The sequence below is a fragment of the Scardinius erythrophthalmus genome (assembly GCF_964197995.2).
Source record: "Scardinius erythrophthalmus genome assembly, chromosome: 1".
In the NCBI taxonomy this organism is placed as follows: Eukaryota; Metazoa; Chordata; class Actinopteri; order Cypriniformes; family Leuciscidae; genus Scardinius; species Scardinius erythrophthalmus.
In genome coordinates this window covers 54,232,091-54,304,179 of record NC_138221.1, presented here as the reverse complement: position 1 = coordinate 54,304,179, position 72,089 = coordinate 54,232,091, and the positions used below count along the sequence as shown (strand labels likewise).

General features: G+C 37.4%; 4 protein-coding genes and 1 long non-coding RNA gene across 16 annotated transcripts in view; 1 reads left to right on the top strand and 4 right to left on the bottom strand.

The window, feature by feature from the left end:
- Positions 1–2,961, bottom strand: part of LOC308693320 (BEN domain-containing protein 6-like) — a 4,946-nt gene extending 1,985 nt beyond the window's left edge. Inside the window, exons 1-6 of one of the 2 annotated variants that reach the window (XM_081370153.1) lie at positions 2,792–2,850; positions 2,635–2,712; positions 1,938–2,069; positions 1,008–1,058; positions 643–748; positions 83–339 (exon numbers count right to left, since the gene is read on the bottom strand). In XM_081370153.1, coding sequence (XP_081226279.1) covers positions 83–339; positions 643–748; positions 1,008–1,058; positions 1,938–1,955 — 432 coding nt within the window. In that variant the 5' untranslated portion in view covers positions 1,956–2,069; positions 2,635–2,712; positions 2,792–2,850. Of the gene's footprint in view, positions 1–82; positions 340–642; positions 749–1,007; positions 1,059–1,937; positions 2,070–2,634; positions 2,713–2,791 lie in introns of both variants that reach the window. The other variant, XM_081370152.1, reaches the window with a different exon arrangement.
- Positions 2,962–10,945: 7,984 nt separating this feature from the next.
- LOC308691767 lies at positions 10,946–15,171 on the bottom strand. The gene is made up of 4 exons (XR_014030276.1): positions 15,001–15,171; positions 13,761–13,846; positions 13,185–13,438; positions 10,946–11,649 (listed from the first exon to the last, which is right to left on the bottom strand). It is a non-coding gene; the product is annotated as an uncharacterized lncRNA (long non-coding RNA).
- Positions 15,172–21,769: 6,598 nt separating this feature from the next.
- On the bottom strand, positions 21,770–33,576 carry copz2 (COPI coat complex subunit zeta 2). 10 transcript variants are annotated; one of them, XR_014030387.1, is made up of 11 exons: positions 33,499–33,567; positions 31,975–32,043; positions 31,779–31,863; positions 29,158–29,249; positions 28,869–28,924; positions 27,908–27,985; positions 25,205–25,256; positions 24,887–24,980; positions 23,290–23,328; positions 23,038–23,070; positions 21,770–22,441 (listed from the first exon to the last, which is right to left on the bottom strand). XR_014030387.1 is itself a non-coding variant. In XM_081369593.1 (10 exons), exons 1-9 carry the CDS (start codon positions 33,556–33,558, stop codon positions 23,321–23,323), a joined length of 594 nt encoding a protein of 197 aa, XP_081225719.1. In that variant the 5' UTR covers positions 33,559–33,567; the 3' UTR covers positions 21,770–22,441; positions 23,290–23,320. The 10 variants fall into 10 exon arrangements, 4 of the variants coding, with proteins under 4 accessions (XP_081225719.1, XP_081225721.1, XP_081225718.1 ...); XR_014030389.1 differs by having other exon boundaries at positions 24,887–24,935; XR_014030385.1 differs by lacking the exon at positions 23,038–23,070 and having other exon boundaries at positions 24,759–24,980.
- Positions 33,577–34,461: 885 nt separating this feature from the next.
- On the top strand, positions 34,462–47,366 carry nfe2l1a (nfe2 like bZIP transcription factor 1a). The gene is made up of 6 exons (XM_081369554.1): positions 34,462–34,566; positions 36,202–36,813; positions 43,039–43,227; positions 44,012–44,101; positions 44,253–44,396; positions 45,098–47,366. Exons 2-6 carry the CDS (start codon positions 36,292–36,294, stop codon positions 46,322–46,324), a joined length of 2,172 nt encoding a protein of 723 aa, XP_081225680.1. The 5' UTR covers positions 34,462–34,566; positions 36,202–36,291; the 3' UTR covers positions 46,325–47,366.
- Positions 47,361–61,017, bottom strand: cbx1a (chromobox homolog 1a (HP1 beta homolog Drosophila)). 2 transcript variants are annotated; one of them, XM_081369569.1, is made up of 6 exons: positions 60,351–61,017; positions 56,572–56,681; positions 54,249–54,405; positions 53,839–54,013; positions 51,176–51,270; positions 47,361–49,271 (listed from the first exon to the last, which is right to left on the bottom strand). In XM_081369569.1, exons 2-6 carry the CDS (start codon positions 56,627–56,629, stop codon positions 49,127–49,129), a joined length of 630 nt encoding a protein of 209 aa, XP_081225695.1. In that variant the 5' UTR covers positions 56,630–56,681; positions 60,351–61,017; the 3' UTR covers positions 47,361–49,126. The 2 variants fall into 2 exon arrangements, with proteins under 2 accessions (XP_081225695.1, XP_081225694.1); XM_081369568.1 differs by lacking the exon at positions 60,351–61,017 and adding an exon at positions 60,138–60,334 and having other exon boundaries at positions 47,469–49,271.
- Between the last annotated feature and the right edge of the window lie 11,072 nt (positions 61,018–72,089).

The following is a 72,089-nucleotide window of genomic DNA, read 5'->3' as shown; positions in this document are numbered from 1 at the left end:
TGGGATTCTATGAAGATTCTATGATGTTCTGGACAAGTTCTGAAACTGATTACAGCGCCGGCATCGAAAATGTAACTCTTACTTCATGTTCCAGAAGCGTTCCATTCCTTTGCGTTTGCATTGTTTGTGTGATCTCATACTGACCACACCCCTGCTGCTCTGAACTTGCACATTCATCTGTTCTTCCACTAAACACTATTGGAGGAGCGATGTGACTGGGTGGCCTGCTTCTATCGGCCTCCCTTGGAATGCTGGGAGTTGCAGCTTCGTGGCTGCCACACAGCCATCTATCACTCCTCTCGATCAACTCTTCAAGTGTCTGAGCCAACTTCCCACAAGCTGTAAAAGAAAAAGTATGACTTTAGTCTGAAATTGTCTCACAATTGGTAACGTGTTGTGTAACATAGCACACCACAGTAATACTAAATCTTTCTTCGACGTGAAGTTTCCTCATGAACTTGCTGAACTTTTCCTCAAACTGAAATGATCTTGAAACATGAAATGGGCTGTGAATGAGTCGGTTGTTAGCAAGATTTCAGCTCGGTGCACATCTTTCCCTGCCAATGGAAATGCATTGCACTAAAAAAAAAAAAAAACAGCGAGGGCACTTCGCCTCTTCATTTCAGAAGTCCACCACTTTACCTGTTAGGCTCCTGATTTGCTCTCGAAGGCCGTCCATCTCCCTCTGCATACTGAGCACCATTGCGATAAGCTCCGCCCTTGAACATGATTGGAGGCTTCCAAGCACCTGAAAGGAGATTATTCATATCCCATTTTAATAGACAGTGACGTGGACACATGGGTTCAAACTAGTATTAACAATTTCCAAAAATGCTGTTTTTTGCATTTGACTGTTTATGTATGGAAAGCAAGTGTTTGGAGCCAAAAGAGTGTAAGTGCAATTCACTTATTGGCTCTAAACTTCCAAAAGGCACTTAGATGTTTAAAAATAAGAAGCTTTAATTAATGCAGTGAATTAAATATTAGATTTTTTATAAAGTTACTACCTCCATAGTGAAATCTGCATCCCTTGTTGCATCTCCAAGGGGCTCAAAAGCCTGTTCGAGAGCAAACAGAAATAAAACAGTGGTTCCGGTGTGGTTTGTTACTTTTAAAAGGACATTTGCTAACAATGTAAAAATAAATAAAAATATATTTGGGGTTCATCACATTGACAAAACCCTCTAAAGATCCTCGATTCTAAGATGCCTCAGATATCCTGTACTCCTGTTATTACAAACTTTAAAGTGCCTCAAAACGTTTCCCTCATGATGGGATTTCATGAAGGAACTGATGACAGTCTTTGAAGTTCTTGGAGGAACTTGGGGGTTCCATCATGTAAGTTCCCCAGAGAACTGATTTCCTTTTTTGAAATGGTGCCTAAAGGTCCTCCAGAGGGTTCTGCCAGTGTGACAGTCTGCGGAAATCCAAATTAAGCCTCTAGTGTCTTCATATTTACTGTAAGTGATCCTATTAACCCTCATTAAAGCTACAATATGTATTTTTTTTCGCCGCTAGGGGTCGCTAACCTCTTACAATAACAAAGGCGTAGGTTGATGACGTATAAGCGGAATTATGGAACTTGCCGTCATGCCAAAGGATCTAATGATGTTTATGGATGAGTGAATAACATGCCTGTGGTATGAAGCAGGGCGCGATTACTAATGAGAGACAGATATCAGCGCCTCATGCGAGTCCCGCGGATATAAAGGAATAAGGACATTTTATTCTACCGAACTACACGCAAGTGCTGAATTACTACTCACACAGGTCAGTTTATTAGACGAATGAAACTTGTGAGGTAACGCAGCACTGTTTCACTTGGTCTACACTATCACACTAAACTGCATTTGAGTGTGTTGAAAGTTATAATGTTATTATGTGTTAGTTTGTCTGTATGAGACAAACATTGATTAGCTTTATGTGCATTTGCTCACCTGTCTAATAAAGTGCATGCAGAAGCAGCGTCTCTGTCAAGTAGAAGTTAGTCGTGGTCGTGAAGCTCTCGGCATCTCGAAAACGCCATGCTGATATTGATCCTCGTTTTAGTTCTCCTTTTGTCCCAAAGTCTGCTTGCCATGGTCCATAATGTTTGAACGAAACAACAGTGTGAGCGTGCCGCTAGACGTAATGCAGTTGTCCACGTCTGTCGCCGTGGTTACTATGGCAGTACAAGCGGAAACCAGGGATAACGCGGATATTACGTCATTGACAGGCGACAAGTGAACCGGGATGAGCCATTATTTAAAATTGGAATTTCTCTGAAATTAAAAATCTTTGGGAACTTTTGGGATTGTGCATGTGATTTTTAAATATTTTATTACAAAAATCTTACATATTGTAGCTTTAAACTGCAGATGAGCTACATCAAGTCTGAAATAAATAAACACATAAATAATTTAAAAGCTCCTTTATCACATGGAAGATACAATAAATCATTTTAATATAAATATTATATTTCATGAAATTTCATGTAATTGGATTATTTTATAATATCTAATTAAAAATGTACAAGTTATTATTTATATGGTAAGAATGGCCATTGCAACAGTTATTCTAATCTACTCAGCAATGTGCTTATCAGCAAAAAAAACACAACTGATTATAACTAGTCAGCATTAAAAAGTAACAAACCTTTGTTTTGAACTTTTTACAAGATGAGATGTCCTCTCCATTCAGTCCTCTCCATTTTCTCCTCTTCGCCGGTTCTTGCTGAAAGACAGTCACATAATTATATCAAGGGTCTGTAAAACAAGGGCACTTACGCAACAAAAGGATGATGTTTACATACACTGAAGACGTGGTTCGCCCTCGCACCGGTGTCTTCGGGTGTCTCTTCGTATCCATTGTACAGGATGCGCTTCGCTATTGTTTTTCTCCTCATCTTTCGCCCATTAGCCGTTTTCCTCGCCGGAAAAGCGTCCGGTTCTTTATCATGCCGGTCATGGCCACGCGCAGATCCGTGACAGCCTGATGACTTTCACGCTCGTGGCATTTCCATTAAAGTTAAAGACACTCTGGCGTGTCAACATCACGAGTGCGTCATGAAACACTTAAATACGAGTAAAATGTGTAATAAATAAAGAAAAATAATAATAATAATAATAAATAAATAAAGGACTCTAAAAGTTTTAACAGTGGCTAACATGTCTTAAATGAATTCCAGTTTGATTTAAAAAAGCATCATATAGTACAGCTCATAATTGCTATAGGCTAGCTGTTGTGTTAACATCAGGCATTTTAATAATGTAAAGCTCATAACTGCAATTTATTCTATTATAGCCTTCATATTCATATTATATTAGTATTAATTTAATATATCCACTTCTAATGATCTTCATAACCTCTTGCTACTGTAGTTTTGTTGTTGTTGTTGTTGTTAATAGCAGCTTTGATTTACTGCACATTCCACAAAATACAGTAGGCTACACTTCAACGTCCTTTTTAAAACATAACATATCCCATGTTTTTGTGTTAACACCTATTAAATATGTTTAATAAACTATTATGAACAAAATTAACATGGTGTGAATTGTAACTAGTTTTAAACACATCTTGACTATCTAATAGTTACAATCATCATAATCACTGCCATAGACATCATCATTAAAAACATCATAAATGTCACAATCTTTTGGAATGATATCCAATTAATTGAAGTAAAAAGCATTTTAACTAAATACACTTTACTGACCAAAAACATAACAAAAACTAAGGCCTACTTAAAAATTGACAAAAAAAAAGTATTAGGCTTTTAGCATTTGCTGCATTTGTCAAGCTCAACCACTCAACCATGATAATCAAATTATTTTAAGAAAATGTTAAAACAAATAGGTTAAATGTATGGATTTTTAAATGGATAAGGAGATTTAATATGTTGTATTATTCAAATATTTAATTACAAGCCTAATACATTAAGACATGTATAAATGCATTTGTCTTAAACCAAAATGTGTATCTAAATCTATCCAAGTCTAAAGATTTGAAATTTATTCCACATTATATGGAGACTTTATAGGCCACTTTCTTTATTTCTTACTTTCTTTTTCTTTCTTCTTTTGGCTGTGTGAGCACAGATACCAGTGAGAGGTCAGGTACGGGTTGACCCCATGCAGTCCCAGGTGACGTACAGTGAGCACTAAGTGTATCCAGGAGCACCTGAGGTTGTAAAACAGAGGTCTCTCCAGGAATGAGAGGAGGAAAGCAGCTCTGGCCTGGAACAAAGTGGATCCTGTAACTCATTAAAGCAGTCTGTGGATTACAAAAGGTCAATCAAATAGTGCCATGTGAACCAGTACTGTCTTGCTTCTGGTTTGTGAATATGGCTCAGTTAAACAAGGCCCCGTTTGATCCAATCAAGTGCGTAGGCAAGACAGATTATATCTATACCTGTTAGTAAAATGCTTCTAAAAGGCATATATTTCTCAGTATTAAATCATGAGTGATTGACAGGCGAGTAAGTAAAGCGGCTCTTCACTACTGTCTAGGTACATTAAATTAGTTCTTATACTTCAAATGTGGTCTGGTCACATGGATTTTAAATATGAGTCATCTATAGGTTCACAATTCAGTGTATTTTGGACCCTGTTTACACCTGCAATTAGTGCTGTCCACTTGTGATTACCCAAAACAGATCTTAATACAAGGAGTAAATGGGGCTCATTTTAAATCCATAGCTATTTCTTTATCAGCTTGTTCATTCAATTTAAAACAGACTAGCACACAAAGACTCACTGTTAGGAGACACAAATGGCATTGACTACAGAATTACTTCTCTACGGACATTAAGAAAGATACATTAACACACTGGATGAAAGCAAACTGGCACCTTCTCTTATAATGGTGATTAGACAAGCATGAAATCCACACTACATTGAGGATATCCTGGTGGCCAGTCATTTCAGTTCAGACCGTCTGAGAGGTTCGTTCTAACTTACATGAACAAAATGACTTACTCATCCTGCCGGATCCACCGTGACGTTCATAATCTGCAGAGACCAAACATGAAGATCTGTGACTAAAGCACAGCAGATGTTATTACAGTCCAGACTACATATGTGACAGCAGAGCCACCATCTCTTGCTCAGACAGACTAGTTATTGATCTCCTCCCCACATTTCGGCCTCTCGAGAGGCTCCGAAATGGCATAGAGAGGAGTATTGATGATATATTGATATGCATTCTTTTATTTACTTTAACCATAAGGCCTTTCACCTCTCTCCTAACAAATCAATTGCACGTACAGCATGACACTTCTTTTCTGGGTCACGGGCTGCCATTCCTCATTTAGTCTGAAGCAGCTTTGAAGTTTGTCTTGTGACAGTCAGACTTGTCTATGCTGCATCAGAATTTGTACAAATGGAGCTGATCTGCAGATGCAGATTTGATACTCAAAGAACATTCAGTATTATTATCCATGTTGAAAACAGTTGTGTAAAAAATTTTTTCAAGATTCTTTGATGAATGCAAAGTTCAAAAGAACAGCATTTCTTTGAAATAGAATCTTTTGTAACATTATAAATATCTTTACTGTAACTTTTGATCAATTTCAATCATCCTTGATGAATAAAAGTATTGATTTCTTTTATTTATTTCCCCCCAAAAATAAAATAAAAATTCTTACTGATCCCAAACCTTTGAACGGTAGAGTTTTAGTGTTACAAAAGCTTTCTATTTCAGATAAATGCTGTTCTTTTGAACTTTCTATTCATCAAAGAAGCCTGAAATAAAAATTTCTGTCTTTTTTGTCCCATATTATTTGAGACCAACCAAAAAAAGAAGCATGTGATGATCAATGAACTAGAATTAAGTGAAATCAGGAACAGAACTACAATCGTTAAATTCATATGATTCCAAACGTGAATCGTACCTGCTTGCACAGGTAACAGACAAAGACTTTCTTCTCTCCAGCCCTCTCCTTCTTTGTACATAATGAAAATAAAAGAGTAAATAGTGCCATAAAGAAAGAGGCCCTGCCTGGGCACTGAGTGGGATTTAATTGACCATATGGGGGCGTTGGAGTTGATCTCTGACCTTACTCCCATCAACCCTTGGGAGCGCCCGAAAATGATTTAATGGAGAGAAAAGTAGGCCAGCCACCCAGGCAAAAAAGGATGATACAAATTATCACACATACAGTACTACTATAATCCTATAATGTCTGTATTTAATGCACCTCTTAACATTTCCCTGTGGATGTGCATGCACTGCAGAAGCTTGTTGTTTCTTCTACTCACCTATCGCTGATGGACAGCTCGTGTTTTGAGGCCGCTCAGCAGTCTGTCACTTGTTTAGACTCCCCACCATGGCACTTCTTTCCTCCGTTGCCAACGTTCTCTCCCCCCTTTCTGCTCATGCATATGGAGAAGCTTAATTTGGAAGGACAACAGCCAGGGGCGTCGCTAGACACCTTTTACTGGGGCACGTGCCCCAGTATAAATCTGCTGTGCCCCAGTAAATCTGAAGTTTGAGTTTAACAATTTATTTTATTTGTCAGTGTATTTAATAGAAATTATTATAGGGTAATAGAAATTCTCTATTTGCAACGCAGTAATAAAACAATCAACGCTTGTAAAAGCAACGCAGTTTAACCGAAAACAGAAACTGAACCGCGCGACAGAAATCCATCTCCGCGCGCGTCTGTTTCCAAGCAACTGCAGTGCAGCGCGCACATATTTGAACACACTGAAGTCCGGTCAGGTGTTGGCACGCTATTAAGGTAGGCTATCAAAACATGACGAAACAAAAGTTTGTAAATAATACAAATAATCTTATTTTATTCATTATTGGCTTCTGTAGATGGACATCAGAATTATTATTATTATTTTTTGTACGAAGCAGGGACAGGGAAGCAGAAAGGAGAGATGATGAGTTTGAGGGAGGTAAGACTTACTTGATAAACAATTTACATCATCAGACATTAGATGCAAAAGCATCAAGCCTTAGAAAAACCCATATGAAAAACCTCTGCCAAGAAATGGAATTGCACTTTACTATAGGCAAAAAAAAACTTTTATACAGAAAAAGAGTGCACTAGTCTCGCATTAGCCTACAATGAATGAGAGAAAGTGCAACGTGCATTATGGCGGAATAAGTCCCGTATTTTGTTCCGATCAGACTGTAAAAGAAAACGGCCGACGCCGTACTCTCTCTTCCATTGAAGAAAAGTGAAGCCGCCAAAGTCTCAGAGTCTGCGCAGTAGCGAGCGTGAAGTGAGAAACTTAGTTTTGAGAAAGAAAGAAATAATTTGTACCCCCTTGAATTTCTGTTTATGCATTCTGTTTACACACACACACACACACACACACACACACACACACACACACACACAGTGCTTTAGAATAGAGTTGAGTTTCTGACTTGCCATTTTTGCCTATTCAGTTAATTGTCACTTCAGTGTTGATTCAGTTCAGTTCAGTTCAATAACTGTAACATTCATCAAACATCCTGTATAATATATACAGTGTTTTTGGGCACATACATGTACGTGTGACAAACTCTCATACACTTCCACTGCACACTGAATAAGCAAAAAACACAAGATAGTAGTTTTTTACATAATTCATATCTGTGTGTAGTTTTGTGTGTATGTGGGCTAATCATTTTATGTTTGTGTGTAGAGTTACTACGCAAAAACAACATTTTTGGAAGAGTTAAAATAGTTTTGAATGTTGACAATACACATTAACATTTTGTGGATCATTCATTGCAACATTTATCCTTTGTTTAAGAATCTGTTATCTGCTTGATAAATAATTTATGCTATGCTGCCCACTAACATTCTTTTAAAGCTATTGTTATCCAATTTTTTGCCTTTCAAACACCTTAAAATACACATATGTAGGTCTGAGAAATCCAAATTTTCTCGGGGGAGCATGCCCCCGAACCCCCCTAAGTTACCCGACTACCCAGCCTGGTGTTTTTAAAACAAACGTCCCTGCCTGCAGCACTGTATAGCAAAGAAAATACACACAATGTTGTGTTCTGTACTACTGTCTTTGATTGTTTGTGATAACAATGAATCATTCTTTCGGATATGAAATTTATATTTAATTGACTTATCGGTAAGCTACGGCCTCCTTAGTTACTTTTGCTATCTCAGACAAAAATGGGGGACCTGTGCCCCAGTAGAGCTTTATGTCTAGCAACGCCCCTGACAACAGCGCTGCCTTAAGATCTGTCGCAGAGAGACAACATAGACTGACACATGAGTGCAAAACAATGCAGGCCATTCGGTGTCCAGGGCAGCACTGAATGTGAAGGAGTGCTGGACAGGGGTCTTGCACGCCTTTGATGGAGAAAACCAGGTTAAGGGTTACCACTCTCTCTTTTTCTAAGGTGAAATGTGTGATTTTTTGTACATTTTGATGCTTAAATATGTGTATAACAGTTTAGAGGACAGAGACAACCGAGCCCAAAAAATGTCATTAATTTTACAATTCTTTGTTGTTCAGAAATGAAGTGATACACTTCACCTTTAAAGAAACAAGCATTCAAACCCAGCACCCAGCAAGTCAGTTCCAATCGCATGCAAGGCAAATAGTGTAGTTTCTTTATGTTTAGTTTCATTATCCTAAATCAGACATATTACAGATTAACACCAACCTATACTTTCACATCTTACCTTGGTGATAAAATGACAAACTCGTAAAAACACAAATTAAAAACTATTTTGTGAACACTTATACTTGAAGAAATAGTTCACCCGAAAATTACAATTCTGTCATCATTTACTCACATTCATGCCATTCAAAATGACTTACCCTCTCCTGTGGAACATATAAGATACTTAAAAAAATGGACTGATAACCAAACAGTTTCAGTTCCTATTGATTTACACTGCATGGACAAAAATTACAGTGGAAGTCAATGGGAACCGAAACTGTTTGTTCCCAAAATATCTTATTTTGTGCTCCACGTAAGAAAGAAACTCATACAGGTTTGTAATGACATGATGGTGAGTAAATGTAAATGATGACAGAATTTTCATCCCATTAAGCATGTAAACCATTAACGAAATAATTGCATATGTTGTAGCATCCCTCATATTTAAGTTTCTTTGTATAAAAACACCTGCTGATAAGTGAGTAAACTCCAACGTGTCAAAAGTTGATTCTCATTAACTATTAACATCTAATTCATTGCATTTGCAGCAAGAAACAAGACCTTTTCCCCAATACATGCTCACTATTCCACCAGCCGATCCAGATCTGGCCTACGGTCATCTGTTAACATGAATCTGAGAGTTTCAAGACGACATGAAGCTGTGCAACCTGCAAACTTTCTCCCAGAACACCGTTCTGTTCAGCATCAGCCATTTCTGCCTTTGAGGGATTATAGTGATGTCATCGGCAAGGTCTCAACCCTTTTCGCTGTCATCCTGGCTCAGGTCGCCGTTAAGTCCGAGCGGCGTAGCTTTTGCATGCGCGATAATTCAGACTGTGACTTTGATGATAATAGCACTAATAATGGCCTGACAGTGACGGATGGGTGCAGGCAATTTGGGGGCCCGTGAAGTGACCCCCGGCTCAATCAGAGCACTTCCAGGTTAAATGTGACCCCAGGCAGCCAGCAAATAGGGAGAAGTGCTGAATGGATGAAGGAGAAAAAGAAAGAGTGAGAGAGAGGTAAAGCACTGAAGTGAGGAAAACTCCTCAGGATAATAAGTAATTGCTGCTATGCCATTTCTTTCCCGTTTGGATGCTTCTGCAAGATTCCAAGAGTAGAAACTCTGTCCGCTAACCACAGGGACAACCACATTCGAATCCCTAGAGCTACACTCGGAATTCTGCCGCGTTGCCAGAACCTTTCGGTTTCACAACCCAAGTCTTTGGCCGCAAACACAGTACTCTTAATCAGTCCAAACACCTCCCCGGGCAGCAGTGGGAATGCTTGGCCAGGCCATGTGTTAGACATTAAACGCAATCAGTGACGGCGTTTTTTGAGTGCTGGAGAGATTGAGAGGAAGGGAGATCCAGGTTGATAAATAGCAGAGCCACTCAAATGCCCGTCTGTTCACGGGGAGTCTGGGTAATCAAACCAAGGCCTGTTTGCTTTATTTATGCCGCACGTCAAAATGAGAGATTTATCGTTATTGCGAGGCAGCTCTTGATTAGTGAGGAGAATGTGGGAAGCTAACCTGGAAAACCTCTACTGGCGTTTAACGTCTTCTTGTCGGGATGAGCACAAAGCAAACAATAGATGCATGCTGGTTAAGATGGAGAAGTGACAGGGATTAAGTGTTCTTTGTGGCGAATTCAGTTCTGGGCACAGCATTTTCTCATGATTACTGTATGAAAACGCTCTCCAACTCTCCATCAAAAAACAACTAACATCTGATTGCCATTCATCCTTTAGTGGTATCATCTGCAGATGGGATTTGACACCAAAGACAACATGAGCTATGGAAATGATTAAGCAAGACCTCCACAGCAAATAACTCGGTCATGCAGTACTATAATTTCAATTTCCTTCGCAAACAACTGTTTCAATATACGCTTGGACAAACCAAATAAACACTTCTGACGTACTTATGGTTTCTTGAGACATTTAACCTTTTATCTTTCCCTGCCAGAAACAAACGGCATGTTGAGAATTAACGTAAGGTTCTTCCCTCTAGGTCAACACCGTTCCTTGCAGTTCCTGTATTTTTCCATTAATCCTCCTCCATCTCCCTTAATCATACTGCTGGCCCGGCGACTTGAAAGGCGCCAAGTAACACGCAACCTGTCAGATCCAGCAAGGGAAAAATGAATTAAGTCCAGAGGGTAAAGTTGGGACGAAGAGAAGTGTGAGTGGGCCGGGTATTGAGCCCTGGGGCACCCCGAAAGTCATAACTCAGAGCTTAGGTACCGCGGCCCGCCTGAGGAGTTACCGTCTGCCAATTGATTTAGTGTCATCTGAGGTCTTGGCCGCCTCTTACGATTATGTGCCTTATTAAGTGATTCTCTGAGCATGACAGCTTTAGGATATTAGGTGGTACTTTCTGTGGCCTTTTTCTAAGTACATGAATCGCCTGCTTTTATTAGTCTGAAGGACACTGCTCAATCCTGGTCTGATGGTGTGAAACCTTTCCTATATAGTACTGACTATACGGCCAGTTGGAATAAAACACTTACATTTTCCATTAGGCGCAGTCTCTCTTCAGTTTTCGCTAAGCATCTCTACAACTCTAGTTTTAACATTTTGAGGTCGCAACCCTCTGGACGACAACATTTCTAAAAAACTGAAACCCAAATATTTTAGTACCAAAGCATGCTATAACACCAAGTGAGCATGTTTCCTTTAGAAGGACATTTCCTCTGGATAGTGTTTATTTTCTTTCACCTTTGTTTGATGGAAAGGTTATGCAAACATATATAAAAGAACCATTTTTGTTTGATGTGTGTATATCTGTGCTTGCGAGTGGATGATTATGTGTGTGCAAAGAAGCCAAAATTGTGAGTTAAATATTGTCATAGACATTCATTAGCCAAGTGCAACAATTACAGAGGACTTTTGACCAAAGTTACAACTGCAGGATTATTTTATCAGAAATCACATACACAGAGTTCCCAGAACTCTCCAGGAGAAATCTCTTCATCCTCCATGTTGGATAAAATTCCTGTACGAGATATGCTGTTTACCATGACTCCATGGCTTCATGCATTACTGGAAATAGACAAAGAGAAACCAAAAAAGATTAAATAAAGTCTTATGCTGTCAGTAATGGCAATACATATACTGTTCTCCTAAAATGTTTCTGGGGTATAATGGGTATAACCATCTTTTCTGTACTGTATTTTTTGATGATTTGTGTGATGACAAAGTGATGATTTGAATGATTGGACTGGGTACAATGTAGAATTGAACAATTGGCTCCTTTTCTATCCAGGAGTCAGAATTTTAATTGCGCTGGCCACATCCTACAGGAAGTCAAACTGGATTGATAGGAACTATTCATTCATAAGATAATGCCTTCAGGGAGTGTGCTTCACTTCACGGATCCATATATCTATTTATACATAATTTACATGTATTACATATTGTGTGTGTGTGTGTGTGTGTGTGTGTGTGTGTGTGTGTGTGTGTGTGTGTGTGTGTGTGTGTGTGTGTGTGTGTGTGTGTGTGTGTGTGTGTGTGTGTGTGTGTGTGTGTTTCAGCAAGGATGTTGTTCTTTTTTAACATTCTAGTCATCAAATAATCCTGGAAAAATGTATTATGGTTTCCAAAAAAATATTGAGCAGCACTGTTTTCAACATTGATATTAAGAAATGTTTCTTGAGCAGCAAATCATCATATCAGAATGATTTCTAAAGTATCACACTGAAGATTGGAGTACTGATGCTGAAAATTCAGTGTCGCCATTACTGGAATAAATTACATCTGAAAATATATTCAAACACACAACCGTTATTTTAAATTGCAATAATAAAAAAATCTCTGTATTTTGTTTTTACTGTATTTTTTTATCAAATGAATGCAGCCTGGTGAGCATAAGAGACTTCTTTCAAAAACATTAAACAAAATCTTTGAACAGTAACATATAATATAGAGATGAATACATTTCTCTCTCTCTCTCTCTCTCTCTCTCTCTCTCTCTCTCTCTCTCTCTCTCTCTCTCTCTCTCTCTCTCTATATATATATATATATATATATATATATTAAAATGATATCTCTGTCAGTCTATAATATTGTCAAACTACAAGACTTCAACCAGGCTTTATCAACCCATCATTCAAAATCTGTCTTCATGAAAAAACCTTGTATTACCTCCACATTACCTTTAAGGATAATCTCAATCTTTACATTCAACAAGAATGTCAAACACCAAACATGAAACTGTCTTACAGCCAATGTGTTAAAGTTATAATTGTTCCACAAAGATAACATTCAATAAACGCATTGCTGAGAAATGTTTCCAGGGTAAGGACTCTGAACCTTTAGTCAAGGGTGTTTTTACTGCTGAATCTTTGTGCCAAGAGAGTTTGACAACATGGCATTATGTGCAATTTATGTCAGGCTTGGTTTTATGTGTGTGTGTGTTTATGTGCGAGAGTGTCGGTGAAAAAGAGTGTGACAGAGATTGCATTCATATGTATGACCTTCCTCTTTAGAGGCACCGTCAAAGATCACAGTCAGTGTTGACAGAGATATTTCTCCCATGCATTGCAGCGTTGAGGGCTGCTGTCTAAATGCTTACTCACCAGGCGCCGACTGCACAGGCCGCCAGCAGAGCCAGCCAGTGGCCCTGAATGCCCTTTTGCTGACTAGACTCTAGCAGCCAATAAATGGAGCTGTCACTCCTGTCAATCTTGCTTTCTCTGACACAATCGACCTATCACGCCCACACATGCCGTCCTGCCCGCCTCAATTATGTCCCTAAAAGGACAGCTTTCTCTGACAGCCCTGCCTCTTGCACGGCGAAACGCAAAGATGGCCAATCATCTCATTCTCCGCCCTGGGGATTGAGAAAGAGAGAAAGAGAGAGAGTGAGAAAGACTCTTTCTTTATGCAATGTTACATTTAAATGTGTAGCTTAAAAATCAGTCTCTTTAATTCATGACGCCTATTATGAAATTATGTTTTTGAATAAATGTTATCATAAACTCTTTCCTCATATGATGCTTGTGATACCATCACTAAACGTTCACAAAGCGGTCCATCACTTGACATCTCAACATACTTGAAAACAAACATAACAATTTCGAAAGTGACTGATGAAGAATTCACACAGCTCTGTACCTTCAGACATCTCAGATTCTTGTGATTTTATGAATTACCTGAAACACGAGGGAAAGGCAAGCCAGGAACAAGGCCTCAGAGTCCCCTGTCCTGGTCCAACTGCATTTTGGTGCTCTATCGCCCTCTACCGGATGAAAGGTTGATGCGCAAGTTTGCAGTAAAAACAGACAATGATAATGAACCACAATGTTTTCAATATGCTTGAAATGTTTGTTCTATTTGTAACATTAATCAATCAATATTTTGACTTTGTGCTCATAAAAAGTATTTAATTTGATGTTTATACACACACTGTTTAAATGTATATTTGTGAAGTGAAGATTAGAAATTCTGATTTTTTTTTTACAATGGGACTAATATTGTAAAAATAATATTTTATTAATAAACATCAAATGAAGTATACTATATATATATATATATATATATATATATATATATATCTTGAGTGTCACGTGATTCAGAAATACTGTATGACTAATTTGCTTAATATTTTTGTGGAAACTGATTCTTTGATCTTCAATAAAGAAAGAACAGCATTAGAGTCAGAAATCTATTGTAAATTATACATTTCTTTAGTGTCACTTTTTATCTAGCTATTTAATGCATTGAAAAGGTAGGCTAATGCCACCTCCACATTGATTGTTAGAAGATCCTACATTCCACTTCTGAGGCTGCGATGCTTTGTGGTTGAAGAGAATATGAAACTAGCTTGCAGTTGCCAGCTAGCTGCAGATGATGACATTTTTGTATACATGGCCTTTTGTATGTGTAAAAAAGAAAAATATGCAACAACTGGTTACAAATATGACTGAAACTGCAACCGCTAACAATGTGTCTGTATTTTGAGAAGTTAATAAAAACATTAAGTAAACATATATTTTATTTGTGTAATAATATCTAAATTATCTCTTTGTTTTTTGGTCATATTATATTATTTGAGTAAATATGATTTGGCGCTGTTAGACCAAATAGGCTAGCTTTTAATGGTTGAGTAAAGTAGCCTACTCAATCAAACAATCAATAAAAATAGATATTTACATTATTATCCTACATTTAGAGGCTAATTCAATACTGACCCATTTCCTTATGTAAAACATTTTATATAATATTTTCTCTATGTGGCTGGCTAAGTACAATTGACGTTTTTGACACGTTTGCAGCCCGCGGTGGCTTTCGGCCTGAAAACTTTATAATTTTAGGCCTACATCATTTAAACGACCTCGCCTACACTTTCCTCTTGATTACTTTTCTGTTGACTATACACTCTGTGAAACCTACCCTCTCCACATATATTCGGAGACCTGTCGCCGTGTTTATCCTTCGCGAGGATAAATCGTGTTTTTTCCTATCCCGCGCTTCCATCTCGCGCGTTCTGAATGGCGCGAGGGTTTATTTGTTTAGGAGAGCAGCATTTATTTTCCGCGTGCTCTGTTTGGGCAGATGGCGGGTAGCGCCGGGCCAAGTGGACCCGGGTGTTTATTTGAAATGGGGCGTGCGGCACGCGAGGGTATTGAGGAGCCCCGCGGAGTCGGACCATGTGTTTCTCTGTGACGCGGAGTTGGCAGGCGACCTGACGAGAAACAGGAGACAAAATGGCGGGCCACATCTCTATGAGCTTAGGCCTTCCATACGGCGTTTATCTAGTTAAAAGCGCCTGGCTTCATGGGTGGATTCATTTCATGAGATCTCGAGATCCAGCACAACACATATTTTAATATGATTTTAAGGCTACATGACAGTGCGGTGTAATTTGGTACAATACTTAAGGAAAGGACCCTGATAGTTAAATAACACAGGCCTCCAAAGTAGGCTACTCCATACCATTCAGTTCTTCCAAGAAACGCACGATTAAAATAGTTAATTTCATGTTAGCTATATGCTCTTTCTTTCTTTCAGCAGTTTGAGTGATGATTAATATTCTGTGTTAAAATAAACTGGCCAGGAACATGAATGTCATGAGCACTTGATTTATGAATCGTTAGTTATAGCTTGAAAAATAGGTTTTCATCAGCTATTTTACCTCTACTCTCTGGTGTGATTGTACTAATTTTGTTACCAAATTTTGTTTGCATATTTATCTTTCTAATACTACCACTGTGGTAAATAGAGCAATTGTTAAATTGTTCTGTGGATTAAAAGTGAAATTGTGTGTACATTTGGTAAGGATGAAATGCTAGTCTTTTCTTTGAATGTGTTGAGTTGATAATCTATGTTTTAAACTATAAATATAACAGTAAATGTGTTTTAAACAAAAATGTTGGAGGTGAAAAACACTTTCTTTTGTGTGGAGGGCCCATGATGATTGACAGCACACATTAAATTAGCCACTCCCTATAGTTTTAGCCCTGCCCTTCATTCGAAACGTCATTTTTTAGAGGAACCTATCAGTAAAGAACCAATCCATCAACGTCAGCTCCTTAGCCAGTCAGGGAGAGTATGCTAAACAGCTGCTAGCCAATCAAGCTCTGTTTATTCACGCTGTCTCCTATAAATCCAGCAACCCCTCGCTGTGCTGCATGATTTGACTGAAAGTGTGAGTGGGATTACAGTTACATGATTTGAGCTGCTGTTCTGGTGATTGTGGATTTTAACTCCTGCAATGAAAGCAAAGGAATTATTTCAGATTATTGAACTGTGATGTGAGGCATGTCTTTTCTGGCTGATTTAGAAATGAGTCACAGTCACACAACATCTAAACATTCAAACATACAGTGCATGAAACTGGACTATTGATAGAACAGTCATTTTTATGTAATAATATACCTACACTTTCAATCACCTCAGTTTCTAAAAGGTTAGACTTACAACACCGTGTCGTTCACATTATCTCTTTCTCTCTGTTATACTCACTCCATCACCTTCCAAACAGCAGCGTTACATTTCCCCAAGCATGATGATCTGCCAACATGTGAAATATGACGAACAGTTCAAAGGTCTCCCCATATGCCAACTGGCTCCTATGATGTAAAAAAGCAATGTGACATCAGCGTTGTTGCCTGTACTTCCCAGATGCCACTTATACCCCATTATGGGTGACCATTTGACCAATCAATGTTTCAGAACTGAACCCCCTCATAATTCATTCATTTATAGAGTCAACTTGATGTTTTGATCAATAGCCTATTATGCTCTTGTCTGTCTCTTAAAGCTCACCTTTATTTAGATCATGCACAACGGTGTGTGTTTGACTTAATTTATTACAGATACTTTTTTGTCAAGTTTTTTCTTAGTTTATCAAGCCATATACATGTATACAGTGTATCAGGGTCAGAAATGAATGGGGGATCAGGCCAAAATGCCATGTCTGATGTAGTTCTTCAAGTTATACTCTTTGCTTATATATTATCACATAAAATATGTGTTAAAATGTATTATATAATTAGTAAGAGCTTAATGAAAACATCTAATGATTCACATTGTGAATTTATTTAATTGCCATCATGTTATGTACCAAATATTACTCTGAAAATCAAATTCAGGGGGCAAATATTACACCTAAAAGGAACATTTTATTTCTTTAGTTTGAATGACAAAGTGCTTAGTAAAGTGCCAAAGCGACGCGGAGCGACCATGTATAGCAGTTCAGTCTTCCTTCAGAGGTGAAAGTAGGTGTCAGGCCGTTGAGGAACTTGAAGTCAATCAATCACGTTTATTTTTAAAGAGCTTTATACAATATAAATTGTTTTGAAGCAGCTTTACAGTAATATACATGAAAGTATAACAGAATTAATGATGCAAACTTCTTAAACTGCATAAAGTGGCCTAGCATATAACATTATCATTTTTCAGTTCAGTGACGATTGAGTTCAGTTCAATAAGTTAATTCACTAACTATATAAAGCAACTCTACAGAAGACAATAGTGTCCTTATTGAGCTTCATCCTACAGTGTTAGTGGTGTCAAATCAATAATATTACTAAATATGAAGGGAAAAACTGTATATGGGTATATATAGTGGTCTTACTAACTTGTAAGACCGCCATAGTCTTACAAGTTACTCATCAAACTTTTTTCTTTAAGACTGTTAATAACTTTTTTAAATCAGTTACATAAAAATGTGTATTGGGCCTAATTTGATACTGAAAAGTAAGACTAACCGTTCCTTGACTAACTGATGGGTCATAGATCTTAAGACACTGTCTTAACATAATGCAACTGGCCCCAGATCTGTAGGATGAGGATTAGAATTTATGATGAAGAAGTGTCTAGGCCAATCATTTTTTATATTTTTCCCTCAAGCTTATGCTTGTAAAAAAGCATAATTTCTTTAAATCAAGAGAGAATCAAATTAATTGTAAAATCAATGTGAACTAAAATGTTTTTTTAATGTTTGGTTTAACTGGAGACAAACTTGACAGTAGCAATACACTGTGCTGTCTATGGTACAGACGTAACACTTGACTGACAGCTGTCAGTTCTGAATCCACTTTTGTGTTAATAAATCTAAGGCCTTCAAAGTGCATAACTCTGGCTTTATGTCATTTATGCGTAAGTTTATCTTTCATCGTGTCAATAAACTATCCAGCACAGGAAAAACACAGTCAGTTTTCTCATGGCAAAAAAGTGAGAAAAATATAGACAAATATTCTCAAGGTTAAGTCCTTGAGGAAACTAGCGTGCAGTTATGACCTCGGCTGTATTTCGGGACGAGCACACAGCGTTGCGTGTCTCTGTCCCATGAAGATGTCTGTGACAGATGAAGTGACGTTCTTTCATCTGATGCTTCTTCACTTTGAAGCACTTTGTGAGAGCAGCTGCAAGCGATCTGAAATCTATTAACACCCGCTACTCTCTTAAAAACACATTTCCTGAGGATGTGAAGATGCAGCCACACATGTGTCATGCGTTCGCTGAGTGACCCCTCCGTATAATTACATGCAGGAAGCATGAAGCCATAAATGATGGATTTCAACAAGGGTTAAAAATACATCCATGATATGTTTGGGAGAATGGATGCTGTAAAGGGATGCTGGTTTGTTGGTCTTTGCTGGTCTTTTAGATGGCCTCACGTCCTGGACAAGGTGATGTTCAGCTGGTTTAAACTTTAAACGGCAGCCAACAGAGCAGGCTGAATAAAGACGTATCTAATATATAGGAACGAGCTGTGTCTAATGAGATGCAAAACAAACCCTAATCTTGCTTTAGGTGGTGAGAGTGGCTTAGGTTTTTCAAGACGACAGTGAAGATTTTCAATTGTCCACTAGATGGAGCAAACGACAAACACAACACAATCATTCACTCCTCTTGCAATTTAAGATAGGGCTTACTTGTGCTTCTGAAAAAACACACCAAAAAAGACACTTAAACACATTTCCAGTCGTTTAAATGTTCCACATTTCAAACATTTGTTTCAATACATTTAACATTTTACAATGATTGAATAACATTCCTCAGATATTTTGGTCCATATCGACTCATTGTCATGTTCAAGAAACCAGTTTGAGATGATTTGAGCTTTGTGACATGGCATGTTATCCTGCTGCAAGCAGCCATCAGAAGACGCTGTGGCCATAAAGAGATGGACATGGTCGGCATCAATACTGTGGAGTATAAACTATGCTCAACTGGTACTAAGGGACCCAAAGTGTGCCAAGAAAATATCCCCCACATCATTACACCATACAACGCAGGAAGGATCCATGCTGTTTACACTAATTTCTGACTCTACCATCTGAATGTCACAGCAGAAATCGAGACTCATCAGACCAGGCAAAGTTTTTCCAATCTTCTAATGTCCAATTTTGGTGAATTCGTGTGAATTTTAGCCTGTTTTTAGCTGACAGGAGTGGCACCTGTGTGTCTTCTGCTGCTTCAAGGTTTGATGTGATGTTCATTCAGAGATGCTCTTCTGCAGACCTCGGCTGTAACAAGTGCTAATTTGAGTTAGGCCTACTGTAGACTTTCTATCAGCTCGAACCAGTCTGGCCATTCTCCTCTGACCTCTGGCACCAACAAGGCAAGTTCTGCCGTTCACTGGATATTTAGTCTGTTTCAGATCATTCTCAGTAAACCCTATAGATGGTTGTGAGTGAAAATCACAGTAGATCAGCAGTTTCTGAAATACTCACATCTGGCACCAATAACGATGCCACATTCAAAGTCACTTAAATCACATTTCTTCCCCATTCTGATGCTCAGTTTGCACTTCAGCAGATCGTCTTGAGGATACATGCCTAAATGCATTGAGTTGCTGCTATAATTGACTGATTATATTTGCGTATTTGAAATCCCTTCAAAACTGCCACAAGAAAATATATAAAACTAAACAAAGAAGTGGGAGATTAAAGTAAATATATATAGGCCTTTATATATTTATATTCCGTGGCGCGGAGAGGGAATAAAGAGTAAATGAACTTATTAGAGAAAGTAGCCTAACCGCAGTAAACTATTCTATCGCCACCGCTGCGCTCGCGCTGATCAACCAATGAGCGATTACATGTCACGTGGCCATGACACCCCTAAACATCCAGTGCTTTCTCTCGGTCGATATTTCTCTATAAATGGGTCGGTGCATTCAGTAGGCCTACCAAATACCAATAGTTAAAAAAATAAATAATTCAACCTTCTAGAATTAAAACATTAATTGCTGACAAAATTGTAGGTAGCCTGTAGGTTATTTAGGTTCTTTTAAAATAGGCCTAACAGATCAAGAACATCAAGTTGAAATCTTAAAAATAAAATTGAGTAGGAAATGACTGAACTTATTGTGACGTTAAATAGATGTAGGCTAATCTAAGAAGATGATAACAATGATGATAAAAATAAATAAAATCCACTGTCATTTTTTATGACCGCGTTGGGAAATATCTTACAAACATTTTATGAGAATTCAAATGTTATGCTGAGGAACATATAATTTTGTTTCAGTACGTCACAATTTTGAGTCTCGATGTTTATTAAATTTGTGTTGTTTCCAACACAGATGCGCATTAATCGACTTAATCTGTTTTAATTATCACGATATAGCCTATAAATAGCCTAGGTATCACCGTAACAGAACTAAAGCTGCATTCATGCTGCTTACAAAAAACTAAGCAACATTATAAACAACAATAAATCCACTTTTATTATAGGCTATGCCCTGGAATAACCTATATTCATTTTAGTAGTAGGCTACAAACGATTCTACGGGTTTTATCTTGTTTTTTTTTTTTTTTTTTTTATGTTTATGGTCAAAAAAGGGGTTTGCTGGTGTCAGTGATTATTAGGCTATTACTTATAAATAATATTTAATAAACGTGTAGGCATACGCTCAAATGAAATAGCCTATTATTATTTTATTTTCGATGACGATATTTTAAGATCGATGATGATTTTCGCGTTTTATTTTATAAATTGTGCATCATGCTTATAAAGTAGATCCTACAGCCTATTTAGCCTATTGCAGCTTATGAATAGGCTAGCCTACGTGTTTTTTTGCAGTTGTCGTTGTTATTCGTTGCGACGATAAAAATTAGACCTAGCCTACCTCTATTAAATGAAACAACTACATTTAACCTCTAAAAGTAATTAACATTTGAAACTATTTAACAAAATATTTGGTTAATTTTCAGTGCTTATATAAGCATTATTAGCATCATAATTTCCAAATTTATAAAATATATTTAAAGGCGTAAAGGAAATAGAAGTAGGCCTAGAATTTGAGGTTTAATTTAGTGCTAGCAGGTCTAATTCGACAGGCATCGGCTGTCTACATACATATCCATATCATAGGCTATTGCATGAATACGAACAGAAAGAATAAAATGTGATTGGGTGTTGAATGTCTCCTCCTCTTTCAAAAGTCAACACCCACCTTCATTAACTGTGGCCAGTCACGGCTTGAGGCAATCCCTCGGCTTCAGTCATAGGTGGAGACTCGGATCTGCGATTTCCATTGGCCTACACCATCCAATGGCAGACTAAGCCACACCCTCCTGTAATTGATAGTATTTATGCAGAATAACACAAATCTGATTGGTCCAGATTCACTCGTCTCTCACCAATAGAGAAGCGGCATCATTGTCGAGCTGTCATACAGACTCGAAGACAGAAACGACCAAACAAATGCTATAAAAAAAACATTTTTATTCGTTTTTAGTCACATGTTCGTCCGTAATTATTTCCCATTAAAGCATTTAGGAGATACACAGTTACTATAAAATAAGTCCTAGTAAATAAAATATATTTTGCTATTCATATGTAAATGTAACTCACTGTTATTTTGTATTATATTCATTGTATTATATTTAATAATATTGCCATTGCCTTTGTCATTTAAACAATTTACATGTATAATAGCAAAATATTTAGTTATAAGCCTAATGTAACAAAACTTTGTGAATTATATTTTTGACAACAGGTTGTAAAGCAGCCAGTTTGTTTTGACTTAAAAACAAAGACAAAATTGACAAGACTAAAACAAGTTTAGACAATTAAAGTAACAGCAAAAAAAAAAAAAAAACACAATTTGTAATTGCTTTAAAGTTGCTTTGGAAATAGACAGGTATTTGTGCATTGACAACACATTTTATATCATTTAAAAAACAGAAATGACCCACTTTTGACAAAAATATAAATATTTCAGCACTAAACACTTCTACAATTAATTAAATTACAAATAATTAAAAATTAAAATATAAAATAAAATTGAAATTCCCTTTCAATAATTTACAGATTCCTTCAAGATATTTTATTTTAGAATTGACCACTTGATCTGCTCCTTTGCTGACTGTAACACCTGAAAAATCAAACAGAATTTCAGTGAACATTCAGTGATCAACCCCAAAAACTACAACACACTTCAAAAAGCAGCATTACTCCACATGACATTAAGTTGTTAGTTGTTAATCAGTTAATATGGTTTTTGGACATATTTCACATAGATTTTGTGAGTAATAATAATAAAAAGCCCCCACTGAATCAATGCAATATAGGCTAGTTGTAAAACACCATTTTAAATTGATCAGATTTTATATTATCTAGCTAAATAAACACTATTATGAAATGAAATATGCAATTAAAATAATGTGCACAATACAAGTCTGAATAGTGCAAAAATGAGGTGTAGCTACTGTATTCTAAATGACAAAAGTTTCCCAATAAACTAACAACTTTATATTACGGCCACAAGGGGGCATCTGAAGACCACAGTATTAGACTGGAAGTTTCTTTATAGCGGTCTCTTTTAGAATTAAACTTCACTTCAGATTAGTTTCAGTCCCATACTACACATCTGTTGTCACTCTAACAAAATATTTGAAAGATTTACCCAAAAGATCACATTTTAAAAGTATCCGCATACACGTGTGTGAGAGAGAGCATTCATGCACTTACATTAGAGGTGAGAGCCAGTTTCTCAGTGATGTGCTGTCAAGGTTAGAGTTAGTGGCAAAGGTTAGAGCGAGACAGGGGATAATGGTGTTAATCACAGTGCAGGCGTTAAAGAGAGACAGAAAGGGAAACATTTCAGACCTTTTAGTGTGGAGCTTTAAAATGTTTCACAACAAACGTTAACAGGTGGGAAAAGTGTCTGTGATTATAGTTTCTGTGTGTTTGTATGTTTTTATATAGTATGTGTGTTCATACCTGTGCCACACTCTGTTCTGATAATGGGTTTTCATCTGCCTGTAAAGTAACCAAAAACAGGACAAATTACGATTACAAATGACAAAATTAACCGACATAAACCGCAACCAACCAAGCCAGACAAATCGTGCAAGATGTTTCATACTTAGGTTACTCTATAGCAAAGTGAAGGTTAAGATCAATAGCACACCACAACTCATCTGCCACTACTGTTAAACATCACTAAAGGGCAGAAATAGTGTCCCAAAGCTGTAGAGAACATATATAGAGAACATTTGTGTTCCAAAATCATCTGTAAATATCTTCGGCTGATGATAATGCCAGCTTGCCCCGTTAACAGAAGGGTTAGTTCGCCCTTGATAATGGATATTAAATATTTTCTTTTGTCAGTTAAGCACTTTTTTTTTTAAATATGCATTTGATCATTTGGTTTATTATGGCATTATTTCAGCAATCAATCATATTATCACTGCCCATTAAAAAGCCATATTTGGTTAACCACTATTACTAGAAACAGGACCATTGCTAAAATTTACTAAAATATCCAAAGATCACAAAAAGTGCCCTAGCTGCTAAAATGTATTCAAAGATAATAGACTGCAATTTTACTTGATAAAAAAAAAAATTATATATATATATATATATATATATATATATATATATATATATATATATATATATATATATATATATATATATATATATATATATATATATATATATATATATTAATATTAGATTAGATACAAAATTAGATTAAAAGTTAATAATTGATTTTATGGGTGGCAATATCTTCCCCCTGATGTCCCTGTACTGGAAATATATATATATATATATATATATATATATATATATATATATATATATATATATATATATATATATATATATATATATATAAAATCCATATTGGTTGACAACTGTATTGGAGTAGGACCATCAGTAAAATTGTCTAAACTAAAAAGTCTAAAACATAAAGTAAAATGTTCCATAGCTGCTAAAATGTATTCACAGACAATACATAGCAATTTTACAACTAATAAAAAATAATACATTACATTTAATTTATTTAATTTTCAAATTCATTCAAAATATATATATTTTTAAAGATTTATTTACAAAATACATTTGTCTGAGACTAGATCTTTAGATTAGACCTTAATTTAACTGTATTTTCTATTTGTATTTTGATGTATTTTTAAATATTATTTGAAGTGGGACACTGAAGTAAAAAAATCCAACTCTTAACAGCATAAATCAGAAGTGTGGACTGCTGAAATCACGCCGGTCATTGACTGAGTGAGTTTATGTGAGCGTAACTCAAAGATGTGACTCAGTGTCTCCCACTCCGCAGCAAAAGCTTTACGGTCAGATGTCAGCGGGACATTTTCTTATTATTGATCGGCTCCCTCGGTTACAGCGGTTCCTCTTCTGAGCCTCACACACGCTTGTGCATGCCATGCAGTTACCTGCCCACTCTCTCACCCTCATCCCTCTCTCTCTCTCTCTCTCTAGTCTCTAAAGCGGAGGGAGAGAGAAAAGGGGCTGAAGGAGAGCTACAGAAGCTCTCGTCTCTCTCCTTGGCCCTCCACATTACCAGTGATGTAATCAAAAAGGACGAAGCCATACGCTTGCTCCGACACACACTGACAGGGCAAGAGAGGGACATTTAGTCTGCGTGCATGACTAAACTGGGCAAAAAGAAAAGGGAACTTCCTGTCAAGCTGAAATGATGTGCCAAGCTAATTTTTAAAGACAGGAAGCGGTGCTTCAGGGTAAAGAGCTAGAAACTGTGCTGACTTGCAGTATACTATAGATATATCTGATGAATGTCTAGGGTTCAATAACAAACTCTCAGAGCATTGTGAAGCACAACTCATAGATACAGAAAACAAGCACTGATACAGTCTCTTACCCTGTAGTTGACCTTTTCAATGACCTGTTGGGGGTCACTCTCCAAGATCACCCTGTAAACAAGTTTAAGATCAACATATGAGTGAAGTTTAGAATTTGAAGTTAATTTATTTTATGGGTGGATCTTATTGGGCCATTATCTTCCCCCTGATGACATTCATGGAGTAAATTAAGTGGGAAAAAAACACACATATATATATATATATATATATAATAATAATAATAAGAAATCCATATTGGTTGACAGCTGTGATGGAGAAGAACCATCACTAAAATTGAATCTAAAAAGTCCAAAAGAATCCTACAGCCTGCTCATGGAAGAAAGTCCTTTTAACAGTTAAAAGCTGGTTAAGATGAGGCTTAAGATGAGGCTTTTATCAGTCATTGCTGACATTCTTACTGCTGTACACATTATCTGTTCATATGTTCATTTAAAGGGGTCATGACATGAGAAGTTAAATTTGCCCTGATCTTTTGACATATCTTTGTACTACTAAAACATCCTGCAAGTTTCAGAGTTTAAAACGTCCTCCTCATTATTAACAAAGCATTTATTTAATCAAGCTCCAAAACAACTTGACATTGCAGGATCTGTGATGTCAAACAAGCAAATACATTTGCATATGCCCGCCTCCAGAGCAAGACATTGACAAATAGTTATACATCATCTCATCATAGGCCCCCGCCCACTATCGTTCAGTCGCTTAAAGTCCCCCTGTAGTCAGTCATTTTATCCCTTAAAACTCACATTAGATCACCAAAAATGACATTTTTAAACGTTTTTTTTTTCCTTGAAAAATAATTATTCATGCCTTAAAATAGCTTGAATGTAACTCTACACCCTTGCCTCATTTAGTATATGCGGTTCAATGAATATGCAAATGATCCCCGCCTCCACTCACTCACACCAGCTCAGAGATCCACTCGTTGACTATCACACGTTGTCGTGATTGGTTAAAAGGTAGTCTGTGACGTCAGAAACACCAGCGATTTCAAACTGTGTTTTTGAGACGGTCTTTGGTTCACTGCAGTTTTAAAGAGAAAATACTCAGCTATGGTGTTGACTAAAAGCATATTAAAAACCCCACATAGACATATAAACAACATTAAAAGCTTGATTTTCACCACAGGGGGACTTTAACAGCACTTGCCTTCCCCAGTTGCATAAACATATAGCCATTATGTTAAGACTTTGACATTTAAGAACTAGCCTGACCACCTAGCAGTTAGCCAAGGAGCAAGCAGTCTTCATTTTCGGTATCAAATTAGAACAATCCACCGTTTTATGTACCTGACTTTTTATAAACAAAGGTTATAAACAGTCTTAAAGAAAAAAAAAATGGATGACTAACTTGTAAGACTAGTCTTAGCAGTTTACGCACCCAGCCCCAGATGCGAGCATCGTGTCAAAAGCAAATAGAAACCATTATAATCACTATCTAATCTAGACTGGATGGATACAATATAAAGATGCATGTTCAGTTTCTGACATGCTCCATGACTTCAGTCTGCCAACAACAGGACAAACAGAAGAGTAAAAGAACGTTCGCTGAGACACGTCCAGTTTAAACAGCTCGTTTGCGTCTCTGTACAGACTTCAGAAGGATCCCAGCGTTGGAAAAAAGTGGATGGTTTATTTTAATGGCGTCCTGGATCATGTCGGAAAATGATGTTTGTTCAGAGCATTTGACTTCAGATTGTTTTGTAAACAAGGCACAGTGTAATAGAGAGTTAGCAAAGAAACTTTTGTTTTAAGATGATAATTCATAATGCTTTGTCTGTAAATGATGGTTTTATTTGGACAATGTTTGCTAAACACTTACTCATGACTGGGAATTGATACCGTTTTCTATGCAATGACATTAGCCAATCATGACAGTGACCGTTTACTGATAAGCCTTAAAGGAGCCGCGCCTTAAAAACAGCTCATTTCAGAATGAAGGTTGAAAATAATGGTTTTTACACATAAATATTTGGGGTTCTTTTGTGCAAAAAGCTTTATTAACATTATAAGTGAACCTCAAGGAGCATATTAAAATAATAAAAGGATCCATGTCATGACCTCTTTAACTGTGGCCTATAATTACAATTTTTATAATCATTTATTTTACTTAATAGCAAATATAGGCAAAATAGAGCATTTTTATTTTATTTACTTAAATTTAATATATTGTTATGCGGTATGTATTGTTTAATATATTGTTATACCCATCACCTTTAATGGCTACACTATACACTTACAACACAGATCTATATTACAATTTGTGTAATTAAGAACAGCACACTACAATTCAAAAGTTGGGGTCAGTACAATTTTTTAAATAACAATTTTATTTAGCAAAAACAGATTAAATTGACCAAAAGTGACCATTCTTTTAAACTTCCTATTCATCAATAAATCCTGAAAAAAACAGGCCTTTCTCAGCATTGATAATAATAACAAATGTTTCTTGAGCATCAAATCATCATTTCTGAAGGGTTATGTGACACTGAAGACTGGAGTAATGATCCTAAATATACAGCTTTGACATCACAGAAATAATTTTCAAAAAAGTGTATTTTTTATCTAATAGAATTCAGCCATGGTGAGCATAAGCAATTTTAAAAACATAAATCTTACTGATCCCAAACTTTTGAATGGTAGTTTATGTTGCAAGTGAATGTGCAAGTCCTAAATGAGAATAATTTATTATTTAATATTTACCCTCCATCAATGATTTCATCCACCACTAGGAACACTCCATCCATATTATCCAGCAGAGTCCTTTTCTCCACATTCTTCCTGTTGGAAAAGAAGCAGACACCTGAGCACACAAGTCTTCTACTGTGACATCCTTGACATCTTGTGCTGCCCTTCACCAGTTTCCATGGTGACCACAGAAGGCGTGCATGCCTAGAATTCTGTGAATTCTGACATGAATCAGCCTAAAGGGCAGTTAGAGCGGCACATGGCGTCAGTGGAACTGCTCTTAAATATCAAAACATACACTGGCTGTAGTGTTGTCCTAATATTACATGGCCTCAGATTTCATACACTACTGTTCAAAAGTCTGGGGTGGGTTAATATTTTTTTAATGTTTTTTTAAAGAAGTGTCTAATATGCCCACCAAGGCTGCATTTATTTAATCAAATATTAATAAAATTTTATATATGAAGAGTTCAGATGCAAAAGCCTCTAAGTGCCATCTGAAAATTTCTTCTAGAATGATCATTTTTATCAAGCTCGTATATTTAAGTTAAGTAATTTCACTTAAATGGCAATGAAAATTACCTAATAATTGCCATTTAAGTGAAATTACTGAACTTAAATATACAAGCTTGATAAAAATTATCATTTTCTTTTTTTATTTAATCCTATTCCTAATTTTCACCAGGAATGGATCAAATGATCCTTCAGAAATCATTCTAAAATGCTGAATTAATACTCAAGAAACATTTATTATTATAATCAGCTGAAAATATTTTTGTGGAAACTGTGATATACCTATATTCAGGATTATTTGATGAAAATAAAGTAAAAAAAAAATAATAATATTTGAAATAGAAACATTATAAATGTCTTTACTGTCACTTTTGATCAATGTATTGCATCCCCTGAATAAAAGTAAAACTTTTAAACGCTAGTATGTATGTATATATGTATATATATCAAAGCATGAACTCACCTCAACATCTGATTGAGAGACTCAAACAAGCAGTTCAGCACTGCCATTAACATGAGCTGAGGATCAGACAAATACAGGAAGAGAGAGTCAGAAAAGGAAATGGAATGATTCACAGCTGACTTTTTGTTATATCTGTATCCTCTTAGAGAAACCAAATACTGTCCAAAAAGGACCAGCTCTCTATAATGGTCATAATGAATTACTGTCACATGCAAAATGAGTGACACGATTGGAGGATGGACAACATTCCAGCCAATTACAGGCCAACTCATCTGCATACATGACTTACCTCATTCTCCTGAGCGCTGCCAACTACATAGAAGAACAAGTCTATGCTGCTCTTGTAGACTATCGTCATCCCTTCTATGAAGGAAATCTCATCTGTGCACACACATGAACCAGAAGACTTAAAATACATAAGATATACATTCATTTATATATATTTGTACATGTGAATATTTGTTTAGATATACATATATTTATTTGAACATAAGTGTATATTCAGTTATAGAAACATCAGAGAAATTATCTATTTTTTTTTTTTTTTTTTACACTTTCAGGCAAGTCTTTGTCCAGCCAACAAAGTTAGTCTTGATTTTTATTTATTTAATGGGCAACATGATAGAGATAACCAGCTAACAAAAATATGTTCTAAAAAGATTTAGCTAACATTCCCATTAAAGGTACATTATGTTTCTTACTCTGATTCACTATGGTAAGCCTATTATAAGTGTTTATATTTTAGACCTTACAGGATGGTTTTCGTGGGAAATAGTGTACATACGTCACTCGCCCGTCTGTGTCTCATCATCTCTCTTAAATAGAGAAAAGTTGCTCCGGCTACTTTGACGCATGCATGGTGTGGTTTAGGTTAGTTGTCACAACGAGCCAGAAAGATTGACATGGAGAAGCTAATTCTTGAACCTCTGGAAATACGCTTTTTTTTAAATGCTGAGAGAGTCGCGACAGAGCTCGTGATAAAACAAGAATCAACATCGGCTCTGCTTTTTGGAGATGGCGAGAACTGAGGGATTGGAAATGTTGTAAAAGTGACACAGAGATGGTGTTTTTATCACTCAACAGGTGAGTAAGGTATTTTATTGAACAAATTGCCATGTGTAGCTCTCTAACAGAGTTCATTGTAAAGTGTTATCTATTGTGAAGGCTCTTTTCATTTTGGTTGTTGTAGCTGTACGGGAATTTATTTTTAATGAAGTACCATGTCTATTAATGGGTAAAGCTACAGTAACTTCTTCAGCTTATGTTTTATGAACAGTATGAGCAGTAATCTCCCTCTCTTTTTTTAGTTTTGAGAAATAATCCTGTTCATCCACACAGTCATGCAGAGCCAAAGCACAACCAAAACAATGTTCTTCCACAAAATGCATGCAGTCTAATCTTGCTCCTGGAGGGCCACTGTCCTGCAGAGTTCAGCTCCAACCCCAAATAAACACACCTAAAGCAGCTAATCAAGGTCTATAGGGATACTAGAGACTTCCAGACAGGTGTGTTGAGGCAAGTTAGAGCCAAACTCTGCTGGACAGTGGCCCTCCAGGACCAAGTTTGGACACCCCTGATTTAAGCTATGAAAATGTTATTTTTTAATGTTGTCTGAACGTTAAAATCATCAAGGTTTTTTTATATATATTTTTCTTGGTTATGAGATGAAAAAGGAAAAATTCCCTTTTATCATTTTGCACACATGATGAGAGCAATGTTTAAAAAACGTCAGAGAAGCATCCAACTAAAGAAAATCAGAAAAACACTTTCCTTGTCCGATTTAAAGCATATTGTATCAAAACGTATAAATACAATTTTTGTGCTAACACTTTGAGGATGCTATTAAAGACCAGATAACTTTAAATGAACATTTTATTAACATTACTGAAGGGGGTGTTTTGTTCTTAACTTTGACAAAACCTTGCAAGAACATTAGCCAAAGTTCTGAGAACTTTCCCAGTTAGCTGGGTAGAATGAGACCGTAGAAACTACAGTGCTAAAATGCAATATACAGCACAGTAAAAAGGTCCAGTGACTGCATTTCACATTAAATTATATTGCTAATTCAAGATCAGTTTCAGTTTTGTCTATTAATATGTACAAGGAAATCTGAGCCCAGATCAGTGTTTTACTTTGAGATGCTGTCCTAAAAGGCCGGGGTGTCTGATTACTAAAAGTTTCATGTGAAGCAAATCATTTGGAGGTCAAGAGCTATTTCTGCCCCTTTTCCGTCAAGAACGACTCCAAGAAATTCAAACAAATCGGACAGTTTCACCTCGGATTCACCTTTAAAGAGACAAATACAGGTGTGTATTTTGACCAAGCTAAAACATTTAACACCAAAACAGGTGAAAGGATCAGGGTGGTTTTGTTATCCTGGTGTCAAACTCCTTCACCCCACAGGGCAAGTAACAGAAACATTTATGAATTCTAGAACAGGTTCTCCACCCAGTTTTCCAGTAATCTGACCTACAAGCCCCAGAGGAACCTTGCAACTGCAAGTTCTAATAACCATGAACCACTGTAAACTAGTTTGAAACTTGATCTGGGACTAATCTGGGACACTTCTTAGAGTGGATCTGGTCCTAATCGACACAATAGTCTCTAAACTCCCCTGAGTTTAGTAGGAAACACTGATCTGAAGAGAAGAGCTTGAGTTGGAACATAAAGCAGCCCATCAGGTCTAATCACTACAAGCAAAACATTTGGCAGTATCCCAGCTAACAGGGAATGTTCTCAGAACTTTAGCTAATGTTCTGCCAAGGTTCTCTCAAAGTTACGAAGAAAAAGCGCTCTTCCAATAACGTTAATAGAATGTTCGTTCAAAGTTATCTGGTCTTTGATAATGTTCTGAACATTTTCACAACTTAATGGGAAGGTTAGCAAAACACTGTTAAATAATGAACTTACTGTCAGCTTTATGTGTTTTGTTGAAGACGTTCATTTCAAAATTCTTCTGCTCTTTCATGGAAGGGTAGAGCTCTAGATCATAGTACTGTAATTGCACATGAGCACATATATAATTGCACAGTACATAAATAGTTATTCATGATGATCTTTTTCCATCTTCTGTAAAAAGAAAGATTATCAGAAGGGGTCTAAGCACCTTAGAAAGCAGTCTGTTTCCATCGTTGTCTAAGATGAAGACAGCCTTCACGGTGTACAGCGAGGGTTCCTGGTTGAAAATAAATCAACATTATTTTCAAGAATTCACATTACGGGGATTTTTTGTATCTATGATGTCATAAATACACCTTAAAATGCTATTATATTATGCCTAGAAGAGGCTGTTTGTTGGCTTTCACTCGACTGGGTCCGGCCGGGCCAAAGTTCTGTCATGCACTGACTACCACTGATTCAAAGTCTGAGTGTATCACAGAACTTGAGCCAGGCGAACAGAAGGAAAAAACTATTCTTTGGTCACCTTTTCAGATCATCTGGTTGGCATACAAGAGTATCCTGTCTCGAGACACACACCTTCAGGGCCCAACGATGAAACTTTGCCCTTTGTAAATTATAATATCTGTTTCACAGTGAGGCAAAGTCTTACCAATGACCATTTAACTAATATATTTTGTTCATTTTTATAACAATAAAATATGAAGCATTCCATCCAAGTACGGGCTCTATTGTATGTAAACAATGACTTAGACTAGCATTGTAAAAAACTTTTTTACAATGCTAGTAATGAATAAATTAACTGTAAAAACCTTGTTACATCACCCTTTTAAAGGAACCCTTTTATAGCCTGAAATGTACTTTAAATGTCACCTTTTCCCACTTTAAAGGCATTTATTTTGTAGAATATTTTTTCTACAGCTACAGTATTAATAATTTGCATTTGGAATTTATGTTGTCTATATAGCCAGGTCAACTCATAAGAGTATTAAAAAGTCCATGGCAAGCAATAACCCTGATCTCCTCCAAGTATCCACCTGTGGAATCAATCACGCGCACCAAACAGGCAGCGCGCGCGCTCCGCTCCGGCAGAGACGCATCGAGGACGTGGCATCCACGTCCACTTTTGAAAAGCCACATCTTCCACGACTAGACCCGTAGACCGAAAAAAAAAAAAAAAAACTTTCAGAACAAACTGAACACAAGTGGAGAATGACGTGGAAGAAATGGAAACACTAGGCTATACATACGCATTGTGCACTACAATGATCCATTCATAATCTGAAAAATAATGTTATGGTTTGATCATATTAATATTCGTGCGCTCGTAAACAGAAACCGTATCGGTTTCTGCCAACGATTTCGCTTTCGCGAGGAAAAAAATACATGCACGAGCATTTATATTACAAGACGACACACATTTCCAGTAGTTGACAAATGTAGAGTTTCTTCGCGAGGAAAAAAAATACATGCACGAGCATTTATATTACAAGACGACACACATTTTCAGAAGTTGTCAAATGTAGAGTTTCTTAAATATTGTTCCAACTTAGCACGCTAAGCCTAAGAATAATATAAAGAGAAAATAGTTGCTGTCGAAAACATATTTCTCCATAGATTCCAAATGAAAAACTGCTCACAAGCTGCTAAAGCCAGTCGCCAATCTAACATTTTAACGTTTACAATGAATTAAAGAAATAAAAACAGCGATTAAATGGCACACATATCTTACCAGAGCCGTGGAGTCCATGGTGGTAGCACAGTGTTGACGTGGACAGCTTTGAGCTGTCATTACAGTAGCGCTCCTAAACCCTCTGACTCACAGTGGGCGTGTCTGCAACTACAGCCCTCAAGCCGCCATGTTGGCTCAAACCTACAATAGCGTTCTGGTTGGCAGCGATGCCATACATGAGCCACAATGGCGGCTTTCATAGTAAGCTCGTTTGTTGGGAAGTCTTGGGAACGAAATTAATATTTATGGCGTCATGTTATTTGCTCTACTATTGAGTAACCCGTTTTGCATAGAAAGTTTCACGTGACTTCCACATCATACAAGACATGCAATGAATAGATAATGAACGACTGCTGTAAACCAATGAATTATGTAACGTCACCACTTACTAGCACGACAGGGGGCAGCAAAGCTGAAAAGGTTCAGGGAAAAAGGATCTTGCTTACACTCAGCTTACTGTAAATACATTAGCCTACTTAATATGTCTTAATAGCCTAATAACAAAAAACAATAATAGGCTAATCTGCATACCCCCACATACCCCCCTTTAAATTTTATATTATATATTGTTGTATGTTCTGTTAATGGTAGCCTATTTGTTAAACCATTTTTGTATTCCTCTAAATACTATAGCCTACTATTGCATAATGTAGGCTACTGCATAGTTTGCCATCATACAGTAGCCTACTAGCCTAGCTCATAAAACAGTTCTGAACAGCTATTGTTATCATTCTGTCCTCTCAGTTATCCTGTGACACTTGTTTCATGGTCCTACGATAAACAAGGAAAGCTCTGAAAAACATGTGATGTGTTATTGGAAAAATCAGTAGCCTAATCTTTTCTAAACGCTGACAAACTGGGCGAGCACGCGCGGTCTTGCCGAAAGAAAACTGAAAGGCTCATCACGTCATGTAGGGAGGAGACCAATACTTTCCGCCACAGCCCCATAAATACACTCGCACACTGTTATAGAGCATGTGAAGTTGTGTGATTCAGATCATCCAAGAGGAGCATCCTGCTCTCACGCCTTTATATAGCGACTACCAGAACTCTGTGTCCGTAGACAAGGTAATGTTTTGACTAACTTATTGATAGCCTAAATCTAAACAGCAGATATATTGCGAGCATATAGTGCCAAATGTAATGGATCTAATAGCTCTCTACATCGTTCATTTGAAAATATGAATCACTTAAAAATGATTGACATAATCTAAGATGCGGTTTAGCCTATCAGTGTAAAGGTAGGCCTATTCCTATTTTAATATTGTGAATTAACTAACTGTAAATGTGCATAATAATAGCATAATAATGTAATAGAATTGTATTATGAGTTATTGTATTGTAATGTTAATATTGTGAAATTTAATATTTTATTCAATTAGCTACTTATTTATTCGAACACTTGGACCTCTAATGTTTATTTCACGAGAAAAGTTTTGTTTACATTATAGCTGACTCATGTCGCCTGTTGCCTAGTTATGAAAAAATCAACAAGAAGTGGGTCAACGGGAGTGTGTCACGCGTTGATGATTGCAACGAGCTTCAGTCTTGTTGACTCCAGTCAAGATATAGCAGATTCTCGAAGTTTCGCGCGTTCACCGTAAAATTGTTAATTCATGTTTGAAACTGCCTAGCCTACGTTTAAACTAAAAAACTGAAAATTAAATACAGCACAGCCCCGCGTGCCTCATTGCTTTTTAAAGTGCAATTTTTCATTGAAATTGTAGGCTATTCAGTAAATATGTATCCTTCCGAGGGATGAAAAGTCCCAAATAAATGTATTTGTGTTCTTTATTGGAAGATTTTGGTTTTATAATATAAAAAACCTCATACTCTCCTACTTTTCTTTTTATTCATTTATTTTTCTTTTCTTTCTAATGTGACAATTGAAAGTAATCTCAGTCTTTGTTTGTAAATCTTTCAGTTATGACTGTTTCTGATATTGTTCAACAAGTTTATGAATAAAAAAAAGCATCCTTCCGCTAGAGAAAGTTCCTGACATAACAGAACGATATGCTAAGTGAATAAGTGGAACGCTGTATTGACCAATCAGAGGCCAGGAACTTAAAGGGACAGTTCACCCGAAAATGAAAATTATGTCATCATTTACTCACCCTCAAGTTGTTCCAAACCTGTATGAGTTTCTTTCTTCTGTTGAACACAAAGGAAGATATTTTGAAGAATGTTTGTAACCAAACAGTTGATGGGTCCCATTGACTTCCATAGTAGGCTATAGAAAAAAAATACTATGGAAGTCAATGGTGCCCCACAACTGTTTGGTTACAAACATTCTTCAAAATATCTTCCTTTGTGTTCAACAGAACAAAGAAACGTATACAGAGTTGGAAGAACTTGAGGGTGAGTAAATGACAGAATTTTCATTTTTGGGTGAACCATCCCTTTAACAATACTTAATGAGGTCTCAGCCTTTTACAGTGACCTTAAACCATAAACATTTATAACTTAAATATAATAGCCTATATTTTTTATTGATTAGCCATATATATATGGCTAATCAATATTTTATTGATTATACTGTATATATATATATATAAAAAAAAAAAAAAAAAAAAAAAAAAAACAGAAACAAAAGAAGAGTTACTGCAGCTTTAATCTAAGCAACAACTCATTTTCATTCAAACACTGACTGATAATGTGTTAAATTCTGATATTAGGCTATATCATTCTTCTTCTCTGTTTCAGGAATTTGTGAAATATTTTTTTCCCTATAAACAAAAAACAACAACTTTTATTTCTGGAGCGTTTTGAAAGCTCCTGGCACCGGTTTTGGCCATGCCGGACCTGAAGAAGTACCTAACTGAGGGCCTGCTTCAAGTGGCTATTCTTCTCAGTCTGTCCGGGATGCGTGTGGACGTGGATCCCTACCTGCCCCCCTTTAGCGAAATCATTCAGGGCCCAAGTTTAGCTCTAACTCAGACTCAGTTCCACAATCTCCGAAACATCCTGGATGGATATAACCTGCACCCAAAAAGTGTAGACCTAGATGGGTTCTTCACAGCCCGCAGGCTTCTGAGTTGGGTTCGTTCCCTAGACCGCCTGCAGGTGCCAGCGGCAGAGTTGGAAGCCTGGTTGGTCCACAGGGAGCCTGACAATGGAGTCTCCATTCCAGGTCAAGTAGGTCTCCTTGAGGAAGCTGGAGGACTTGAAGATGTGGAGGAACCCTCAGAGCTAAGCATGAGGTTGGGAAATGGAGGAGAACTGGGCTATGACGTAGTTGAGGATCAAACCCTTGGACCTTTGGGGCACATGTCAAGAAACCTCAATCATCCAGACGAAGATGAGCTCATTAAAGAGGTAAGCAGTGAAGCCAGTGAAAGCTTCGAAAAATTATTTCCTATTTCCGCCAATGGCCTGCTTTGTGGTTTGTTTCATAATAGATAAATTAGTTAATATTTGAAGAATGGAAGTTGGTGCTAGCAACACCCTTCAAGGATGTTTCACTCTCATTAGTGGTTATTTTTAAATCTTTAAAATGCTATAACAAGAATAAATAACTAAAACATTTTTTGTCAATTTAAAAAAAGAATTGCTACAATAATTATTTGGAGACACATTTTGATATATCTGTCAAAAGTTGGGGTCAATAAGATGGTTTTTTTTTAAATAAATAAACTAATACTTTTTATCTAGGATGCATTAAATGGATAAAAAGTGACTCAATATAATGTTACCAATAATTTCTATTTTAATTAAATGCTGTTCTTTTGAATTTTCAATTATTCAAAGAATTCTGAAAAATGTATTCCTCAAAAACATTAAGCAGCACAACTGATTTCAACATCAATAATAATAAGAAATTTTAAAGATAATAGAAAGAAATGTTTGAGCTGCAAATCATATTAGAATGATTTCTGAAGGATCATGTGACACTGAAGATGTAATGACGCTGAAAATTCAGCTTTGATCACATGAATAAATTACATTTTAAATATATATTCAAATAGAAAACAGCTATTTTAAATTGTAATAGTATTTCAAAATGTTATTGTTTTTACAGTTTTTAAAATGAAATAAATGCAGCCATGGCGAGAATAAGATAGCCTACTTCTTTTAAAAACATTTTGCTGACCTCAAAGTTAAAAACTGTAAAAAAATATCTTTAAAAGTCAACTACACCATTTACATGTCTTCTAATTAGCTATGTATTTTATTTGCCTTTAAAAGAAAAACAATTATTAAATCTGACTTTATTGTCCTGCCAACTAGGGTTTTGTTTCCTCATGGCATGATTTCCAGTTAAATTGTGCCCTTACAAAATAAGGAAGTGTTACCTGTGAATCTTAGGTTATCAGCTGATGCATTATACTTGACAGTGAGTTTCAAAATTATGTGAAACAAGAAAAATGATTAACAAACTCATGAAAAAATTATCACGGAATGCATTTCATTGATTCAGATATTGCTAATACACAAGTAGCATAACCACACTAAACAAACTCTATTTGCTAATATCAATTCTGAAAACACACACCCAAACAACACTGCATGGCTCAATACCAGAAACGTCTGGTCTGGATGTGCACATGGATTTGTTATTGAGTTGGACAGATGCATGTGTCCTCGTCTTTGCCCTGAGGCACAGCTGAGCGTTAAACAACTTCAAACATCTTGGCTGGGTTTCCCCTCCACGTCTTACTTAAGTGTTGCATGTTGTTTGCTGTCCTACTGACCGTTAGAGTTTCATGAGACCCAGAGTATTCTTGGTAATGGGACTAAAGTGTATACTAGCACATTACGTAAGTGTCTTGTAAACAGTTTCAACTATTAATTTTCAGACTCAAGAATAAGAAGAAAATGACCAATAGATCTAGGTCCATATTATTTGTTTAACCATATATTGAGCAAATTAATGACTAAACAGTCATTTAAAAGTACTGTATATCAAGGTCGTTGTGTTAGTCTTTTCCAAACACACAAAAAAAACATCAGTCTCACTAGCTGTGTTTCCATTACCCTTCAAATTACGCAAATTGAAATTGTGAATTATTAACGCTTGGAAAATACACATCCATCTCCTTCGATTAATAATAATGGCTTGTGCAATGGATATAGTACATAAACCTACCAACGTCGTTTGCCATGGTTTTTGGAATGATTTTACTTATCACGAGAGAAAAAAAGTTTTAGTCGCATAACATCGTTAATGGAAACGCCGTCATTTCGCAATAGTTTTTTGTCAACATTTAGAAAAAAATCGCAAAAGTTTTGCGCAAATCTGTAATGGAAACGTGCCTACGGTTTGTAATATTTTGTAGAGTTAAAGTTCCCCTATTAAGCTATTTTAAAGGTTGCTAATTTTGTTTTCTACAACAGGTTTGCATGCATTGAAGGTAAAAAATAAAATAAAAACATTAAAAGTTCAACATGAAACGTTAATTTTGTCATTGCAGCATCTCCTCTCTTCTCACAGTGTCTGAAACGGTTCATGAAATGATTCAGTCTCTCTAAACCCCGCCTTTCTGAGAGCCTACTCTGCTCTGATTGGTCAGATGGCCCAGTCTGTTGTGTTTGGTCTACTGCTTACAGTGCATGTTACAAACGAAATGCCCAGTACCATATCCGAGGCTTTACTGTATAAATTCAAGTGCGAGTCCTCATCTTTGCTTTCACACTGCAGAAAAAAAGCATCTTAGCAACATGTTGACAACACAAGCCAATCTCTTCCAGGCCTCAGCTACAACTACAGTGTTACAGTGTCAGGTTAAAGTAGGTCAAAGTTGTTCTCGGGCAGCCAATGAAGACCAGACTGGAATTATGCATGTTACAAACATGCGTAGGTTTTGAAGACTGAAATTACTGACGACTCTTTTTCAGGCAGTTCAGAACCTTTTTTCTCTCTCTCTTTTGGGAGCCAATAACTTTATTTGTCGAGCACTTCGATTTTTGATACTTTGCAGACCTTTTAAATTTACAAACAGCTATATTACAACTATAACAGCTATATTACATCATAAAAAGCATAATAGGGACACTTTAAACTGGGTTATCACATGACCCACAGCAGGCTGCCAGCCAGTGCCCAGACTATTTAGTGTGACTGTACGGCTGCCTGGCTGTGCGCCCACATTATTGACATTTGTGAGAAGCATCGAGTCGCTTTCTTTTGCTTTCTGTTCACATGCATAAACTCAGCAGGACAGCTAGGGAAATTTCGACTGGATGCTTTTTACTTTCTGTTCCTTCAATGGGCTTTGAAACAGAGTAAGATGTTACGAGATGTTAAGACTTTCTGAACTTGAATTCCCCCTTGAGTAAGGACCCTGAACTTAGAAACAGCTGCCATGTGCCAAGTCCCTTACATGTACAGAGTACAGACCAGATCAAATTTGACAGGTTTCCATCCACATGATCCGCCGGGCTATTTCTGAACCAAGAGCCAGTCTAGAATGTACAAAAGGCTGCATATTTGGCCCTATGGCACATTTGACCTGTACTGACTGGCGGCCACGGTGTTCCTGGATCCGACTGTTGACTCTTTTACCCCTAGAGATTAATAGAAGCATGCAGTCTGGTGATAAGTTCATCTTTGGGTTTTGTGTGAGAGATGGCAAGTACTGATGCTGATTTATTCATAGTTTTCAGTCATGTGACTAGCGTGAAGACCTGAAGGGCAACCGCAGCACAGGCCTGTCAATTTTCCGTCTCAAAAAAACAAAAACATGGGAACAAAATGTTTGGGCACTTGTGATCCACAGGAAATATTGTTTTGTGTATCTTATGGTTCTGTTATTTGGTTGTATTCTACCTGGTTATTTTCCTGTTTCCTGTGCCATTTTGTAGTCAGATTGTAGTTTTCTTGTTGATTCGTTCTCTGATTGTTCCCAGGGCACAAAACTGAATTTTATATTCCTATACAGACTCCGTACCTTGCCGGAGGAACATAGTTTCTCTGCCAGACCCAATCCTAAATCACGATGGATCCAGCAGAGAAACTTCTGGTCCTGTACATTAATACATATTTTTATGTAAAAAGCAATTTCTTAAAGCGAAGGAAATCTTGTCAGAAACAAGTAAATTACATGTTATTTATTTAGTAAACTAATGATAAGGTTTTGTAAATCACTGAAACATCACTAAACCGATTTTCAATTTATCCAGAATTGTGAAGCTCTTCCAGCAAAGGTAACCTAAATGTAAAAAAAGGCAAATGACCATAGCATACACAATTAAACATCAACTATTAATCAATACTGATAAATAAAAAGAAATAAATAAAACTCTTAATATCACTGATGCCGATATATTGTGCATCCCTAATAGGCTATCTGTTCTATTTGCAGACTTCTATAATGTTAGATCCACACACGAGATGTCAATCAGACGGCCAGGAATCATTACCATATCGAAAAATCCCCCTCTCGAATCACTGTAGTTCAAACAAGGGCACATGTACTTGACTGTGCAAGCTTGTTGTAACCCCAAATATAAACTGCCCCCTGTTAGATATGCCTGAGCATGTGCTGGCTTGGCGTCCACAGCACCATCCCGGCTTGTTTTGTAATCCGAGAAGACATGCACATTTGCTTTCGCAATGCCTGTTTACCGGCTACTGATCAAGTGTCTGGGCCTATCCCCTCAAAATGGACTTAACGGACAGTGCATTAAAGACATCTTACTGCTCCACATACCTTAAGCTCATATGTAAACAGGCAGCTGTGACCTTGTCAAACCCTCTCTGACTGAGCATATATAGGTGTGGAAGTTGATTTGTACTAAATAGGTTACATGATTAAATGACACCCTAATCTTAACTATAAGGCAGGGGTGACTTGAGTTGTTATTCCCCTAATGCCAAAAACATATTAGTCAACCCCTGAATAGTCACAAGGACCACAGGAGTCTGTGGAGGCTAAGGGGACTTCCAATAACAACAGCACAGACACCCAAGAGACCAATCGCTTTCATTAATCGCGCTCCCGAACAGGGAAAGGTTGTCTATTTATAGCCTAGAGCTGTTGTCTGTAAATGTATGGGTTCCATATATGCCAAAACATCACCCATCTGGATGATATATAAACTGATATTTCCTACTGACACACTACAGCAAAAGATATAAATAACTGGCTTAAAATTATTATTTTTTTTTTGTGTGTGAAAATACTTATGTGGATAAGACTTTTGCACAGTACTGTATATATATATATATATATATATATATATATATATATATATATATATATATATATATATATATTAGAGATGCATTGATGAATGGGGCCATAGATTTTTGATCAATTTAAAAAATGAAAAATGCAGATAATGATTGTTTTGATTAGTTAACTGCGTGAAGGCACTGAGTTGTGTAATGTCTGTTGCATAATCCAACATTTTTCTCCGGGTAAAATAATTAAAAACTTTAAAATAATTAAAAAGGCCAGGGTGAACGATGCTCACGACAATTGACGGAATTGTCCAGATCGGGCCAGTGCTGTATCTTCACAGAAGTTTATCCTTTGCACGTGTTTTTAAGCCTTGCCAATTTAAATATTCAAGCACAAGAAAATGTGAAAGAGAACTCAATTTGGTACTCCATGTGTAAGAAGTTCTGTGCGCATACATCTAACTTTGAGCCCCCGGAAAGCTGCATCTCAGACATTGTGAATACTGAATCAAGTTCTTTTTCGAGTCTTCTTGCGCTTGAACGGACAAATTCACACAAAATTATATCAAAACGCCCATCTTGGTGCGTATCCTAGTAAACACAAGTTAAGGCTTGAATGAACATGAACAGTTGAAAAAAAAAAAGCATGTGTGTATCAGTATATTGGATCAGTGCAGCTCTTAAAGTGACAGCAGCTTAATATTGCTGCTGTCTGTGATTTTAATGTTAAATCAAACAAAAATAAAAAGACAAAAATCGCTTACTACTCTTGATTAAATACCTTTTGTAATTTTAATAAGGATTAATATATATTTGATTTATACAGCAGTGTTATCTTACATTTGATTACTTTATTTAATTTCTCTACCTGAAAACTAATGTTAAACCTACTTGAAAAGCACTGTTTATTTCATATGTATTTTTGTTCTGTTGTATTTGTTAGCCTGTTGAATGTTAAATGGATCCAATCCATGTTCAATGATGATTTGATGATGCAGCAATAAACTAGTATACCTTAATGCAGTGATCTCAAACTCAATTCCTGGAGGGCCACAGCTCTGCACAGTTTAGTTCCAACCAGCTCCAACTCACACCTGCAAGGAAGTTTCTAGTAATCCTGAAGACCTTGATTAGCTGGATTAGCTGACCTTGATTAGCTGGATCAGGTGTGTTTGATTAGGGTTGGAGCAAAACTGTGCAGAGCTGTGGCCCTCCTGGAATTGAGTTTGAGATCACTGCCTTAATGCATGCGCTTTTGAACTTAACTGCAAATTTAAAACACGATATATATATATATATATATATATATATATATATATATATATATATATATATATATATATTTATTTATTTATTTATATATATGGGGAAGATGGACAATCTCCTATCCTTACTAGACCTTCATTTTGCATTTGCAGGAGGGAGATGGTATGTCTTTCTTCTGGGAACAAGAACCTCAGCAAAATGTCCGCCAGGAGCAGTTGGAAAATGCAAGAACACAACCACTTAGCTTGTTTAACGAGGAAGAAGAGGAAGATGAGTTTATGGTGGATAGCTGGAGGAATACAAATCCATTTCACAACCAGATGTTTGGAGAGGATCTACAGGTGACCGCGAATAAGACTCCAAATATTTAATATTTAGATTAAACCAAACTATGGAAAAAATATTTTATATATTTTAAATATTAGGGAAGAACAAAACACTAAACTTAAGGTATTTATCTGACAAGAAAGGCAAACTACAGATACAGGTTTTATTTTACTATCCAAAAAAAATAAAAAAATAAATAAAAAAGCACAGGAAAAACATATATAGACTACAATATAATTAGTTATTAATATTTTGTTGGTTCTCTCCTGTTTTTGCATGTGTTCATAATCTCTTTGTATGACAGCCTGGACAAAAATTGTCTGCACAATTTGTCTTGTTTCATTGCTTTATCACAAATAAAACAATTGACTCCAAGCACAACTATGCAATATGCTTATGAAATCTTTAAGAAATTTTTTATAATATTTGAGTAACATTTTATAGGCCAGACATCACTTTTGGCCACTACTGTATTTCTTAAATTTTACATTATATTCTATGAAACAAGACACTTCATTTTGTCATTTGTCAAATTCTTTTCAATTTGCAGAGAAATATGTACCATGAGCTGAAGTACTAAAATTCTGTGAATAGGACACATGTAAAACTGAATTAACAGTGTAAAAAGTAGATTTCGGCACCGAATGTTTTGCTATTTAGTGCTGCTTCTGGCCTTGATGAAGACTTTCCACATTCCAAAGAAGTGCAGCATGAGCGTCATAGCTTGACCTCGACAGATAACAGAGTGATATGGTTTTTATTGAACAATTTCCTCCAGCTCACTTTCTGCTCTTTCAGTTGTCAGGTGTAAGGGACGACGCTTCTCTTGCCATTGAAGAGTGCTTGCATCTCATCGATGACAACTTCGCCTCAGAAGAGGATCCAGAGGTGAGAACCTGATCTAGAAAGCAACGTTTCATCTTTTTTACAAGAGAGAGAGAGAGAGAGAGAGAGAGAGAGAGAGAGACAAACAATCTTTTGAAAGGAAATGCAGGCTTTCCAAACTCGTTTGAAAATCTTAATGTCTTAATTTTCTCAGTTGACAGGTCCTGGTTTACAGAACGTAGGAGAACATGCACTTCAGTTTCAGAGGCCACTCATCTCACCCTTGTTGCCTGAACAGGAATCCACATTTAACTTAGAGCAACAGTGGCAAGATGTTTTGGCCATCATGGAATCACAGGTATGCAAATGCATGCATCTTACTGTCAAGTCTCAAATTATAAATTCATCAGTGCTTCAATTAACATGTGACGCGCTCTATCATTTTGAGTCGTAGCAATGAATAGTTTGAGAAACACGATAAGCAAAAAAACTGTTTTAATGTTATAAAGTCTCAGTTTTCAGATTTATGGCAATTGTTTTTTTTTACAGGATTAAAACATTAAATACCATTTTGACGCTATTTAATGTGGTGTGACAGATCATTTTCCGTGTTCCGCACCGTCATGTCCACACAGCTTTCAAAAGTATACTCAACCGCGCGGATGGACGCCTTCGACACATGCGCAGTACAATTGCTTTTTAGGGCCCGTTCACGTCGCATCTTTTGTGTGCTCAACTTCGTCATTTTAAACATAGACATGCAACAAGTGCCATCACAATAGAGAGCAAAGGCATTGTGCCTTTGCTCGTTTTTGTGCCATAGCTCGTTTTTTCCAGGCCATTTTCTCATTAACAAGTTTTTTATGATAGGCAGCAACCATTTAAATTATATTTTGACAAGTATTTGGAGGATTTTATCATAAAACAATCACTTTTTCATTTTTCATTTTTTTTACTCAAATTGCGTTTCTGGGTCAAAAATTCAAAATGATGGACCAGTTCACGTGTTTTATTGACATGTGTTGACCTATTGAACTTTTTTAACTCGTATCTTTATAGGACATGGATATAGCCGAAACAACAGGCGATTCCCCCCTCAATATAAGTGATTCAGACAGAAATACTGGATCCATGGACAACTTTATTCATCAGGATGTTAGCCTTCACCGAGCCACTCTGCCAAGATCCACTGATGCACAAAACAGCGTCCCCATGGAAGAAACCTGTCGGATTAACAACCACTCCTTGCCAAACCTCAACTTGGACACCTCTGCTAATGTAGAAGCTTTCGAAGACTCTGACATCATAGCCCTCCTTACTGGGACTAGCCTGGCAAGCCCGTTAGATCCTCTGCTAGAGGAAGCCATGCTTGATGAGATTGGACAAATGGATTTGGCCCTGGAAGAACTTGAAGAGCAAAACCAAGCAGATTCTGACTCTGGTTTATCCCTGGACTATAGCCAAAGCCCTACCTCCACTACTGGATCTGAATCTTCCAGTTCCTCATCATCATCTTCATGCTCTTCATCACCCTCCAGCCCAACCCCTATGATACCCGAGGAAGGTGCCGTGGGCTACACCCATATCAAGGAAGAGGAAGAGGAAGAGGATGGAGCTGTGGGTGGCTTCATGCCAGAACAAACCAAAATGTGTCAGTCAAGTTTTTTGGAAGCCAGGCAGTTCCACCGTCTTCCTTGGCTCGAGCACATCGGACACGATCATACCTACAACCAACCTCAAAGCCAGAAGAAACCTCCAAAAGATCCCTTCGATGAGTCGAAAGAGAAAGTGCTGGAGCATCTGTCCAGCCGGGATGAGAAACACGCAAAGTCGTTGAATATCCCGTTCTCCAACGAACGCATCGTAAACTTGCCCGTTGAGGAATTCAATCGTTTGCTAGCAAAATATCATCTCAATGAGGCTCAGCTCTCGCTCATCAGAGACATTCGCCGCAGGGGTAAAAACAAATTGGCTGCTCAGAACTGTCGTCGAAGGAAGCTAAATGTCCTAGTGGGATTGGAGCGTAATGTGGATAGCCTGCGACGCCTCCGGGTCAGACTGCTTAGGGAAAAATCAGAGATCTTGAGCTCCATCAGGGAGGTTAAGCAGCTTCTTAATAGCCTGTATCAAGAGGTGTATGAGAGACTAAGTGAGGAACAGGGACTGCTCTACTCGGACAACAACTTTACGTTGCAGCAAGACTGCACAAGCCCTGTAACATCCCAACGCAGATCAGATTCACACTCAAGACGCAAACTTAGCAAGAGACAAAAACGCAAGAAGTGAGGAGGACTCTTCAATGAGCTGATGTTGATTAGTTCTACATGCTGGTTTTCCACAGTTCAAAGGGATTTTACACCAAGTAGGGTATTTTTACCCAAGAGATCATCCTTGAAGATGTCATATACTGTGTAACCACCTAATACAACTTGACTGAACTTCAAGTTCCACAAGGTTTTGATGTTAATTTAAAGGGCAATGTGTGTTCCCAATGTGCGTTTAAATATACTCTAAAATCAGACTGTAAAGGGCAGCAAACGTGCAGTTTGTGTCTGAGGCTGAGTCTAGCCAGAGAAAGCACTCAACGCTGTAGCCGATGTCACATGTAAAGCGGGCGTTTCTGAAAGGCACAACAGCAAATAACACTTTATTTGTAAGGGCCACTGAGAGGGTCCCTCCTTTCCAGCAACCCGTCACTGACTCACATGAGATTACAGCAAACGACAATCAATTCCCAATGGAGAAAATCAAAATGTTCTCGCTCGGTTTCACTTGGATGTCACAATAGGGAAGAAAAGAATATCGCAACATTCATGCGGACATTAAGAACCAAACTAGGAATATTGTAAATTGTTCCCAATAAACAGTACAATAATCCTGTGTTAGAATGGCAAATTGTGTTTGGAATTATGCTTGGAATCCAAGTATTGAAACAAAGTGATAATGCGTTTTAAATATTGCTTACTGGTTTGATAAGTGTTGGTTTGCCATCTCATTATAGGGAACGCCATACAATGAATGTACATTTAGTTTTGAGCTCGATTAACATTAACTAGATAACAAGGCTGTAAAGTTTAAGGATTTTTGACCCACCATGTTATGAGTGAACTGGAATTCTGTCCTTGAGTTTGTGTGGTTTATTTTAAATTGTATTGCTTTAACTGTATTGCCAGAACTGGTATTTGATTTCATTAATATTTTGAAATGCCTTGTAAATAATTTAAACCTTTTTATATTCAATTGTTTATGTAGCTTGTGATTCATATTTTGCAGTGAATTTATGTTCTTGTTGACAAGCTCTTGTTTTAATTAAAAGCCATTTATGGTCCTGAATTTTCAATTTATTTTCTGTAAAATAGGACCTTAATATAGCAAAAGTACATTTTTAAACACCATTTCTTAAAATAATCAAAGATCAAACAACAGAATTAATACAAAAGTTTAGTTTAATGAACAATAATCATCTCCCCCCTTGAAAAAGTGAAAATGAAAGAAAGTAACATGCTTCAAACAGTACACTTTAAAAGAGAAAACAGACAATCAGAGAGTAATATAATGCAGTCACATTACTGATTGTGTACAACTAAAAGCACTTCAGGCTTCTCTGGTACGCAGCAGAAGAGTATGCCACTATTAATACCATATTTAGCGAAAAACGTATCCAGTGATCCAAGCACTATTTTAACCAACGCCAAAACATTTTGAAAAGCTTCATTACATTTTAAAATGAACATTACCAATACTAACATGTTTATGCTGGTGCAAAAGTGGTACTAAGAGACCTGATCTGTAGCATGGTAATGTTGGTGAGCTTTTTTACCTTCACTACACATTTATGTTCATGAAAAAAAAAGAAAGATGCATTAAAGCTGTGTAGTACATTCTAATTCTTGAGCACCGCCAAAAAAGAGAGTAAAACAGCAAAGTGTCCAACCTTTCATCAATGTTTTCTTAAGTATTCTGAGCCAGGTCTGGCACTCCTTGATCAGCCTATAAAACTTGAAAGATCAATCTGAGAAGCTGGAATCTAAAGAGCATATTTCCTCTTCACACAGTAATGCAACTGATAAAATACACTGACAGCTAATAGTTAAAAATAAAAATGTTTATATAAGATTATGGGAAATGGAGTTTACTAAGCTGACTAGAATTGATCAAAAAACCTATTTGTGAATATACACATACATACACACATCGGTATATATATATAGCCATCCACCCATATGCAGCTTATATCCTCAAGTGGTGAACGAATAAAAGACCAGAATACTGTCTACATGATGAATACAAATTCAAAAATACTGCTAAAACAGCAAGACCGCACTACACAGCAATGTGCTCACTAATAAGGTGACAACAGTTTTGGTAAATGTATTTACACAACAAATGACTTTGAAGAGTAAGTCTCAAAAAATGAGATGGAAAGGAAAAAGAGAAGGCTTAAGAAATTAGGTCATACTGCCCTGCGAAGACAAAACACAGTAACTGCACACAATCATAAATGAGTTGAGCAAAAAACTAGGCCTAGATTCAGAGAAAACTACACACTGATATCAAAACACAATTTACTCAAACTTTATATCCATTGGTTTTTTCAGTTATAGTGTTGCATACTTACTATGTTTTAACTTTGGGCAGCATTTTACACAGTGACACGTTCTGATTTAGACATTAAATGTCCTTCAAATCGCTTGCCAGAAAAATATAGAGCATGAGGATGTGCACATAGGATCCATCGCATTAAGCATATACATAATCAGGAGTTCACCACCGGGAACGACAACTGAGCAACTACAGCAGCATATACACACCATTTCCCATAATCAAACAAAAGAGAAAGAGAAGCAAAGAGGAAATACAGTAATCCTGTGTTTCTAATGGGGGTCAGTATTCTGACTAAAATCACTTTTGATGACTCCACGTCTGCATATCATGCTCTGAATATACTCTTGAGTCCGGTTTTATGGCATTGAGTGTAAGAGTTTTTGTCTCTGTTCCCCCATTTCTAAACTTCCCATGTCCCCCCGCCCCACCAAGCCCACCCTAACTCGTACTGACTTGCCACCTTTCTTGTTTTCCCTCGCAAGCCTAGTTCTTATCGTCTTTCTTCTCTTCTTCCTCAGAAGGGTAAGAGTGCCATGTCAGTCGCTCTTCGTAGAATGAGATGACCACCTGCGGGCACTTCACATTGGCCTCTTTGGCTGGAACGAGATCTGCCTCGTCAGAGTTTTTCCTGTAGAGAACAGGCAGAGGGGAATACAATTAAATAAGCACTTGAGATAATGTAATTTAGCCCATCATACAGAATGGGGTAAAAAGACAGGCATCTAGGCTTTGGCTCAGCTTGCCTAAGGCTACGTTTACACTAGTGCATTTTCGTTTTAAAACTTTTGCTATGGTTACGCCTGGCGTCCACAACTACACTGGGGTTTTCCACCCACGAAAATGGAGACTTTTGGAAATGCTGCAGACCCCGTTTTAGTTTGAAAACTCTGTGGTTGGGTTTTTTAGTGCAGACCAAAACAGAGACTTTTGAAAGTGAAGGCATGGCTGCCCACATCCGCTCCTTGATCAGGTCTTCTGGATCATTGCATATCCTTCCCTGATTCGTCAAGCCCCATATCCCATGAGCAAGATTATTAGAGCATTCGAGCAACTGTTAGAGCAACTGATATTAGAGCAACTGTTTACACTCGTACGCACATGGCCAGTGCGCATGAAAGGTCATGTGACATCCGTTTCGTTCGTGTAGTGTGGATTGAGATCTTTTCTGAAATGCAGTGGAAACACCAGTAGGAGGATTGTTTTCATTTTAAAACGGTGTGTTAAAACTAAAACGCACTAGTGTGGACATATGAATTAATGAGGCATTTGTATAGCACTTTCATATGTACTACTGTACACCCAAAGCGCTTTACAATCATATCAGGGGATCTCTCCTCAAACACCACCAGTGTGCAGCATCCACTTGGATGATGCGACGGCAGCCACAGTACAAAAAGCAAACGCTATACTTTTTCACAGTTTACTTTTTTTGTTTAACAGTTCTGTATAATATCATATTAGATATGACTGCTAAACAGAGACCGTAAACTATTGAAGATAGAGAATGCGAGCGCTGTGTAATCAGCCATCTGTTTGTTTGACCAAAGGTGGGAAGTTTTCATTATTTTCAAAACTAATTTGAGACTTTAATGGAGCTGAAATTACTAGGGATGCACCAATAGGATTTGGGGATTTTTTGGGTTGCTGATACAAATTTTAAACAATTATTTGCCGATTCCGACACCGATATGTCACTTTTATATTTATATTATCTAATTTGACTTTGCTGATTTAAAACATGATCAAAACAATATGCATTAAGTTATACTAGCTAGTCTATCGCTGCATCAAATAATTTCTAATGAACAAGGATTGGATCCATTTAACATTCAGCAGGCCAACATAAATACAACAGAACAAAGATACATATTAAATAAACAGTGTTTTTATGTAGGTTTAACAGTTTTCAGGTTCAGAAATAAAGTAAACAATTGTAAAATATATGCATATTCTTCACTGCATATTCTAAATTAAAGGTGCATTGTGTAATATTTAGGAGGATTTGTTGACAAATGCAATATCATACACATAACTATGTTTTCAGTGGTGAAAAGACCTTAAGGAACCGTTTTTTTTTTTGTTTTTTTTACCTTAGAATGAGCCATTTCTATCTACATACACCACTGTCACAATTACTTTAAGTAAAACTGAACTTTTATTTTGACGGGTTGCTGACATTCCTTGTTGTACAGTAAATTCTGTTTTATGACTGGAATCCGCGATTCCGACCACGTTTTCCGCATCGCGGAAATCATAAGACCCTATTCATATTAATACTTACGAAAGTTACAAAATTTATTTAGAGTAGTTTAGAGAGTAGTGAGCATTTTTTGTCTTTTGTTTGATTAACACTAAAAGACAGACAGCAGCACAGCAGGAATATTAGATTAAACCATCGGTTTGTTATATCAGCCTTCTTCATGCTATTGCCGATATGGCGATGGTTGTAAATTGATCAAAAATCGGTCGATACATCGGTGCATCTCTAGAAATTACACACTTCACATTTTTAAAATCATAATATTTACATACCATTTCATTAGAAACATGAGCTCGCCGCTGGAATCTGTGGCTCCAATGATGCGCTCTGGGTCTAACCCCCGTGAAAAGCCTCTCGGCTTGTCTTGCTGCAAAACATTAGGAAATCATTTATTATTCATATGCAGTAAAAGTTTCTTCCAAGTAGTCTTCCATACAAGAACATTTTTTCTTCTTTCTAATCAGCATGTCTTTATGCGTGGTTTGAATCAACCTTTTTAGCAAAAAGGTTGTGCTAAGATTGTCTTGCTAAAACTAAATTCACAGTTAAAATTTTATGTATCCTAAATGCACAGTTAAATAATGGTTTCATACTTTCTAATAAGACAATTTCAGATTGGAACTGATTCACAAAAATATTCTGTTTATAAATAAGATTTATTTTTTTTCATTAATCATGTCTAAAAAGGTATTTGATAAACAGCAAACTAAATAAATGCATAATAAAATCAACTCTTGGACATAAATTTCCCAAAGTAGAAAAAACAGCTAAAAGCACACGACAGATGCATAAATGTAAGTATGAGCACAGTTTTATGTATAAAAAGTAATAATGTGCATCAAACAAGCAATGGGGGTGCGACCAAAATTGTGTTAGAGGTTGCAGTGGCATGACCACGATGTTTCCCAACATCAAATGGAAAATGAAATAAAAGCAGAATTAAACTGCGCTACTCATTTGTGCTTCACAGACCGTTTACCAGTTCGGACCAAAAATAGGTCAGCGCAGTGCCGCGAGCCACTCGCGGGGCGATCTCAATCACACAACACCGTTACTACGCAGCGCTAGCAGATCCAGTGAAGAAAGCCATTGAATTTGCTACAGAATTAACATCGCATGGAGGTCTAGTCGGAAGCATTTAGATTTAGTAAAGAGTTCTCTGGTATAAACCATGGATATCAGATCATACAGTGCTGACGTGCAAACCTGGAGATACATTGTGTCACGAATGAACAAGTTAAAGAAAGTTTTAAGTCCACAAATCGGCAACATTCACCATGAATTTAATGTAGTAACACTAACTGTAACCATGCTATCATGGCAGAAATATTCAAACGTTTACAAGTACTACACATCTTTTTCCAGCACTTCAAAACTCTAATATTGTCATGTTTAAATGTTATTTTTAATGTGATGACCAAAACATTATTTGTTCATCCTTTAAAGATTGTCCTTATTTATAAAAGTAAAAATTTCAAGATGTAGGAAAACACTTATTTAAAAATAAAAGACAACATTACATTACCATTGTAACCAGTAGTTGGCTGCAGATTATTGGCTTATTAGCTATTAATTATAAGACATTATGAATGATAATTAACTGAATCAACACCTAAACTCAAGCTCAGTGCTTTATTGTCAGCCCTGCAGTGCTACCAAATACTTTCTGTAGAGCTTAGTGGTGATGCTGCCCTCAAATATTACTGGACTGGGGGCCTTGTGAACTTAACGTACAGAAATTATAATGTGCAGTTTTATTTTAAGTCTATTTATTACCAAGGCATTTGTCAGTAATAAAGTAAAAATGTAAATAACTACATTTCAGGTTGATTTAAGGTGTGCCCCTAAATTTTCTGCTTGAGCTCTTAAAAATTAAGTAAGGGGCAACAATAAACAAAATAAAAGTTAGTCTGGAGACCTGCATAGTCTATTCTGTTCTGCCTCACTTTCATAATGAACCAAAAATATTAATCGAACTCATAATAACAAAAAAAAAGTCTATAACATTGTTTTGCTCCATTGCTTTGGCAAGTATCTGTCAAACAAACTTAAATAAAAATGTGTGATATATGGCTTTGTGCCCTCATCAAAGCGCAGAAGACTGATTTAATTAAACAAGTATATAGTCTGTTTGTGCTGCGTGTTTTTAAAGCAAAGTGTGCACTTTGCTCATGCGTCAGTTTGTGATCTGGTGTTTTACGTGTCTCAGAGCGGCTTAGTTCACAGTGAATGAATGCAGTGAACTCCATTGCTGCATGTGCTGAGAGTTTACACGGGCACCAGTTATTTATTTTCACAACTGCATAATTTCCAACATTATTATGGGAAGATTACAGCATTTCAATAGATTTGTAATGTAAACCTGTTTTCACAGAAACTGCATTTTTTCACAGTTTCCATCAAAATAAAAGCTTGAGGGTTTATCTCTTGTAAGTATAGAAATTAGGACAAAAGTATTGTAATTTCCCTACTGTAGCTTAAAGTAAAATAATATACATATGAAATCATTTATTTTACAGTGCCTATGTTACAATATATGGCTATTACTGTGAAAGGAATAATAATAATATAAAATTATTATTATTATTGTTATATTCTAATTGTTTGGCTTCCTAAAAACCATGTGTGAATGTAAAGTAGACTGAGACACTATATCAACAAAAAGTTTAAAGTTTAGGTACAAGTCAGTTCACAGACTTTGTCTTGGTTTAATCTGTACACTGAACATGGGTTGGAACTCTTCATTTTGAACTCTCAAAGTGCACTAGATTGTAAGTGCCCTAACAAGGGCCGAGGTCCACCCCCTATAGTCTCATAAAATCCTGTATCAAACACTACATATGCCAATTTGTGTACAAAATTTGTTTAGAAACAACATTTGTAAACCAAAAAGTCTATAAAAGATTATTCATTAAATGGAATGATTAAGTCTAACCTCATCTTTCCTCTTTTTAGGCCGGCTGTCTTCTCCACCATCTGTGTCAGATTCTCCTTTCCTCTTTCCGCTAGAATCCTTCTTTTCATCACTCACAGGTTTATGTTTTAGCATGTACTCTGCAATGAGATCAGGACAGTCCAGGTTGTCCTCTGGTTCCCATGTGTTGTCTTCTCTAAAGAAAAGGAAATCAATTCTCAATCAATTGACAGATTTAAATGCCATCTTTTTCTTTGGAGGAAGGGCTGCTCCACTAACCGAAACCAAAAGTACATATTTATTAGAAAACCATTTTTTCTTCCCGAGTTCTTTAAATAATGATAAAATTGCCAACACGTTTGCTAGGAATCCAGTTCCATGCCTTACATGAATGCATTTTAGAGGAAATCTAGCTGATATTAGTAACTTACTCTGAGAAGCCCTTCCATTTAAGCAGGAACTCCACTCTGCCCTTCACCACACGTCTGTCCAGGACTTTCTCCACCACATATTCTTCCTCTTCCTCTACAACCTCCTCCACCTTCTTCTTGTTCAGCTTCTTTCCAGCGGTGGCCGCCAGCTTCTCGTCTGTGGAGAAAGAAGAGGGCAGAAAAGAGGGTCAGTCTTTTCTGTGGGAAAAAAAATCTTAAGTGTTCAAACAGTTAAAATATGATGCAAGTTGAACTTGAAACAGACACTATGGGGCTGAGCAGAACAAATACAAACAGTGATACTTCAATGGCAGTGGATCGTGCGCAAAGAGGAAGAGAAATTATTTGAAAGGTAGGCCAAGGTCAAAAAAGTCAAACAAATCTTGCTGTATAGAGCAGTGTCAAAATTAGAGACATTTTGACTGCAGTAAAACCGCAGCTCTTAGTGATACATTCTTGCTATTGAGACCTAGATCAGTAATTAAAATCATCCAGAATAGTTATCAAAAGATGTTTTAGGGTTTCAGATTAATTGTCCAGCAATTAGATAGTAAATCAAAAAATCTAAATTAGTAGAATAGTCAGATACTAATCCTCATGTCATCTGATTTATATAACAGTCTGTATGAATTTCTTCTGCTGGACACAAAAGAGGATATTTTGAAGAATGTCTGTAACTTAACAGTACTATGGAAGTCAATGGGGTCCATTAACTGTTTGGTTACCCATATTCTTCAAAATATCCTCTTTGGTGTTCAGCAGAAGAAAGAAATTCATACAGGTTTAGAACAACATGAGGGTGAGTGAGTACATGACGCAAGTTTCATTTTTGGGTGAACTATTCCTTTAAGCTGTTCAAACTTTCACTTGTTAAGAATCAGCATAATCACAATGTTAGCATCACAATCCAAGCAGGGCAGATACCAGTTTGAACTAGAACCATAACCACTTGACACTCATTTCACAACTTCTCAGGGCTAGTAAACGACCAATTAATCAAAAGACATTGGCATCAAATATTTGGGGGTCAGTAAGATTTTTTTTTTGTATTTTCTTTGAAAGAAGTCTCTCAAGCTCATCAAGGCTGCATTTATTTAATTAAAATACATTAAAAATGTTGTGAAATAACAAATTTTCTATTGTAATATATTTTAAAATGTAATTTCTTCCTGTGATGGCAAAGCTGAATTTACAGCATAATTTCTCAAGTCTTCAAGTCACATGATTCTTCAGAAATTAATTTTAATATGATGATTTGATGCTTAAGAAACATTTATTGTTATTATCAATGTTGAAAACAGTTGTGCTGCATTAATATTTTTTTGAGAACATTGATAATGTCTTCAGGATTATTAGATGAATAGGAAGCAAGGATTGATCAAAATGTTCAGTAAAGAAATTTGTAATGTTGCAAAAGATTTTTATTACAAATAAATGCTGTTTTGCATTTATTTGTAATAGAAATCTTTTGCAACATAACAAATTTATTTACTGACCATTTTGATCAATCCCTGCTGAATAAAAGCATGAATTTCTTTAAACAAATAAAATAAAAATCTTACTGACCTCAAACTCTTGAACAGTAATGCATATTTTGTGAACAAAATATTAATTTTAAAGAAAATGTAATTCGTCATCATTAAACCATTAATATCTTGATTATCAGTATCGGAGGCAATTCAACTCCCATTACACGATTGAATACACCACAGAAGTTAACAGCTAATGTGGAGAACAAATGCCTAACTAATCAACCACAAATAAGGGTAATGCAGCCTAAAATTTCAGTAACATTTTACAATTTGGTCTCATTTGTTAATGTATTAGTCAATGCATTAGCCATGAACAACATTTATAAATCCTTGTTAATGTTAATCCTTGTTAAAAATACAAGTTAGTTAGTTCACAGTGCATTAACTAATGTTAACAGATACAACTTGCCAGTTAGAATACTACAATTCAATTAGTAATAAACTTGATTTTAAAAATGTTACGAACAAATGAGACCTTAATGTAAAATGCTTCCAAAATTTCTTCACTTTGAAATGCTCATTCTGTCTTTTGTGCGCCAGACCAGAATCGCACCTCTGACCTTATAAATCAGCAGCAGAAGCACCTCTATTAGTGAGTGACAAATAATGGATCACATGGCAGATGAAACAGTGGTCATGAAAACAGACAGTTACCAACAACCCGTGATTCAATAATAATAAAAAAATAATTTCAAGGCTTGTTTAAAAGACAGAAACAACGTCTGGAAATAAACCCTCCTTCCCACACATTTGAAAGAAAAATAGCAGTGAAGGAGAAAGTTGTGAGACACCTTCGGTGACGCTGGGAGCATCACTGGCTGTCTCTGTTGGTTGGCTCATGCTCGTCATGAAGGGGGGAGGCTCTGCGGAACCTTCCGGTTCCTTGTCAACGTCAACAGTGCTGAACAGAGTGAAAGTGTGAATTAGACGGGATGGGGGGGGGGGATCAGGTGATATCAGGGAAAGAACAACAAGGCAGGAAATAAAATTATACAGCACTGTGGATAACAGTTTGCTGGCTCTAACAAATACAGCATTTTGTAGTGCACAGCTTCCTCTGAATTGCTTTGCAATTCAAAAAAAAACAATTATTACAGGTATGCATTTTGGGTTAATCTTACAAAAACGCATCCAGGTCAGACTGAAAATATCTTGCGTAATGAAACCTATTTTTAGGACGATTAGGTTTTTTGTGATATTTTCATTAGGGCTGGGTTAAAAATATTGATTTTACAATTTTCCTTCATTCTCATTTTGATTAGCCAATATCGAAAAAGTTTCATGGTTCAAGTAGTGATGGGTCAATCATGAACGATTCGTTCATTTTGAACAAATCTTTAATATGACTCAGGAACAATGAGTTTCCTCAGAGTGATTCGTTCCTTTTGTGTTGACCGCGCATGCGCAACATGCCATAGATTCTGTACAGGAAACAGAAATGATTAGTTCACCTCTCAAGTCGAGTCGTATGTTCTTTTGTCACGTAACTGCTATATTGGATACAAAAAAATTTCAATTCTCAACCTTCCTTATAAAAGCCCATAGCTAGTGTGCATTGATGCATTTTTGGACTCAAATTGCTCATAATTTATAAATTACAGAGTCATGATGGTTCTTTTCCATAACTCGTGATGAACGGATGATGAGAAATGATTAGTTCACCGTCCGAGTCATCCGTTCATCACGAGTTATGGAAAAGAACCATCATGACTCTGTAATTTATATATATCCAAAAATGCATCAATGCACACTAGCTATGGGCTTTTATAAGGAAGGTTGAGAATTGACAATTTTTTGTATCCAATATAGCAGTTACGTGACAAAAGAACGTACGACTCGACTTGAGAGGTGAACTAATCATTTCTGTTTCCGGTACAGCTTAGCTTCAGCCTATGGGGATGTGACGCGACAACAGAGCGAACGACTCTGATAGGGAGGTGAGGTGAACTAACATACTGCATAGCCTGAAGACCCAGCTAAGCAATGAATTAATCATTTCTGTTTCTCAGAACTTGGATGAGATATGTTGTGAGGATAAATGTGATCAACATTTGAGTAAGTTGATGTGCAAGTTGATGGCAATTAACATGCAGGACCTGAATTTCGTTTTGGAAAATGGGAGGGGAATCCCCCCCTAGGTGATTCTTATGGGGGGGATTTTTAAAAAATGACATTTCTCTCACCTAAATGTTTGCTCACACATTGCATTTTTACAATGGGGTAATTTTGTTAAGAAATTACACAACGCAAGGAAGCTTGATTTCAATCTTTGAATTAAAATTGAAAAAAGTAGCTCAAATAAATACAATAGAATAAAGATACCAATAAAGAGAAACGTTTTTGGATAGGTCTAACACTAGTATTCAGAAAGTAATCAAATGTAAAATAACACTGGGTAGTATTTTAGTCCTGACTGAATAAAAAAAAAAAACGATATTAATCCTGATTCCTTAAAATTAAAGCTATCTTTTGTTGTTTTGAAAACAAAATTAATGACAGCCACAGCTGCTGTCACTTTAAAGGGTTAGTTCACCCAAAAATGAAAATTACCCCATGATTTACTCACCCTCAAGCCATCCTATATGACATTCTTCTTTCAGAATTAATCTTAATTAACCCCCCTGAGCCGTGTGGAGTACTTTTATCATGTATGGATGCACTTTGATGGACTTGGAAGAGCCAGGACATGTTTTAATATAACTCCAATTGTATTCGTCTGAAAGAAGAATGTCATATACAGCAAGGATGGCTTGAGGTTGAGTAAATCATGGGGTAATTTTCATTTTTGGGTGAACTATCCCTTTAAGAGCAAGTGCACGGATCCTGTGTTCATTATATTGTCACATATGTTTTGTTTAATTAAGACATAACCAACTATGTTTAGAGTATACTCACCAAGACCAGAATTTTGACATAATTTTGCATGTTTTCGACTGTTAAAGCGAAAGCGATAATCCGCGAAAAATAAATTGTTACTTGCAATAACACTGACGTTTGTGAGGCGGCTTAATCTACTCTAATGCACGCAGAGAAAACCATCTCTCAGAGAGTGCGCGAGTACTGTATGGTTTAAAATCACTTGAATGTTTAAACTAGTAAGACTTAAAGGGATGGTTCGGAGTAAAATCAACTTAGAGTCCTTTGCACCATGACCTCGAGCCAAACACCCCCCTAGAAGCCTTTTTTCCCTTGGTTGAACATTATTAAAGTTAAAGCTTATTTAGAGATATCAGGCGGATGGCTTAGTGCAGTATTTGTAAAGCTCTAAGTTGTTACTAATTACCTCTAAAACACTAACTGAAGTTGAAAAATTGGAAAAGCATAATAGGACCCCTTTAACACCATTGGTGTTTTTTGTCAATTTGGGGTAAAATGAATGTCATGAAAAAAAAAAAAAAAAAAAAAAATCAACATAGCAACAGGTTGCAATGTTACAAATTTAAACCGAAATAAACGCAACAAATTCCTGGCTTGAGGTCCGTAAATTTGCATACAATATCTTGTGGCAAACGACCTGCACCAACAACTCAAAGCATGTTTTTTGTTTGTAATTAAATGTCCCCCACCCCCTGTTTAACAGATGCTTTAACAGAAAAACAATACACACGTGTTTTGCTTTTATGGGGCTATCAGCAAACACTCACCAGGCTGAAGCACTGAGAGGTCAACTTAAAAGAGGGTAAAAACAGAAAAACCTAACAAAGTAAGGTCCAAACCAAGAGAATGGGACACTTTTTGAAAAAATTAAATCGCATTAATGTAACGTTAATCATATTTATCTTCTTAACAATTGATCGTACTTCATCTACACTTCTAAATAAAAGTAGATCATATGCATCATTATTTTATTTATATTTTTATAATAAACTTTGTGAGGACCAGCGCACCTCGCGCGCAGAAAAATACTCGATTCAACTTCCGACGTGCACGCGCAGACGCCTTGCCAGAATGTTCGGCCCATTTCCTTCAAGCTGCAATAGCAACAAAAGACGAAACAGTGAGGCCAAGTGTTACATTTTAAGGTAGCAATGCAACTGAGCAAACTCCATATAGATCTCTTAAAAAAAGAAACGAAGGAAAAAAATGGGGAGAGTGTGTTCCCGAGTTCCTTTAACGCAAGGGTGAGAAAGGCGTTTCTGTCTCACGCGGAGATAAGCGGCTGAACAGACCCCTTTGCCCGGACAATTTTAGGTCCAAAAGCTACCATGACACCAACAACGTTTAAGCTGTCCGATAAATACATGCACAAAACGTTCCAATACACATTTTTTTAAAACTGTATAAACCCCAAAATGGCCCTAAAACCCGAGACACGGACTAGCCTTGTGGCTAATGCTGCAGAAGCATGGTCGCTCACTTCTCCATGTTGACCTGGATCCGAGTAGAAAACTAACCAAAATGACTCAAAATATGATTAGATATTATTCAAGAGCAATTAGTTGCTTAAAGTACTCAAAACATCTGCCTATTAATTATTAAAAGAAAAATAAAAAAATCACAGTCCTTAGTACAAACATAGCCAGTCATATAGTAACGTTATGTTTCACAATCTGCATGCAGCGCCACTTACCTGTGAATTACGGAATTCAGGGCGAAATAACACCAAATAAGGTGGTTGTCTGCGGATAGAGCGGCTTTAAGTGTCGACAAACGTTTGAAATCTGTCGACTGGAGAAAGAGTTTGCTATTATTTTATCGATGTTCTTTGACTGCTCAGACAAAAGGGAATGCTACAGTGCACGAAAGCTGCCTCCAGCAACCCGCCAATTCCGACGGAAGTACGTGCCTCTCCGTACACGAGTGGTGCATCCTGGGAGTTGTAGTTTTACGTGCGCACTTCAAAGAGGAAAATATGTTTGTTGTTCCCGTCTATGGTTGTTCCTCGGTACACTTCGAAGATGCCTCAAATATCCTAATGTTTATTTAAAAATTTCAATATTTACTTGTCTAAAAATATTTTCCTAATAGCCTAATTGTAAAAAACAAAACAAAAAAACTGACATTCTTTAGAGATTTTGCAAGAATTTCTAGCGGTCAGGTTCTTCACAGAACAGACATCAACATCGTAAATTCGGTAAAGTTTTTTTTTTTAATATTTTTTTCACAAATTGTTTTTTAACGTAGGCTATATGTTAACATTATAGGCTACTTTGTATAATATTACCTTTGCATAAAACAAAAAAACAAAAAAAACAACAACAACAATGCTGTGAGGGTGTTTCTAATACAGCGGCTGTGGGAGTGACGGTAAAATTTACATCTTTCTCTCTTCCGACTGCCGTTATCAATCTCACTCTATTTTTTCCTCTTTTGAAAGTTGCGAAAAAACTATTGTGGAGTTTTTCTTTTTTTATTTGAGCAAATGGGAACACGAAAAAAAAAAATAATAATGTAGGCTAGTTTCTGATTCACCATAGAAGTTTACCAAACTATGACGACTTCCGCTTCTGAGAAACCCGGAAATGTGAAAAGGGTCAATTGGGGCCATATTCACAAAACATTTCGGCTGCATCTGAAATCTGAAATCGCATACTTCGTAGGTAAAAAACTGTATGTAACAAAAGAATATACAGTAGGCAAAAAGTACCTCCAGTGAGAGTATACGAAGTGTGCATATGAGGGACACTTTACTATCCCATGAGGCCACGGGGGAGGATTTGTGTATGACAGTGAATGGACGCAACTGATGCTGGTAGGTCGCATGATAATGAAAGCATGGTAGATGTATGTCCAGATTACATTCATATACACACACTATATAGGCTACTGTATATAACTACTTTTTTTTTAGAAGTTGTGAAGTAATTACTTATTCAAAATAAATACCTACTCTAGAGTAGGCGATTATGGTTGCAGCCAGAAACTTACCTCTAATAGTTTATCTTAAATCGTCAAGTTAGGGGCTACTTTTATCCTCAAGATGTTTTGTAAATACGGCCCCTGGCCTTTTGAAATTGCCTGAAGATTTTCCAGCGGGTTTCACCAGATGAACCTCAAACAATGCCTCAAGTATTTGAGGAAGTCTGACAGCACTTGCTTTTCTCAGGACTGAACAATCTGGATATAATGTTAGATTTAGTGCATTTATGAATGATGATATACTTATAAATTATATTTTAAATGAAAAAGTATGTGGCTGTTTAAACTAAAATCTGAAGATTTTTTGTTTGCTGTTTTCATAGAAAAAAGGGAAAATTGTTGTGTCTGGTGTTCAAAGACAATAGGACAGTTTATGTTTCCCCTCTTATGTTTCCCCTCATCTGTTGGTTCAGTTCCCATGTGAAATCTGACCTGTTTTCATTAGCTGTTGACCTTTGGAAATGTAAGTAATACTTGAGCATTCAGTTGTATAAAGGCGGTGCTTATTTTCCCCCTACAGTGATAAACAGCTGCCATGGTGCTCAGGTCGATGACACAAGCGTAATGTGGTTCAGACCCAAAAGTGCAATGTGAAAAGATGCCTGCTGAAGGATGGGAGTGGAACTGAAATCTGGTTCAGACCAAGCAATCGAGCCAAGTGTGAAAACAGCCCGACAGCCTGCCATTATCTCAGTGTTTGAGGTAAATATAGTGTCAGTGATCTGCAATTGACTCTCAGACTGTTGCACAATGGTGCACTTTGCCCCAATGAACAATAGCATGTTGACCTTGTAAGCACAGAGAATAAGAAACCACCTCTGTTATACCTTGTTTTCCCGTTGCAGTTCCAGTTAGTAACAGGTTCCTCTCTCTGGCCCATTTGCATGGCTGCAACCTCGTACTCCACAAAGAAGATGCAGTGTGTGTGTGTGTGTGTGTGTTTGTGTGCACATGTCGGGTTAATGTAGAGGAAAAAGACCTGCTCAGAAATGAGTGGAGAACAAAGGAGAAGCATTAACAAAATTCATCATCTGTCTGAGTGTCGTGATTGAGTTAATTACCTCATTACTCAAACAAACCAGCCACACCATACGCAAACAGAGGGTGAGATTTATATTGTCTCATGCAGCGTCTGCAAGCGTGTGGAGACAAAATTATAACTCTGCTTCTGCCCTTTCTCTCCAAAAAACATTTTATAAACTTTTGCACAAAAAAACCCTGAAAATTTAAAAAACTATTCAGAACTCAATACAACATACCCGGTGTTGTAGCACATGGCAGTCAAGATTCTGCTAATAATAATTCAGAATACATTAATAATTATCAATATAACTTACTCTTAATATATAGTTGATGGCCATCATGGAACATACAGGACCAAGATTTTATGTTATTAATTTTATTGAAAACTTTGTGTTAGCTAGATCACTTTTTGTTCATTGACAAAATATCTCAATGATCATCTGGTGACCTTTTTTGTTGTTGTCATTGCTGGTGAGAGACATACTGCATCGAAATATAGTTCACTTACAATGGCCTTAAAAATATTATATGCTTAAACCATACTTAAAATGACTGAATAGATAACTGTCACGGTCACCAGCTCTGTCACCTCAACCGCACTTCCCAGCATCCCTCATGTTTCCCACCTTCACACCATCAGCCATCACCTAATAACATCAGCACCTGCACCTCATCATCAGCACTCCCTAAATAGACACTTCTCCTGCACTCCCTTGTCTGGTCTCATGACGCCTACTTACCTAAAGACCCATTCTTCCCGTCTTCACTGATCTGCGTTACCCTGGTTCTTCCCATCTTCACCGATCTGCGCTACCCTGGTTCTTCCCGTCTTCACTGATCTGCGCTACCCTGGTTCTTCCCGTCTTCACCGATCTGCGTTACCCTGGTTGTTCCCGTCTTCACTGATCTGCGCTACCCTGGTTCTTCCCGTCTTCACCGATCTGCGCTACCCTGGTTCTTCCCGTCTTCACCGATCTGCGTTACCCTGGTTCTTCCCGTTCTCACCGATCTGCGTTACCCTGGTTCTTCCCGTCTTCACCGATCTGCGTTACCCTGGTTCTTCCCGTCTTCACCGATCTGCGTTACCCTGGTTCTTCCCGTCTTCACCGATCTGCGCTACCCTGGTTCTTCCCGTCTTCACCGATCTGCGTTACCCTGGTTCTTCCCGTCTTCACCGATCTGCGTTACCCTGGTTCTTCACCGATCTGCGCTACCCTGGTTCTTCCCGTCTTCAGCGATCTGCGCTACCCTGGTTCTTCCCGTCTTCACCGATCTGCGTTACCCTGGTTGTTCCCGTCTTCACCGATCTGCGTTACCCTGGTTCTTCACCGATCTGCGCTACCCTGGTTCTTCCCGTCTTCACCGATCTGCGCTACCCTGGTTCTTCCCGTCTTCACCGATCTGCGCTACCCTGGTTCTTCCCGTCTTCAGCGATCTGCGCTACCCTGGTTCTTCCTGTCTTCACCGATCTGCGTTACCCTGGTTGTTCCCGTCTTCACCGATCTGCGCTACCCTGGTTCTTCCCGTCTTCACCGATCTGCGTTACCCTGGTTCTTCCCGTTCTCACCGATCTGCGTTACCCTGGTTCTTCCCGTCTTCACCGATCTGCGCTACCCTGGTTCTTCCCGTCTTCACCGATCTGCGCTACCCTGGTTCTTCCCGTCTTCACCGATCTGCGTTACCCTGGTTGTTCCCGTCTTCACCGATCTGCGCTACCCTGGTTCTTCACCGTTCTGCGTTACCCTGGTTCTTCCCGTCTTCACCGATCTGCGTTACCCTGGTTCTTCCCGTCTTCTACCTGCAACAAGAGACATCATTACTGTTATCATCAGTTCAACGATCATCATTCATTGCGTCTGCACACCTTCCCTGCATTGCTCTTCCCTCTGCACTACTTAATAAACGTATATTTTTTGGACTGGATGGACCGGACTGGATGATGAGATACGCTTAGTGATTCCGCGAGGAGACCCCGTATGGACGTTTGAAAGTAATATCAACTTTGCGCTCTGGCAAGATGGGTCCTCGTTCATCGTTGGCAGATTCAGAGGAAGACGTCATCGTCCAGTCTCACCTCACACCAGGGTTCAGCCAAGAGCCTCCTTTCAAGATGGCCGCCGCCATTCCAGAGCCTCGTCCCTTCATGGCCGCCGCCCCCCCCCCTTCCAGAGTCTCGTCCCGTCAAGACCACGCTTCCAGAGTCTCGTCCTGTTGAGACCACCCTTCCAGAGTCTCGTCCCGTCGAGACCACCCTTCTAGAGCTTCTTCACGTCAGAGACTGTCAGAGACCAGAGACTGTTCACACCAGGTCAACTGTGCCTGTGTCTTCGGACAAGTGGTCGCTGCACCTGAGACAGTTCCGGATGATACAGCCCTCGTGATAGTCGCCTCAGCTCTTTTGTGTATTTGGGCAGCACACACATCGGCTCCAACCCACGAGCTCTCACCCAAGTTGGCTGTCACGCCTGAGCCCTCGTCTCCGGCCAAGATGGCCGCCACCACGCCTGAGCCCTCGGCAAAGATGGCCGCCGCCTGAGCCCTCAGCCAGGATGGCCGCCGACGCTACCGTCTGAGCGGCCCTCTTTTCCTCAGCCAAAGTGGCCAGAACGGGCTCCCACGGAAAGGCCATGAAGGCCGATCCGCCATGGCCGCCTGAAGGGTCGTCTCGGCCCTGGCCGCCTGCACAGCCTGCTCCGCCCTAGTCTCTCAAGCTGCTGGCATCGCCCTGGAGTCTACATAAACTGCTCACCCTCCGGATGAAGACTCCCGGATGCCCTCATCCGAAGCCTACATGCCTGAAGTCCCGTTCTTCCTGTCATCACTGATCTACGTTACCCTGGTTCTTCCCGTCTTCTACCTGCAACAAGAGACATCATTACCGTCAAGCTAAGTCATCATCAGTTCAAAGATCATCATTCATTGCGTCTGCACACCTTCCCTGCATTGCTCTTCGCTCTGCACTACTTAATGAGCTTATATTGTTCAGTAACCTTGTCTGTCCTCTTCTGATTGTGACTAACAAAATATCAAATGATGCGAGACCTGAGTTTTCTCAGAACTTCTTTCTGAGAATTACTTTTAACTACTGCTCACAAGTGTAGTTTATCACGTATTAAATAAATGCGTCCCACTGAGTTTGTCAGATTTGTAAAATATAAATGGCATTTATACATCAAGGTCTGGTTTCACAGACAGGGCTTAGATTAAGCCAGGATTAGGCCTTAGTTCAATTAGGGCATTTAAGAAACTTTAATAAACGTGCAAAAAATTATTTTGCAACTTGAGACAAATAATGGCACTGATATATTTTAATATCAGTTGCTTTCAGTTAAAACTGCTCAAACATGCATTTTAGTCTGGGAATACTTGCGTGTGAAATGGGGGTAAGAGTGATTTAGTAAGTGTACAAAATACAAATACTTTGAGGCCACTGCTTATGCACTTCCGTTCAGTAAGATTTTTTTATGTTATTGAAAGAAACTGCATTTTTTTTTAAATAAATCGATCTGCGTTACCCTGGTTCTTCCCGTCTTCACCGATCTGCGCTACCCTGGTTCTTCCCGTTCTCACCGATCTGCGCTTCCCTGGTTCTTCCCGTCTTCACCGATCTGCGCTACCCTGGTGCTTCCCGTCTTCACCGATCTGCGTTACCCTGGTTCTTCCCGTCTTCACCGATCTGCGCTACCCTGGTTCTTCACCGATCTGCGCTACCCTGGTTCTTCACCGATCTGCGCTACCCTGGTTCTTCACCGATCTGCGTTACCCTGGTTCTTCCCGTCTTCACTGATCTGCGTTACCCTGGTTCTTCCCGTCTTCACTGATCTGCGTTACCCTGGTTCTTCCCGTCTTCTACCTGCAACAAGAGACATCATTACTGTCATCATCAGTTCAACGATCATCATTCATTGCGTCTGCACACCTTCCCTGCATTGCTCTTCCCTCTGCACTACTTAATAAACTTATATTTTTTGGACTGGATGGACCGGACTGGATGATGAGATACGCTTAGTGATTCCGCGAGGAGACCCCGTATGGACGCTTGAAAGTAATATCAACTTTGCGCTCTGGCAAGATGGGTCCTCGTTCATCGTTGGCAGATTCAGAGGAAGACGTCATCGTCCAGTCTCACCTCACACCAGGGTTCAGCCAAGAGCCTCCTTTCAAGATGGCCGCCGCCATTCCAGAGCCTCGTCTGGAATCTTTGGCTCTTTTCCTCAGCCAAAGTGGCCAGAACGGGCTCCCACGGAAAGGCCACGAAGGCCGATCCGCCATGGCCGCCTGAAGGGTCGTCTCGGCCCTGGCCGCCTGCACAGCCTGCTCCGCCCTGGTCTCTCAAGCTGCTGGCATCGCCCTGGAGTCTACATACACTGCTCACCCTCCGGATGAAGACTCCCGGATGCCCTCATCCGAAGTCTACATGCCTGAAGTCCCGTTCTTCCTGTCATCACTGATCTACGTTACCCTGGTTCTTCCCGTCTTCTGCCTGCAACAAGAGACATCATTACCGTCAAGCTAAGTCATCATCAGTTCAAAGATCATCATTCATTGCGTCTGCACACCTTCCCTGCATTGCTCTTCGCTCTGCACTACTTAATGAGCTTATATTGTTCAGTAACCTTGTCTGTCCTCTTCTGATTGTGACTAACAAAATATCAAATGATGCGAGACCTGAGTTTTCTCAGAACTACTTTCTGAGAATTACTCTTAACTACTGCTCACAAGTGTAGTTTATCACGTATTTAATAAATGCGTCCCACTGAGTTTGTCAGATTTGTAAAATATAAATGGCATTTATACATCAAGGTCTGGTTTCACAGACAGGGCTTAGATTAAGCCAGGATTAGGCCTTAGTTCAATTAGGGCATTTAAGTAGCTTTTATAAACGTGCAAAAAATAATTTTGCAACTTGAGACAAATAATGGCACTGATATATTTTAATATCAGTTGCTTTCAGTTAAAACTGCTCAAACATGCATTTTAGTCTGGGAATACTTGCGTGTGAAACGGGGGTAAGAGTGAATTAGTAAGTGTACAAATACTTTGAGGCCACTGCTTGCACTTCCGTTCAGTAAGATTTTTTTATGTTATTGAAAGAAACTGCTTTTTTTTTTAAATACAGTAAAAAAAAGTAATAAATGACTATGTTAAATATTATGACTTTAAATAACTTCTCTATTTTAATATATTTAAAAATTAATTTTTTTTCTGTGATAGCGACTGAATTTTCAGCATAATTTCTCCAGTCTTCAGTGTCACATGATCCTTCAAACTAATATGATGATCTGCTGCTCAAGAAACATTTCTGGTTATTATCAATGTTGAAAACAGTTGTGCTGCCTTTTTGTTTTGTGGAAACCATTTTTTTTTTCAGGATTTTCTTTAATGAATAAGTTCAAAAGAACAGCATTTATTTGTAATATAATCTTTTTGTAACATTAACGTCTTGTCACTTTTGATCAATTTGATGCATCCTTGCCTTGGTGAATAAAAGTATTTTCTTTCAAAAAATAGAACAAAAAACTTACTGACCCCAAACTTTTTGAACAGTATAGTAATGTTAAGTTCAAGCTTCCTACACATTTTTCATTTCAAAATGTGAAATTTCCAAACCTCTCTGTAAATATTTCAGACTATATTTAACATAAATTGTCTAGACAGTTTTATTTTCAGAATTATATTTGTTATATACTTGGTATAAATAGCCTATATAACAAATACAATGCTGTGTGGACAATTTATGTAAACTATGGTCTGAAAAATCTACAGACAGGTTTGGAAATTTGACATTTTGACATGAGTATATATTTTATATATAAAATTAGTCATCCGTAATTATTTTCCTCTATTTTTTTCATTGGTTTTCTTGAAGTGATAACATGCGCTTGCATGATGATAAGAAACTTTATACACTTTATAACCTTCATATATTATTTCTTACACATAAGTTTGATACTGTTTTATGTGGGACAACCGCACCAAACAGCAAAGTACAGTCTGATTGAGATGACTGTTTGTTGATCCTTTATCTGTTGCTGGTTTGAGTAAACATTCTTTTAGTGAAGTTCAAAAGAGACTCGCTTATAGTAAAGACCAACAGTTTTGCTTGAATCATTTAGACATTCTTAATTTTATATTTAAGAAAACTGAATAGGATCAATAGTCTGAAAACAGATTTTCATACTTATCCAGACTTGGGAATTACTGTAATCAAATCCCATACTTTTCCAAACTGCACAGGAACCCTGTAAGTCCACTGAAATGTACATGGACTGACCGTCTATAATGTCCAGTTCTTTGCATCACTGCAGCAGCTGACATTCATAACCATGTACACAAAACCTACAACTGAACTGAATCCATCACACTTACTGATCTGAGAGTGAGAAATGAAAAGAGGAGGAAAGCAAGAGGGAACTGCAGGCACTGCAAACCACAGCCTAGCTCACATGGCATGCTTTGCACATCACAAAGAACTAGCTGAACATTTTAAAATTTTCAGCTATTTAAATCTCGTGGCTCCTGTGACTTCAAAATGAGACAAAACAAGCATTAAAATAGACTGAAACAACTATATATATAGTTCAATCAAGACTTTTAAGGAGCTTTTATAAACATGCCTTAATTCATTCTTTTTCATTCGTCTTGAGACAAAACAATGGCACCGACAGAGCAAGTTACTTTCAGTTAAAACAGCTCAAACATGCAATTTAGTCTGGGAATAGGCTTAAGCCTTGTCTGTGAAACCATGGAAATGAGTTTTTACGGGATATAACTATCGTCACTCTGTATCTCCCAATAATTTATCTAGTGAGATGACATTTAAATGCTTAATTTTATGATCAAAGCTCTGTAGTTTTTTTATTTATTTAAATAAATGTGTGTTTTTTAACTTTATGTAGGCTACTCCCTTTTGCACTTGATGTGAACAGATGTTAAGGAGCTGCTGCCCCCTTGTGCCGGTAGTGATGTCAGCAAACTGGTGAAAAGTTGTGTTATACTGCCACCTATCGGTGAGAGGCCTAACAGCCCGTTTCCTAAACATATGATTGTGAAAGCATGTACACTGCCTGGCCTGCTGCTAAGAATCACAAGGTAATGCAAAACAAACACAAAAAAATGATTTGACAGCTAACATACAATTTAAATAATGCTAAGTGAAGAACATTAAACGGTGAATTTGATGGCATTCATACACTTCGCTTCAAATTTCATACGAAATCAGACGCCGTTAATTTAGAAACACGAACCGTTATTGTATGGAGATGATTTCAAATATTGGACAGGGATAGAGGGGAAATACTTCAATGGTAACGTTACATGGTTCAGATTTCCTGGTAGTTTAGTCGAAACTCGTTGTTTGAATTATTTTCTGATGTAGGCTAACGTTAGATGAAGCCTAGGCCGGCTAGCGTTGAGTTATCTAAGTTACACTGCCTATTGGGGGAATAAAAATCGATACACTATCATCGAGGCAGAGGAATGTAATCCCGCCTAGAGCATCTGCTTGTCGGGTGCGTCCATAGAGCCGGTCATATCGTGAAATAGAGAATCCCGCCTGTCCGTTGAGGCCTGTTTTATTTACCACTGAGAGACAGTGACAGAGAGCAGCGCGCGCGGCCGCAGTACCGCCTCTCACTGCCAGGTGGCGCTTGGGAGTAACACGAAATTATACCCGTGGCGGTGGACTATTGGTGATATTTAGCCTTTTCTGTTATTTGCGAATGTTTAAAATGCAAACTTAAGATGGTTATTACGTTGGGATTAAAGATGGTTTTGTTGAAGAGGAGTGGACGAGGTATGAAAGATCATTATTTATGTGTGGAGTAGCCTACGGTAGTTGAAGTGCATGACATTTAACGTGGCTTTTAGCAGTATCTTCGGTGGCGGGATATGCTGTAGTGTAGGCTGCAATGTGATATTTTACACCACATCTCCTAAAACATTTGTAATTACTACATATTCTGTTTTTTTATGAACTCATAATATTTGAGAAATTGTATAGAAACATTTGTCACACTGCATGAACGTTTGCATTCTAGTGAAATCAAAAATGATGATTCAATATACAGTTTATCTTGTATAGTCTATTCATTTGATATTTTTTTAAACAATTTGATATTAAATTGTAAAGTATAAAAAAAGTACATATTTATGGGTATTGGTGTATGTAATGCTAATGTTATTTGTTATTCAAAAATGCAATTTATGCAAAGTGATGATAGACATCTATATTTAGTATAAAAATGTTTTTAATTTCTGAATTAAATGTAATTTTGATATAAATTAGTCTTTTTTCTTAAAGACAAAAAGTAAATAGGTGATGTCTAGGTAATCTGGAGATTTTTAAAAAGAAAAAGCATCATTAAAGCATTCATGTAGCTTTCAAATATTCTTAATATTGTCAAATACATTGTTAATATAATGTCTTAATATTACCTTAAATACACATTTTGTGATTCATATTGAAATTCATGAAATTTCATTTATGAAAAGGAATGTTTGCTTAGGTTAGATGAAGCATCCCTATGAAAATGTCTTAAATATTCATGACTAAAACATCCAAGATATTTAACAAATTCATATATTTATGTGCTTTTCCAAGGTGCAAGGAAAATACTTCCGTACTTAATGGTTATACCGCTTGATATTTTTAGAGTTGTTCAATTAAATATTCCCAGAAATTACTAAACATTTTCCAAAGATGTTTAGAACCCACACACACACCGATTACATTTTTAAGAACATGTTGCGTGTGTTTTAAACTATTTCCTTTATCATCTCAGAAATCCTTATTTGTCATTGATCCTGTAGATAATCTTGAGATTACATTAAAGGTCATGGACATATGCAGAATACCTAGTAAAGTGAAATTGTTTCTCACATTGTAGTTATGACACAAAGATACAATTATGTGCAAATAGAACAAGCATGGCACTTTGCATTTAGACGTTTTTGAGTATTTATTACTTTATTAAAAAAAAAGAATTAAATCATACCATACCCATTAAAGCAGTCATACTTTATTTTCATTATTGTGCATACTCAAAGTCTGTGTGTGATCTGAAATATGTGCCATTGTCTGTGTGCACAGCAGAGGGAGCCCTAACTGGGATTCCTAAATGTCACCTCCTATGAAGATAGCAGAAGGATAGGCCGTTCCCAGACAGGGTAACAGATCCGTGACCTGAGAGACCCGCGTGTGGAATGGCGATGATAAGTGCGGCACAGAGGGAAGCGGCGTTCTTCTGTTCCACCGGGCCTTTCATCTCAATTTAAACCATCCTCTTCATAAGGTTCTTCCACTCTTTTCTCATCTCTATCTCGTCCTCTTGACAATATCTTCTTCTCTTTTGCTTTATTTCTGCCCCCTCACCTCTCCCTCTGTCCAACTCGCTCTTCCTCCCGTTGTCCCGCTGTGAGGCGAGGT

What these genes read in the sequence shown, in the direction of transcription:
- copz2 (XM_081369592.1), bottom strand. Translation starts at nt 33,558, where the DNA reads ATGACAGCTCAAAGCTGTCCACGTCAACACTGTGCTACCACCATGGAC. An exon ending in CCATGGACTCCACGGCTCTG is followed by an intron (nt 32,044 to 33,498) that starts GTAAGATATGTG and finishes ATTTTCAACCAG; the next exon opens with GAACCCTCGCTGTACACCGT. An exon ending in GATGAAATCATTGATGGAGG is followed by an intron (nt 25,257 to 27,907) that starts GTAAATATTAAA and finishes ACTTGTTTACAG; the next exon opens with GGTGATCTTGGAGAGTGACC.
- nfe2l1a (XM_081369554.1), top strand. Translation starts at nt 36,292, where the DNA reads ATGCCGGACCTGAAGAAGTACCTAACTGAGGGCCTGCTTCAAGTGGCT. An exon ending in TGTTTGGAGAGGATCTACAG is followed by an intron (nt 43,228 to 44,011) that starts GTGACCGCGAAT and finishes CTGCTCTTTCAG; the next exon opens with TTGTCAGGTGTAAGGGACGA. An exon ending in TGGCCATCATGGAATCACAG is followed by an intron (nt 44,397 to 45,097) that starts GTATGCAAATGC and finishes GTATCTTTATAG; the next exon opens with GACATGGATATAGCCGAAAC.
- cbx1a (XM_081369568.1), bottom strand. An exon ending in TGCTCCCAGCGTCACCGAAG is followed by an intron (nt 54,406 to 56,571) that starts GTGTCTCACAAC and finishes CTTTCTCCACAG; the next exon opens with ACGAGAAGCTGGCGGCCACC. An exon ending in CTCATGTTTCTAATGAAATG is followed by an intron (nt 49,272 to 51,175) that starts GTATGTAAATAT and finishes TGTTCTCTACAG; the next exon opens with GAAAAACTCTGACGAGGCAG.